The sequence below is a fragment of the Helianthus annuus genome, chromosome 14 (genome assembly GCF_002127325.2).
Source record: "Helianthus annuus cultivar XRQ/B chromosome 14, HanXRQr2.0-SUNRISE, whole genome shotgun sequence".
NCBI lineage: Eukaryota > Viridiplantae > Streptophyta > Magnoliopsida > Asterales > Asteraceae > Helianthus > Helianthus annuus.
The window spans coordinates 156733841-156805929 of record NC_035446.2 but is presented as its reverse complement, the minus strand read 5'-3'; the positions used below and the strand labels follow the sequence as shown (position 1 = coordinate 156805929).

The window sequence follows — 72089 nt, the reverse complement described above, 5'->3', positions numbered from 1 at the left end:
ATAAGTGGAGCGTCGAGTCTCAATGCAACGAGCCCAGTCAGCATCAGAGTAACCAAGAAGTGTAGTAGTGACAGGCTTGGAAAAATGTAGGCCAAAATGAATGGTGCCTTTAACATAACGTAAGATCCGTTTGACTGACTGAAAATGAGACTGCGTAGGAGATTGCAAATGTTGACTGGCCTGATTCACAGCATAGGAGAGATCAGGACGAGTGATAGTAAGATATTGCAGAGCCCCAACTAACGAGCGATAAAGCGTGGGATCATGAAAGGCAGCACCGGTGGTAAGAAAAACATCAGTAGACGCTAGTGGAGTGGCAACGGGTTTGGCATCCAAAAGACCAGCCTGAGCTAAAATATCATGGGCGTATTTGGCCTGACTGAGAAAAATACCTGCGTCAGAGTGTGAGACTTCAAGTCCCAAAAAATAACCAAGAGAGCCCAAATCTTTAACCGAAAATTCTTTATGCAAACGACTGACAAACGATTGTATGTAGGAGATATCATTGCCAGTGATGATTATGTCATCGACATAAACCAGAAGGTATAGAATAACGGTCCCTCGTTTGAAGACAAATAAGGATGTGTCAGCCTGACTGCAAAGAAACCCATTTGCAAGCAAGAAACTGCTGAGACGCTGAAACTAGGCACGGGGTGCCTGCTTGAGTCCATAGAGAGCCTTCTGTAACCGACATACATGATTTGGATACTGAGAATCAACAAAACCCATAGGTTGCTCCATGTAAACAGTCTCAGTGAGATTACCATTGAGAAAAGCATTTCGAACATCCAGCTGACGCAACGGCCATCCATAAATAGTGGCAAGAGCAAGAACAACCCGAACTGTAGAAGCTTTGACAACTGGACTGAATGTATGAGAAAAATCAAGTCCAGGAACTTGTGTAAAACCCTGCGCGACCAACCGAGCCTTATACCTATCAACGGAACCATCAGCTTTGAATTTGGTTCTGAAAATCCACTTGGAACCAACAATATTAGCATCTGAAGGACGTGGAACAAGTGTCCATGTATTGTTGGAACGTAACGCCTGAATTTCCTCTTCCATAGCCTTAACCCATTTAGAATGCTTGGCCGTAGATTTGTAACCACGCGGGTCGTGTGCTGCAAGTAAAGCATGGTGTAATGAACCTGAAAACAAAGACAAGTTAGAAAAATATTTTGGTTTAAAAATGCCACTTTTTGATCGAGTCCTCATTGGATAAGATGGCATCGGTTCCACAGGAGGTCCCGGGGAAGGCGGAGTGGGAGTGAGGGCTGGGCCGGTGGGATTAGGTTGGAGAGGGCTGGTGGAATCAGGTTGGAGAGGGCCGGTGGGATCAGGTTGGAGAGGACTGGTGTGGTCGGTAGGAGACAAAGGGGAGGAGTGGGCAGTAGAAGACTGGTGGGCTAAGGAGTGGGCGGAGGTTGGTTGGGCTAAGGATTGAGGAGAGTGGGCGGAGGTATTGTGGGCCGAGGTATTTTGGGCCGAGGGAGAAGAAGGAGACACGGGCGTTTGGGCCGAGAGAGATGGACTAGAGGGCGATTGAGGAGGGTTGTGCGAGGGGATGGGGTGGTGATGAGGGCATAGAGAACATGATGGAGATGTGTGAGTAGACGAAGCCGATAAGTCTGGAGCGGGAACAGGAGAAGTATCAAGAACAGGAGGCGGGTCGGGAAGGGAAGCTGGGGGTAAAGACTCATCAAAGTTGGAAAAAATTAAGGCGGCTTCGTTGACAGGTTTGGCAAGACCAGTGAAAGGGAAGGTGTCCTCATCGAACTGTGCATGTCGAGTGACGTACACACGTTGTGTTTTGGGTTCTAGGCAACGATAACCGTTATAGTTAACATCATAACCAATGAACACACACTCTGCACTACGAGGAGACAACTTGTGTTTCGCATAGTCCCGAAGATACGGAAATACACGACACCCAAAAACACGAAAATTGGAGTATGTAGGAGCCTGGCCATACAAAAGTTCAAACGGAGATTTGTAATTGAGTAAGGCAGTGGGAAGACGGTTGATAATAAAGGTGGCAGAAGAAAAGGCATCGACCCACAAGTTGGCGGGGGCGTGTGAGTGAAAAAGCATGGCGAGACCCGTTTCAGTGATATGTCGATGTTTGCGCTCAGCACGACCATTCTGTTGAGGCGTGTGAGGACAAGAGAGGCGATGATGAATACCACGCTCATGAAAGAAAGTTTGAACACGATGATTAGTAAATTCAGTTCCCCCATCACTTTGGAAAATTTTTATTTTACACGATAATTGATTTTGAACAAATGGGACAAATATCAATAATGCTTCATAGAAATCAGATTTATGTTTAAGTGGATAAAACCACGTGAAGCGCGAATAATCATCTATGAAAATAGCATAAAAACGACAACCACTAGACGATGTAATTGGCGAAGGCCCCCATAAATCACAATGAACTAAATCCAAAGCATGCATAGATCGTTTAACATTCAAATCAAAAGGCAAACGATGTGATTTAGACAACTGACAAGGAGAACAAAGACCAGGTTTTGGTAATAAAGACGTAACAAACAAAGAACCATGTTTATGTAATCTAGAAACAATATCAAAGGAGACATGTCCAAGGCGACTATGCCACCGTTCAAAAGAGGCCTTGAGATGAGGAGTGGAATAGGAGGCGACAAAAGCATGGTTTCCTTCACGAAGGATATAGAGACCATTCTCACAAGTTCCCTTTGCCAGGATTTCCTTGGTCTTTCGATCCTGTATGTGAAAAAAATTATTAGAAAATAGAACATCAACAGGAGAATCATGAGTGAGCCGACTAATTGAAAGAAGGCGTTTGGTAAGATGTGGAACAACCAAAACATTTTTTAAAGGAAGATTATTAGCAAGGGAGGCCGTTCCAACATTTGTGACCGGTAAGATTTGACCGTTTCCGAACCGAACAAAATCCTTTCCGGATGAGCCGTATGTAGTGACAAGGTCACTCTCAGACGGGGTCATATGGGCAGACGCACCTGTGTCACCTGTCCAGTCAGGATATTCTTCAGCAAGATGGCACTGGGCTTGAAAAGCCTGCGCCAAGTTGGCATCTAATGGGGCAGCCTGTTGGGCAAAGGACGCAAGATTTGGGCAGGTATTTGCATAGTGACCGTCTTTCCTGCAAAGCTGACAGTGTGGAGGTCGCCTACCACGTCCACGACCGGTACTACGGCCACGACCTGCACCACGACCCTTATTAGTATAAGATGAACCAGAAGAGGTGCGATTGGAGTTACCGGAACGAGATGACTGAGCCACGAAGGCAGCTTGAGGTGACGGTTGGCCATGAAGAGAGGTCATAAATGTTTCCTGGTTTTCGGCTTTGGCAAGAAGGTCTCGAAAAGACTCGGTGCCGAGAGCCCGATGAGTGGTGGAGAAGTGTTCGAAGGAGGTACCCAACCCACAAAGAAACCAATGACATTTGTCACGTTCATCGACCGGGTGACCGATGGCCGAAAGTTGATCACATAAGGACTTGAACTTACGACCAAATTCCGCAACAGTGGAGGAACCTTTTTGAAGGGAGCGAAGACTGTCGCGAAGAGTGTGCATACGATCAACCGAGCGATGGCTGTAAGCCGTTTCTAAGGCTGTCCAGATTTGACGAGCATTAGTGAGACCTATGATTTCGGACATGGCCTCATCAGATAAGGAGGATTGAATGAGAAGGCGCACAGACTGATCATGAAGGAGCCAAGTGACACGATCAGGATTAGGGACGGGTTTGTCATCGGTTTTGTCAGGATTGGGGATGGTTTCGGTGGGAATGGGGGTGGTGCCATCAATGTGACCAAGGAGATTTTGAAGGGAGAGAACAAGAGATACTTGCTGACTCCAGGCTAGGTAGTTTGTAGAATTAAGTTTTAGAGGTATGAAGTGAAGAAGCGAATGGAGAGGTATGGTGGTGATAGAGTCGGAACTGGAGGAAGCGGCGGTAGACATGGGAACGGATTAGGGTTAACGAAAAAGAAGAAGATGGGAAGAGGGGATCGCCTGTTTGGCTGATACCATATAAGGACTCAATCTCTTGACTATTATTCACAATAAAGATACAATATATAAGAATACAAAGGCACCTATACTAGGAAAGTAAATATACACAAACAATACAATAATACTAATTGATTTGTAGTATCCTTTAATTATGTTACGCTATTAAAAACAATAAATAATATGATTTTTAAGGCTAAACAACGCCAGCATACATCAGTTTCAACCTTCACCCAAACAAGCCATGATCACCCAATGAGACAAAAACGGCAGATTACTGTACTTTCGTACATACATACATATGACGTATTATGGTAACGTATGATACCGCATTTGCTATATATGTTTTAAATACAAACTAGGGTTAAAGACCCGCCCGCGTTGCGACGCAGATACATCGTAAACATTGAATGGATTATTCCAAACGTTATATGATGCATTAACCATATGAAAACACACATTTCGACGTATCCAGTTGAACTCGGTGTAACCTGTATAAGCATTGTCATTGGATCAAATGTAAAGTAAATGAAATTCATATCGAACAATAACTTGAATTTATACGAAAACATACATAAAAATATGCACCTAAAAATGGTTCTTTAAACGAAAACTTACATAAAAATATGCAAGTAAAAATGGTTTCTTTAAACGAAAACGTATTATATTTGACCTGACTCGTCTATAAAAAAAGTTTACGTCGGAATGTAGAAGAAATCATATTTATACAAACCCGTATATAAATATGCACGTAAAAAATAGTTTTTAAGTAAAGGAAGTATAGGGGTAAACAGAAACAAAATATTAGTAAAAAATTTAATAGGTTAAAAACGTTCGTAAAACCGTGCCAAGTAGCACCAATGCCACAACGACATCAACTCTCAACATCGCAAAAATAAAATAGATAAAATGGTAAAAATTACACTGAACGAAAAGGAGACTAAAATCGTTGAACCACGCACACCCGTTACAGTGTGTTAATGCAAAGAAATAACCAGAAACGTAAAACATAGAAAATAATAACTTAGTCGATCTAGGACCCGCCCATTGCAGCGAAGTTTTCAAAAGGGAAAAAATGGACGCGTTGCGACGAGTCCGTCAAATATGGGAAAATAGAGCAAAAACGTTGAACCTCATATGCACGCTACGACATGTTAACTCGCAAAATTTAGAACGAAACGTAAAACGAAAAATTTGCGAAAGATAAAAAGTATGGGGGACCAAAGTTGTAAATAATAAAGTGTTGTATCTATATGAGTTACAAAAGATGAAAAAAAAATTGAGTTAAAAGTAAAAATTTCAAATGAGTTAAAATGTAAAAGATAAAACTTTAAGGTTGAAAGTGGAAAATCAAGTAATGGGTTAAAATTTAAAAGATAAAACTTTAAGGTTGAAAATGGAAAATCATTTTTTTTTGAAAAAGCCCCTAAACATGAGGTACAAGTGATAATGCACAAGAAAGTTGTAAATTTATATATGGAATAATTTATTAATGATTTTTTATTAAAGTCCAAGGCAAAGCCGCCAAGAGACCACATATATTTCACAATTTGCATATAGATCAAACAACCTCAAAGTAGATATTGATCCCTCCTCTCAAACACAATGAGTGACACAACGGTCACCGATGATGATTCGTACACCACTGACAACACTGGAAAATCCGATGGCGGTGTAAGCTATGTCCTTGGGCTCACTTTTTTCTTCATCGTCATTATAATCATTATCTCCTACGTTTCTTACAAGTGCACCCGTAGCACAAACTCTCAATCGGTACCAGAGGGTGATGACCACCAACTTATGACAGTCTCTATAGGCGTTGACGAAGATGTACTCATGACTTTCCCAAAATTCACTTACGCTGAGAAAACAACGTCTAACAAAAGTGACTCTATTGACGATGTCAATGGCTCTAGTTGTTCTATTTGTTTGGCGGATTATAAACAGGACGACGTTGTCCGTTTGTTGCCAGATTGTGGCCACTTGTTTCATTGCAAGTGTATTGACACATGGTTGAAGGCTAATCCTACTTGTCCAGTGTGCCGAAACTCACCCTTGCCGCTCAAACTAAAGATTCTACGAAGTTGATCGGCAATCGGCTAATCGCAATCCACCCTTTGCTAGTGAAATTGAAATAACGTTGTATTTGAATGATTGTACATTGTGAACATATACGGTATTGTATTTTGGTTTAGTGTTTTTACTTTAAATTGTAAACAATGATGATTATTAAAAAAAAGGTTATAATTATTTTTTTAAAAGAAGGATTGCATAACTAGGAAAGCGTGGGTTGTGGTTGGTAACCATGTTAAAGAAGACTTGAGAGGGCCTTAAATATTGTATTCCTCTTTTAGCTTTATTTAAAGACCAAAAGAAAAATTATTTATGTTGATTGCATTTATGCCAAAACAAACTTAAAGTTGAGATTATTATCAGCCAATAGGTGAAACAAACTTTAAAAGAGTATCAAACGATTAATATAACTAAGAACTATTCTATGCAAGATTACTATTTATAAACTTTTGTTTTTATATTTTTCTTTAAAGTTTCAATCTCAGCTTTAAATAATATCAGGGTTGTAAATGAACCGAACGTTCAGTGAACCGTTCGTAAATCGTTCGCCGGAAAATTCGTTTATGTTTGTTCGTTTAAAATGAACGAACACGAATAAGAAAATTTGTTCGATTAATTAAATAAACGAACACGAACAAATGCCGCGTTCGTTCAATTGCGTTTGCGAACATTCGGTAATGTGTTCATTTACGTCCGTTTATAGTTGTTTGTTTTGTAAAGTTTATGACTTCATGTTAATTTATTAGAAACATAGATCTTTGAAACATTACTTTTGAAAAATTATGTTAATGCTTATTATGTCTAACGTGTGCCTTTATTTTGGGATAATTAGGTTTATGATTATTATATAAAGTGCTTAACAAGGTGATTATGTCTAATGTTTGTGATTAAGAATATAGTGTTTTTAGTTTTTCTTAAATGGAATATTTCCGTTTGTGTTCGTGAACCGTTCATGAACAAGTTTTCAAATATCTAATGAACAAGTATTTCCATGTGTTCGGTCGAAATCGACTCGCTTTGTAAGGGTACGGACACTAAAAACTCTCAACTTACGATATAAATACTTGGTATGGCAACCAAAAAAATAACAAAAAAAAAAATGTGATATACCCAAAAGGAGATCGACACACGTTTTATATTGATCAGAAATAGGCTTGTAAACAAACCAAACGAACGGGAACGATGCATGTTCTTGTTCGTTCCTCAAACTTTAACCGAACAAACGATTGAACACGAACAATTAAGCGAACATGGTTTTCTTGCTCGTGTTTGTTCATTCAGAAAATGTGTGTTTTCGTTTGTTAATAGTATAAATGAACGGTTCATAAACATAAACGAGCGAGCACATAACCAAGCAATATGTTGATCCTAAAAAGGTAATAAAATTAGAATATATTGTAAGAGGTGGTATTCTAGTTTGATAAAACTAAAGTAATTTGTTATAGGCCTAATTGGTTCGTTTCATAACAACACCGGTACACTAGCTCAAAAAAACTTTATTTATATGGTCAAATGTAATTATAATAAAATAATACTTTGTTTGTGTTTTGATCACTTGTACATTATTCTTTGAAAATCGGTTTTCGGTATTTTTTTTATAAACATAAATAGAAAAAGATTATTGGATTTTAATAACCTTAAATTTCACCTGTTGGCCGATAATAATCCCAATTTTAAAAATTCCATCCAACAATCTCAACTTGTAAGAATTTGACCCTCATTGATCTTTTTCAAACTGTAGCTGCACTTAATTCAATTAAAGAGACTAAATGTGCACTTGAATCTATTGAGAATGTCAAATTCTTATAGTTGTAAAAGGATCAATGGGGCCCAAAGTTTTACAAGTTGGGATCGTTGGAGAAAATTTTTAAAGTTGAGATTATTATCAGCCAACAGATGAAACTTTGAATTATTAAAATCCAACAACCCAGTAAAAAATAAACAAGTGTAATTTAATTGATGCGCTCATTAAGTTGTCTATACTTACTACAGTACTGTATTTTATTGTGTTGTAAATTGAAAAATATAACCTTGGGTTAAAATGATGCAATTAAGCTTAAAAAAGGACGATGACATGGTGAACAAAGAAAATTGTCAACAATGATTAAATTAATGAATTTAGATATGGAGGGTGTTTGGGGTTTCTTATTTTGAGGGTAAAAAGACTTTTGAAGGGCAAAAGGACTTTTGAAAAGTGTTTGGCTTTCCTTTTATAGGGCAAAAGTCATTTGGATTTGTCAAAAGTCAGGATTTCCTGACTTATTTTGGGCAAAATGCAAAAGTTGAAAATAAGCTAAGCCAAACATGCCCATGATGTTGTGTACGTTGATATAATTTAATCTAAATCATGATCATGTTTTTTTTTTTTTTTTCATGTATTCATTTGCTCAAAATATGTCATTTAATCGAGTTTACTTTTACATAATCCATCTATGTGGATAAGTGTACAGGTGCTCAAAAAAACCGTATTTTGAACCAGATAAAAAAATCCGGAACTGGTTATTTTTGTTTATGGGTATTTTAAACCCGTAACCGAACCTCACCTGTAGGGTATGGATAGGGTATATATTTTGAGCTCAATACTCGTAACCGAAACCGTACCTAATTTATAACCCAAAATATCCGGAACCGGTCATACCTTATAACCGAACCTGGTTATACCCAATACCTAATACCGATCTTTTTTAATACCTAGAATACCCGAATTTTTAAAATACTGTTTTATGTTTACTCTACTACTTTTATATTTAAGTTTTTTTTAATGCATAGCATAAAGCAAATAATTTGTACTTAAGTGAATTTATGTTATTGTAATTATTTTTACAAATTACACACCAAATTTAATTTTTAATTGAATTTTTTGTATAAAATAATTAAAACAAAACCTACTTTTTAAAACAGGGTATTAATACCTGAACCCATACCTAATTCAAATACCCGGCCGGATCATACTCTACCGGGTACATAAGGTATGGTTTTTTCTCTTTAATACTCATACCCTGACCCTACCCGGTTTCTCTCAATACCTGATCATATCCGAAACCAGTTTCATACCCAGATATTAACAAAAACCCTATTTGTGCACCTCTAGATTAGAGAAGTGGATTATACTCCTTTTAAGTTTTAACTTGCATGGGCTTTAATAACTTATTATATAATAAGTGGGCTCCAAGCTAATTCAAAGGTAATCATGGGCTGTAATGAAGATGGGCTTGGTGACAGCGAGACTGAAATTAAAAGAAATGAAGATGGGCTTGGACCGCATGGTGACTGGTAGCCGGTATTTCCCTCTTTTGAGGCTGTTAGTCACACAAATCGACAAGAAGCGACCGCTTAAATTGTCTGCTGATAGAAACAAAAACACCACATGAAATTCGAAACCAGGAATCAACAAATCAGTCAAAAAGTTAAAAGAACATTTCGTATTGCTTTCTATTTTTTATTGTATCTTAAACTAGTGAAAATTTGTCATGCGTTGCAACGAGAATTCGATTGGTGTTTGGTTCGATTCATTACATTACTGGTAGAGTAAAAACACACGGTATGACGATTAAAAGAGATAACAACAAAAAAAATAAAATAAAATCGCGATATTCCTAAAACGCTTTCGGCACGTGATTTACAACGACCGAAAACATAAAAATGAATATTGGTATCAGTTCCTATAATACCAATATCTATACCAATGTTCTGTCGGAATCGATTTAGTTCGTCACGGTGTGGATACATTACCAACGCTCGTTGTAGCCTTTGATAGAAAAAGAACATTCTATCATGAACACATCTTCATATTCAATATCATTTAGTCAGAATGGCGTCGCTACACGATGGAAATTTGTCAATTTCGGTTTCTATTTACTATAGCACTGACTCGTAACCCAAATAAGAAAAAAAAAACCCAAACAACGTATTCTAACATCGGTTCTAATAATAACGATGCCAGTATTCCCAATAAATAACTTTGTTGTTATGAATAATTCAGTGGATGACAAAATAGTTGCATAGTAAAAGCGCACAGTAAAGGAAATAATTCGAACGAATTATTATTTATAGGCCCCACCAGTTTTGTTTTTATTTCTTTTTCTTTTCTATATAACGAATGTAATAGATTCGATAGAAGATATAATTTTGAAAAAGAAGAGAGAAATCTAGTTTGTCTAAAGTCACCAGCTTTCACTTTTGGTTGTCACTGAGTCTTACAAAGAAAGGTTGATCTCAAATGAAAGCTTTTAGGCTAGTTTTATAACACGTTATCAGCACGAGCGCTGTCAAACAAGCAAATCAACAAAAGCAAAGGAGCTATTACCATACTCAATGTAAGAATTTCATATATTTAAATATATATACATATATATATAGGTTGAAAGCCTAAGGGTGCACCAGTGAGTTGTAAAACCATACACCTTTAGGATGATCTTTTAGATCCCGTTTCTCCTTTATATATATATATACTTATAATATAGTTCTGTGATAAATTAAAATTAGTACAGAGGACCTATTGCTCTGGAGATATAATAATCATGGGACTACTAACATTTATTTATGTACCTAACATTTTTGTTTATGCATCTAATATTTATTTATGCAATATAACATTTACTAGCTATAGTGAACTGTTTCAAAACGTATCATGGAAGCCTTAACCAAACGTATGGTGTAAGCTTAAATTTTCTTATCTATATAAGAAACTCACTACTCGAGCTAATCTACACATAAGCTACAACTTCTGATATAATTCAACTCATACCCAAACTTTTCTTAGTTCAATAAAACCAAATATTCAAATGGCAAATCTTCCAGTAGCATATGCTGAATCTTCAAATGCAGCAAACATTCATCGATTCCTTCGGTTTACTGATTTACCCAATCGTGAGAGGTATCAAAAACTCAGAATCTTGAAGTTTTTTCTATTAGCGGTATTGATTGGTATCAGATGGGAATGTTTGATCCAAGTGGTTTACTGGCGAGATTACTACCACCTAATACGCCCTGGCGTCGTTTCTTCGACATCCTAGAACCGTCATACGATGAACTTGTATATGAGTTCTTGTCCACTTTCTATTTCAAATATGATAAAAGTCTTACCGATGAATCTATTCATTTTCGACTTTGTGGACAATCTTATATTATGTCATTAACAGAATTCGCAATTCATCTAGGCATATATACAGATGAAGAAGTTAAACAACCTATTTTTACGGAGGCATCAACCTCTTATTCCCCTGAGGAAATGAAAGAATACTGGCTAAGCCATTCATCGAAAGAGTGGTGTAACAATAATAATTCTATGAAATTCATAGACCCTCGTTATCAATATATGCATCGTGTTTTAGCCAACACTATCACGGGGCGCAAGAATAATCAACATAGGGTTAGTGCTACCGACCTTTTCCATCTGCATAGTATTTTTGAGCAAGTTCCTTGTAATATTGCCCACGAGCTTGCTACATATTTTTTAAATCAACAAACAAATCCTCTGAGAAGTCTCATGGGAGGGTCTTACATTACAAAAATAGCAAAATCATTAGGTGTCTTAAGTAATCAGATTATCCAAGGATTATCTCCACCAAAGGCATCTGGGATTGTAAATTTTAACTCTGTTAGGCTAACCCCTGCTCATAATTATATACTAAATCAACCATTCCAGTCAGAGGAAGCTCAAGTTATCTTAGAAAGTACCTCAATACAAAATTTACAACAATCATTGTTGCAGCTTCCTCAACCGTCTTTTTATCGATTTGATCTACAACCACAGCTGCCACCCGTACAAGAACATATTACAACTAACCTATCTCAACCGAACATCTTACAAAACATCTCACCTTTAGTTTTCGAGGAAGATTCAACGATGCAACAAGCTTTGTTTGATGAAAACATGATATTCCAAGAGCAGTTAGCATCAGGATCATTTTTGCAATCACCATTACCCCAACAGTTTTTCCAATCACTATTAAACGAAGTAGAACAACAACTGCCACCAATTAATATAACAGAATCATGTACGGTACCTCAATTGAATCTACCTTCAGATTCAATAGGAGTCGAAGTGGCTAGGTTAAACGATCAGATTCGAAATTTGTCTAAACAAATAAAACGACTGACAGAAAGAAATAAATGGTTGGAAGACATGCTAAAACAAATAGCTAATAGTATGCAACTAACTCTACCACCTTATGATTCTGAGTCTGAATTTGATTCATTATATAATGTAAGTTTGTTCAAATCATAATAGACTATCAAATTATTATGATTAAATTGTTTAATACATACATTCTATTTTGTGTTTTTACTTACAAGTAATACATATATGATCATAAATAAGAAGTTTATGAATCATAATCAGTTGGCATGACCGGTTAGACCACACCGAGTCAATGTTGATGTAAATTGTATTGAAGAACTAGAAGATTCTTCAAGTTGGTAATTAGCATACAATATTTTCTCTTAAGGGAAATTCATTATTTACCAACCAAAGTAGGGTGAGAATCCCTAAATATTCTGGAAGTGATTAAAGGATATGCATATCCAACATGATACCGTTTAGTGTTTTTAAATCGATGCATCGTCTAAATGGTTGTCAAATCCACAACCTGAAGTTTGTGTGATTATGGCTTAGCTAATGTGATAGCAAGCATATTATTCCAGATTGATATAATGATTTTGATAATAAATCAATTTCACATAATGATCATTGCAATACACGTAAAACTTCATGTAGTTTGGACATGATTTATTAAGACAATCACTGGATGTGTTTGCAAAGTGTATGATCATGAGAGCAAAAGTTCATGTATCAATTCACATCAAGCCAATAAGTTATAATTCTCCCCATATAGTTGGTTTTTGGTCAGGAACCAAAGATGTCTCATCAAAGGTTATGGTTGTGCGACATATATTAAAACTCACCGCACAAAGATGGGACTTCTAAAAGGTTTGAGAATATGTTGGGTATAAACAATCGTCTGTGATTGAATACTTAAAGCCATTAGTGAGAAATTCGTTTATGGCTCATTGGTTTTCACTTTAGTAAATGAATGTTCCCAACATTAGGGGGAGATAACAAGCAGTTGGAAAGTGAAAAGTGAAATGAATTATCATGTCATCTTGATCCTCATACTATAAACTATGAACTAGAAGGTTAAAGTGTAATTCATTTACCAGTATTAAAGAACAAATTACCAGACAAGTTCACTGACCTAAATAGAGTGACTAAGTAAGTCACATAATCAACTGCTTATGATCCAGTTATATTTGTGTCCCAAAAGGACACCACATATTTTCTAATGAGTCTATTGCGCGCCTGAAGCGTGAAGCATGGTAGACTAGTCGATTATAGTAATACAATTCCTCGAAAGTTGGAGCAACTAAGTAAGATGGTCAAGTCGAGGTGATATTAAAAAGGTCTCTTGAAGAGACAATAGACATGATGGTTCAAGAAGAACCTCAGGTACCTGGAAATAAAGAGATCTCGATAAGTTGTATCATGTCTAACATATGTATGGAATCGAAATAAAAATCGACGTCGTTATACTTTTGTATATAATGAAGCGCTTAAAATGATCAAATGATAAGGATCAAGATTTAAGATCTGCCTATGAATGAATATTAAGAAATGATTGGTCAAAATAGAAAGACGCAAATAAGGCAGAGTTTAGTTCTCTGATGAATTCTGGACCAACAGTCCATATAACTGAAGTTGTAAAATATACTGGATACAAAAGTGTCTTTTACACGAATCATGTTAAAATCAAATTAAGTGATATAAGGCAAAGTTGGTGGCACAAGTATTTTCGCAAAGATCTATGACTGATTATGAGGAGACGTATTCTCCGGTGGTGAATGTATTGGTTATCCAGTATTTAAATAGTCTGGTAATATAAAGAGAATTGATACATGTCTTATGAAAGTTATGAATTACTGGATACTAAATGTTTACATGAAAGTCCTCAAGGATTTAATTTATTAAAATCATGTAAAATAAGTTCTCGAGAATGATATGATTGTTGTATACAGATTCATATTTGAATACGTTGAATATAATTGGAACTCCTGATGAGTATCCTAAAGCATTTAAGTGCTTATAAGGTTAAGTGAAAATATCTTATGGATATAATTCTTGTGCACCAATAAACATACATAGAATACCTGTACTTGGTGATTATGGTATCTCAATGTACAATGTATAAGCATGGTACAATATGTATTATACAAATGATGCAAGTGTTCAAGACATCTTTGCATATGATGTAGAAATCAATGAGGAGGTTTATGTAATAGAACTCCTAAGAGTGCATGCACATACATTTCAAAGTGAAAAGAAGTAAGTGAATGATTGTAAATGTCTGAAGCTTTAGTTTCAAAACCTCATGAATGTATCTTTATAAACTTAAAAAGATAGTATGGATAAAATAGTTGGATTGAGTGTTGTACAACTCATTAGATATTATGATAAAGAGCAATATGAGTTTGATAATATCATCCATCTTTATCAAAAGTCCTCTCCTAAAAGTTCACTATAATCCCAGTTTACAGTGATGATATCTGGGCACCATCGAGAGAATCTGTCGAGCTTTTAGAGGGATAATTTTTGAAAGACCTTGATATAATGTAATTATTGTTCGACCTGTAGTTCAGGCATGAGGGTAAGTCCATCTAGAATATATCGGGTCGGTTTTGGTATGAACAAAGCTTATCTTTTATGTACGTTAAAGGTTATTCAGTCACTTGTTATAACAGATGACTACTTTGATCTCCTACCAAAGTTGAGATTCCGAGTCAAGAAATATTATAGATAATCACAATTGTGCACTAATATTTCTTGCTAGCTATTCACGCTTATATATATATAGGATCAAGATCATTTCAGAACCAAAAAAAATTACAGAACCTGCAGAACTATTTACAGCCACTCATTTTATTTCATGTTATTTTTTTATTATTTTATTTATAAGGGGCATTAAAGTAACTTTACACCTAGAAAATTATCACATTTTTAATTTAATCTTCCACTTTTTTCTCACATTCAATTCTAATCAAAATCAAATACGTATAATAATCACATTCAAGTATCTTTTGTTATCAAGTTTGAATTAGTTCCCTTTTTTTCTCTCATGACTCCTTATGGATTAAATTTGAATCACTCCTAACTGAATACAATATGCATCAACACTCTTTAAACTTCATATATAATCTTTGAGGTTACGATTACAAATGAATTAGACCTTTATTTTTTAAACTTCCACTATTTTGTCATATATGAAGTTACACCATTATCACAAGAAAATTCAAGTTCTGTGAGATTGGTGTGTATAAATTCAATCAAGTTATTCATTAGTTCTATTGTTTATTTGCTATATGTATAATTTTTCTTGTTTCTATATTGTCAGCAATGGATTCGAAGAAGCCAGTTTCCGAATATGAAGAAGATATCCAAGTTTACCATAATCAATTTGGATACCGTCAAACATCAGTGGAGATTCTGTCTAATTCTGATGATGGTGCCGATGAAACTAAAAATCTTACCGATGATGTTGAAGAAGGTATTACCATACGGAGTCATATGAGGATGATGAGACGTTTTTGTAGGATATGTGGTCGTTGGGTTTATCATGATGCAAGGAATTGCCCATTTAAAAAATAAATATGTTGTTTAGTATTTTAATCGTTTCCTTTTTTCGGCTATGTAATAAAATCATGCATATAAGAATGTTCTAATAAAAACATATCATTGGTATTGTCAGGTTGGATTATTTGTATGAATTCAGCACCTATTTATCAAAAGTAGTGTTCTACATTATGATGTACATATATGTTAATTTATACAATTTTTTATTTCATGTATGTAATTTCTTAGTTTCAATGTTATCTTTATTTACATATTAATAGATTAATGGTTTTATAATCCATTACATATGCGGCTTGTAGAACACACGTAACTTGTAGATATTTCTTTCATTTAAATTACACCTTTGTATTTCTAGTATCAATATGTCATACATTTAAATATATTATCTACAAATATTTTACCATATTTGCAAAACTTCGTGTGTTTTTAACCTAGGAACTAAAACACACACTTTTTATTTATACAATATATTTTTACGCTTAACTTTGTTATTTTTTATATGTAGAGTTGCAGGATTGTGAACAGGAAGAATCAAGAGGCAGTAACATACGCATATCACCCAAGGGAACAGCATACTGGACGCCCAATGTTGCAAGTGAACATAAACCAATACTGGGAATGATATATCCCACATGGGAGGACGTAGTTACGATGTACCGTTTGTACGCTGATAAGGCCGGATTTGATATACGTTTATCTACTACAAAGACATCTAAGGGTGCTATTACTCATAAGTATATCCTCTGTAACAGAGCAGGTAAGTATCGTGGGAAAAAAATGGGTATAATGGATAGTACCTCAACCTCAAAGTCGCCACGTAGCATTAACATCAAGGTTACCAACTGCCGAGCATGTATAAGACTAAAAGGTGTAACAGGTACTCCTAGTTTCGAGTTGTACGACTTTGTTGAAAGTCATAATCATGCTTTAGTTGGAGATGAATATCGGGATTTAACAAGGAGTCGCCGACAATTGGATTTTTCTCAACGAGAATATATACACAAGGCGCATTCGGTAAATGTTGGTGCGACGATTGCACATAATATCCAAACGGCAGTAAAGGGCGGTCATCACATGGTACGCGGTACGACAACTGACTATAAAAATTGTAGCAGGGATATTCGAGCTTTCATAGGTGAAAAAGATGCCCAAATGTTGGTAGATTATATGAATGGACGAGTGAAAAATTGGAATAACTACTCTTTTGACTACACTCAAGTTGACGGTGAGCTTCTATCTTTGTTTTGGGCTGATGATGTGTCCAAATGCAACTATAAAATCTTTGGCGACGTTTTAGCTTTTGATGCCACATATCATACCAACCAGTAAGTTGCTTTTCCTTTTTTTCTTTAAATACTCCCTATAAACAGTTCTTACATTATATAAACATGATTTTAGGTACGATATGATTTTTGTTCCATTTACTGGTGTCGATCATCACAAGAAATGTGTAAATTTTGGTGCTGCTTTGTTATACAACGAAACATTTGATTCATACAAGTGGCTACTGGAGAAATTTCTTCATGCACATGATGGCAAGCAACCAAGATTAGTTTTGACAGATCAAGATCCAGCTATGAAGCAAGCTGTATCTATCGTGTTGAATGAATCTGTTCATCGTCTTTGCATGTGGCATATTATAACCAAGCTTCCGTTTAAGGTACTAAGCTTTTGTTCATCGTCTTTACATGTGGCATATTATTTGTTCGTTTACATTTTTTAACAACTAAACGTTACTGTTACATATATGTAAATTTTAACTCATACATAATCAACTAATGTCATATATGCAATTATGTAGTTAACCAACATATCTGTTATTTACCCATACGTAAATCTTTTTGATTACACATATGTAGTAAAAAAATTACAAATATTCTAATAGTAATATGTAATAATAAGACTGTCTTATGCAGATTTCCAATAAGTTGTTAAAAAAATACAATTTGCGGCAACGAATACACAAGTTAGTATGGAATGTGTTTATTGAGCCCTCTGTTTTTGAGGAGCGATGGAAATCGATGATGCGGCGTTTTAAATTGCACCGTCACGCTTGGCTAAATGATATGTATGCTATTCGTGATCAGTGGGTTCCTGCTTATTTTCGAGATATTCCAATGTGTTGTTTGATGAAAACAACATCTAGATGTGAGAGTTCTAATGCAAGTTTTAAAGTAAACTCTAGTGCAGCCAACACGTTGGTACAATTCATGATGTGCTTCGATACTAGACTTGATGAACAACGGAACAAACAACGAGAAGCTGAATACAAAACTAACACAACAAAACCTATGACACATTCTAATTCGCCTATTGAGCAGCATGCGGCTGATATTTACACACGCACCATTTTTCTTGAAGTTCAAAAAGAGATGATTAAAAGTGTAACAAATTGTATGATTGGGATTCCTGAAGTTGCTGATGGATTCAAAGTTTACTTGATTCATCACAAGGATAAAAGGTCTGATGTGGTTGGAAGGTTTAAGGTAATCGTATATGTATATTAGTATTTTACAATCAATAAACTTGTGTATCTTTAGTCTTTTTTTTTTAACTTACCTCTTATCATGTGTAGGTTTCTATCAATTTGTCTGATCTGACAGTTACATGTTCTTGCATGAGTTTTACACGAATTGGATATCTATGCCGCCATGTTTTCATTGTTTTCAGCATGGAGAACATTCATAAAATTCCTAATCATTACCTAATTGACCGTTGGAAAAGGGATGCACTACCAAAACAGGTGTTTAGCATTGAGAATAGGTATGTTGTGAACAACAATGCAAATGCAAAAATTAGGAATGAGATTTTTGATGATGTTCAGCAGTCTACAGATCGGATCAGGTGTGAAACGGAAAAACTTCTTGTATTTGCCCAAAAAATCAAGGAATTGAAGAACGAAATCTTTGCAGAATTTCCATACGACCCGAACCATGGAAATAAAGGAGCTGCAATACAAGAATTAATACCGTATTCTCAACCCGATGAAGTTTCTATTACAGCACCAAAAGGGATTAGGAATAAAGGTCGTCGTAAAAAACGTCGATTGATTGGCCCAGGTGAAAAGGCTGTGGTCAAGAACAAGAAAAAGAAAAGGCTTTGCAAAACTTGTGGTAAATATGTTAATCACGACACTAGAAATTGTCCAGAAAAAAAGAAAAAAAAGAAAACCAGAAAAAAAACAATCAAAGAAAATAGCACTAGTGAGGAAAATAGCAATAGGGAAGAAAATGGCACTAGTGAAGAAAGCAACACCAGTGAAGAAAGCAACACAAGTGAAGAAACCAACACAAGTGAAGAAAACATCAGTTCCGAATGATTCAGTGTTTTTTTTGTTTATGGTTTGTTCGAATGATTTAGTTTTTTCTTTTGGTCTATGGTTTGTTCAATGGCACTATATACATTTTGAATTTTATTGCTACTTATGTATTTAATTAATCTTTCGTTGATGCTATTCACATTTTTTTTACTTAAATGATGTGTTTTTACTTTTGACAAAGAGTGTTTACACATGTGTTAATATCTAAACAATTATATGTATGTAAATCCAGTATGTATGTGTGTAAAAATTAGGGGTAAGTTGTTATGGTGAAGAATGTGAATGTCAAACCCTTACAAAATCGGTACCTGGTCATAAGTTGTTATTGTGAAGAATGGGCTCGAGCTCGGCTCGTCATGTTTTTATGAAGCTCGAGCTCAAGCTCGTCTTGGTTCGAACCTCCTTATTTGAGCTCGAGCTCGGCTCGCGAGTTTAAACCAAAGATCGAGCTCGGCTCGAGCGATTTTGAGAACAAAGCTAAAAGCTCGGCTCGAGCTCCCTTCATGTTACACATGTGTACATTCATAGATGTACATGTTTAACATAAAAAAAAAAGACTTACACCGTCGTATTGTTACATATGTGTAACGTATTTACCAACACTACAATAGTTTGTTTTTCTTAATTACACATTAAGAATGCAACATAAAAAATATTCATATTCCTTTCCGAATAGCAAAAAACAAAAACAAAAGTAAATTCCCATAATTAAAAGAAATCCAAGTTCCATTCCAAATACCAAAAACCAAGAAATAAATACCAAAACGAAGTTCATCTAAGTTTCATAGTTGACTTAAAAACCAACCAATAGGAAAGACTAAAGAAGTTGTTTACTCCAATGAATCAAACGACCTCTTTTGCTTTCTGCTTTTTCCCAACACCTTTGCTGTTTGAATTGCTTGTTGTTTTTTCTCCAACTTTATGGCACCCTCAATCACCTTAGGGTATAAGGAGTGGTTAAACAGTTTAGAGTGGCAAAACATTGAACCGACCAATCAGAGCGTGCCATGTCAATTTGGCAAAAGTGTTTAAACTTTGCTGAAAAGTGTTGGCATTGGTTTAAACACTTGCTGAAGTGGTAAACTTTTATGATTATTTTTTTTTTGCAATAATTAATTTAATATAAATAAATAAAAAACAATAAACTTTCATAATAAATTAAATTAAAAACATCAAAGTTACACTAAATTAAAAAACAATAAAATTACATTAGCATGAAACAATTTAAACTAGTCTTCGTCGGAATCGGCCAAAAGATGGGGCAAATCTTGACTTGCGAGATGATCTATGAGATCGTGTTTGAGTCTCCAATGGGTGTCTTCATTCAACAATTCGCCCAACACCGTATCGTCTAGAGCCGGCTCGACCGGAGGATCCCGAATGTGCACCGGTGCTATCGCCTTTCCATCGTCTTTCAAAATCATGTTGTGTAAAATAATACACGTGTACACGACATTCCTAATTTTTTTAACCGATCTTGCTCGCATCGGTCGACTCATCCGCCATTTTGTAAGATAAACTTTTTGATGGAATTGGTTTGTATGAGTATTTGGAAAGTATATGGTTAAATGGTGTGTGTTATATATATATATAGAGTTTAATTTTAAAAAAAAAATTATTTTTTTTTAATTGTAAACGGTCATATGACCGTTGGGGTGGGCCCCCCTTTTGCTTTCTCCTTTCTCGCTCGGTATTCCCTCACCGCCTTCAAACTTTTGCCGCGATGGATGTTAGTTGGCGGCGGTGTTTGCCGCGCGGCAAACACCTTTGCCGCACCCAACTCTCAACCACACCGTATCCCCTTAGGGCATACGGTGTGGTTGAGAGTTGGGGGCGGCAAAGCCGTTTGCCGCGCGGCAAACACCGCCGCCAACCAACATCCATCGCGGCAAAACTTCAAAGGCGGTGCGGGAATACCGAGCGAGAAAGGAGAAAGCAAAAGGGGGGGGCCCACCCCAACGGTCATATGACCGTTTACAATAAAAAAAAATAATTTTTTTTTTAAAATTAAACTCTATATATATATAACACACACCATTTAACCATATACTTTTCAAATACTCATACAAACCAATTCCTTCAAAAAGTTTATCTTACAAAATGGCGGATGACCTCCCCCCGTTATGGTTCCCACCCATGAGTAGCGACGATTCATCCGATAGTAGCATTCTTTTTTTTCAAAATCTTATCGAAGAAGCCGAACTTCAAGATACCGGCACATCTAACCGAAGGAGATATATTGAACGTCAACGTGAGGAGGGGCATGAGAAACTCATGGCGGATTATTTTGTCGAAGACCCGAAGTACAACGAAGATATCTTTCGGCATAGGTTCCGTATGTCAAAACGTTTGTTTCTACAAATTGTGTCCGATGTGGAAGAGAACGACCCGTGGTTTGTAGAGGCCCCCGATGCGCGAGGTAGGAAGGGCTTTACGCCCTTGCAAAAGGTGACATCGGCTATTAAACAGCTCGCAACTGGAAACACTCCAGACGAGAACGACGAGTACTTGCATATGGCCGAAAGAACTTCCCGCGAGTGCCTAGAATATTTTTGTGACACGGTTTGCAAAATATATGGTCCAGAGTTCTTACGTAGACCGACAAGCCACGACATGGCACTTTTATACCAAGCTCATGAGGAAAAACATCACCTTCCAGGTATGTTCGGTAGCCTTGATTGCACCCATTTTGTTTGGCGTTTTTGTCCGACAGAGTATCGAGGCCAATACATGCGAGGAGATCATAGATACCCGACTATTATGCTCGAAGCGGTTGCTTCTCAAGACTTATGGTTTTGGCATGCTTTTGCCGGTCCACCGGGTTCTCAAAACGATATCAATGTTCTACAACAATCTCCGTTATTTTTAACGGAACGAAATGGAACCGCGCCAAAATGTCCATTTTACGTTAACAACCATTTATACAAACGTGGTTATTTGCTCGTGGATGGAATCTACCCTTCGTGGTCCGTGTTTGTGAAGTCTATCCCTTACCCTCACGAAGTAAACGAAAAGAAATTCAAGAGGCAACATGAGGCGGCAAGGAAAGACGTCGAACGGGCTTTTGGTGTTTTGAAGGGGAAATGGGGTGTATTGAGTCGACCGATGCGAGCAAGATCGGTTAAAAAAATTAGGAATGTCGTGTACACGTGTATTATTTTACACAACATGATTTTGAAAGACGATGGAAAGGCGATAGCACCGGTGCACATTCGGGATCCTCCGGTCGAGCCGGCTCTAGACGATACGGTGTTGGGCGAATTGTTGAATGAAGACACCCATTGGAGACTCAAACACGATCTCATAGATCATCTCGCAAGTCAAGATTTGCCCCATCTTTTGGCCGATTCCGACGAAGACTAGTTTAAATTGTTTCATGCTAATGTAATTTTATTGTTTTTTAATTTAGTGTAACTTTGATGTTTTTAATTTAATTTATTATGAAAGTTTATTGTTTTTTATTTATTTATATTAAATTAATTATTGCAAAAAAAAAAAATAATCATAAAAGTTTACCACTTCAGCAAGTGTTTAAACCAATGCCAACACTTTTCAGCAAAGTTTAAACACTTTTGCCAAATTGACATGGCACGCTCTGATTGGTCAGTTCAATGTTTTGCCACTCTAAACTGTTTAACCACTCCTTATACCCTTATCTTTATGAATGTTCACATCCGAAAGTAAAATGCTTGCGGCATATTTTTTCCTCAATTGTGTTAATTGAAATTTTTGACCATCATTTTCCTCTCTGAAGCCACAGTCCCAATTCTTTACTTCACTACCCATGTATTTTTCCATGTGTCTCATGACAAAGACGCCACAATCAACTTGGTTTTTTTGGGTTGCCCACCCGATCTGGAGTTTTTTTGGATTTACTCTTTTCATAGCCTTCCATTTCCAATTTCCAACAGACTTTAAATATTCCAAAAAAATATGTTTCTACAGCAAGTATAGGATGTTACGTATGTTATGTATAAAAAAACAAATCTATCAAAAACAATATATCATATATCTTACCACTTTTAAAGGCGTATCCTTATCATGAAATTCAGATGCGTCTTTAACACCAACAGGGCTCAATGATTCGTGTATGTTGTCTACGACTACAATTGACGGATTCTTCAAGTCAAAGCAAATCAGATAGTAGTGGTTCCCTTCTATAATCGGAAAAAGAACTAGCTCATATATCTTCAAATTCATAAGCGCCTTATTCTTATCAACAACCACAAACATGTTTGTTCCAAACATGTTTAATCGATCAGCATCAGTAAGGTTTTTATCCGTTAGCATACCATGAGTCTGCTCGATCAAATTTAATTATAACATCAACTTAAATATGCATATGTTAAATAACCAATTATGTAATTTACTTTTCAATTTTTATATCAATAAAAACTTACTATCACACATGTATGACAAAAAAGACGGTGTAACGATTCTTGGCTTTTCTTTTTTTCCTCCTCATAGTTCAGTACTGAAGCCCAACAATCCAAAACACTGCTCTCCAGTCTTTTTCCAGGGGTTAGAGAAATTAATAGAAACCTTTTAGTACCAACCCCTGACGATGTTTCAAAAATGTCATCTCTGAATTCATTTGCCACTTCTTTTTGTTCTTGAGCTATTGTATTTTCATCACCTCTACACGTAAAACGTAAAATTATGATTAAATGACATTTACCTTATTGCAATACTATCATACACTTAAAATAAATGAATAATTTTGAACATTAGCATACATGTCAATAATGATTATTGTAGAACATTTACACATATGTAAGTTAACAGACTACTTGTGACAATTTGCATTTATGTAAATTAACGGATTACTATTGAACAAGTTTTTTATGATATAAGTCATACACTTACACCATAGACGTTACACCTTCCTTTACTTCCATCTCGGATTTTTTCCCTTCAGACCTGCAATTAGTGTTTTCAAGCGAACCAATCAAACCAAATACAAGTTAATGTTCTTATATGCATTACATAATAATAAAAAAGTTACAATAAACTTACATTCCGGATCTATAGCCATCTAAAAGGTACTTCCAGATTCGTCCTTCACCAACTGAAATTGTTCTGTGCATATCAATGGGACGGATAAGATATGGTGAGCGACATGCATAAGCCGCCTTTCTCAATCTCTTTGGATTCCTCCTATCAAAAACAACGTCATTCTTAATGGGACTAAAAGTTGTATTTGGAATTACTCTCAATGGCGTAAAACCAAATACATCAGTTTCTCTACAGTTTTTTATTTCCCCTTCTTGTGATGCAAATTCTTGGGTAAGCCCAAGACTGAAACTCGGAATTGTTGTATCCGTCATCTCCAGTTTAGTTACCACACTTCTTTCATGTTTTTTTGGGACACTATCTAGTATTTCATCCGCATGTTGAGCAAAAAACTGTGTCCAATCATTGTATTGACTTTGTTTATTACTATCACATTCCTTTCCCTCATTATCAGTCTTTGTTCCTTCTTTTGACTTAAGATGTTCGCAATCTTTAAAAATTCCCTTGTATTTTATCATCATAGCTGCTAGTTCGACACTTCCAGAATATCTATTGTTAGCCTCGAAAAGTGATATTTCAAACTTCAGTTTATCCTTCATAAGACAATCATATTGATCTTCGAGTTTTCTAATATGCTCCTGTGTAAATATAATAACCGCAAATTACATACATGTTATCAAGGTTATTAGTTAGGGGTACAAATGAGCCAAGCTGAGCCCAAGCTCGAGTTCAGTTAAATTACGAGAACTAAATATCAAGCTCGGCTTATTTATTAAGGGGTAAATATTATTATATATAATAAAAAGATGATTTATCGACTATTTTCCACCTGATATTACACATTTAACTAATAAACACAATTTACACATACGTAAATCGGTTGATTACACATACGTAATAGGGGTGTAAAATTATGTTTGTGCTCGTTTACGCTCGCGACCCTACACAAGCTTCGTATTTCAGGCTCGAGCTCGGACTAGATAACTAAACTGTTAGAAATATTAAACTATGTTATGTTTTATGTAATTAATTCGTATGTTCAGACATATATTTAGGTTAGCTTATTAAGTTAGTTAATGATAGGATTATCAACAATCGGAAGATAAGCGGGAATTCATTTCAAAATAACTGCAAATTGGTTACCCGCCTTATCTTAACCGCCAAACTGTTATGTATAAATTAGTTTTGCCGGGAACCATAACCGGTATCAAGACTTTCTTAATTTCCACTAAGAATTGTCCAAATCCTTTCTGTCATTCAATCATTGTTCTCAATCGACAATGCACATTCAGTTTGGTTCTCTTGTTTACGACAACATGGATTCTTCTTATAATCCAAACTTGTCGTCAACTTCCGCTGCAACTCGGTCATCAGACTTCCAACAAAGTGGTATCAGAGCGACGAAAGGGAAGATGCCGATGACTGATCTGAAACCAACGTCCAGTATGTTGCCTTGTCAACATTGCGCGGATGAAATGAAGAACAATAATAAGCGATTTCAGCGAGTAAAGACATGCTTTTACTGTCACCAACCAGGGCATCAAATTTACAAGTGTAATAAGAAAGAAACAGACGAAGCGATACAGTTAATCCGGCAAGCGGTGAATGTGGGCATACAGAATCAAAGGGAAGATTTCAGTAATCATCAAGAGATGATTGTAGTGGGTACCGAAGGCGGGCTATGGAGCGATATTTGGTACGTTAGTTCTGTATTTAAACATCATATGGCTGGAAATTTGAACGTGTTTAAACGAATTAAACACATAATCGGGGTTGATACTCAATCCGGGGAAAATAATTTCTTATTTACACGTGGGGTTGGTTCGGTTGAAATCAAAACCGGGAATGAGACTATGAGAATTCAAAGCGTTTTCTATTCTCCGGAATTAGATAGGAATGTTTTGAGTATAGATCAATTAACCATGCAAGGTTTTACCGTTAACAAAAACGGTGATACTTGTAAGATCTATCCAATGTTCTCTACTCCGGTTGATAACTCTATGAACGAAATAAGTGGGTTAACAAGAGAGGAAGAAATTGGGTTACACGAGAAACAGAATATTATCGAAGAAAACGTGCATGACAATGAATTTAAAGAAAGGTATCTAAATTCATATTTCGAAGATCTGGATCTGTCCTCACAGGAACCAGATTGGAATATGATGATTGTCAAGAACATGGAATTTAATGAATTTGATGACTGCGTTGCATTCATAAATTTATTAGATGATCGTGAATTTGTGATCAAGTATAAACATATGCTTGATTCAAAGTTTGAGGAATTAGTTAAATGGTTTTTATTTAACTATATGGAAATCACGAGTCGACCGGTTCCACCAGTTGCATTGCATAAGAGAAAGATTAATCTACTAAGCTTATACTTGTTGGTAGCCGCGGATGGGGGATACAAAACAGTAACAACAGAAAACATGTGGCCTGCAATAGCGAAGGATCTGGGATTTAACTACGAAGACGGAGATTACATGAGAACTACATATGCCATGTATCTCGATATCTTGGAGTATTACTATAATTTCAATCAATTTCAGAGGAAAATGCAGGATAAAGAGGTTGTTGTTGAAGAAGGCAGACTTACCGAAAGTCATCAGAGGGTATCAACCAAGGCAGAAGATGCTCAACAAGAGACTGCACAAGAAACTGCAGGAATGGGACAAGCAGCGTTGTTCACACGCATTGATGATGAAGATTGGAGCAAAGGGAAGAGGAGAAAGCGCTTCAACTTTGACTATGCAAGGTGGGCTGTGGAAGAAGCAAATCAGAGTGTGCTGGATCGGTCTCGCAAACATAACCTAGTTTAAGGGGGGTTATGTTAGAAATATTAAACTATGTTATGTTTTATGTAATTAATTCGTATGTTCAGACATATATTTAGGTTAGCTTATTAAGTTAGTTAATGATAGGATTATCAACAATCGGAAGATAAGCGGGAATTCATTTCAAAATAACTGCAAATTGGTTACCCGCCTTATCTTAACCGCCAAACTGTTATGTATAAATTAGTTTTGCCGGGAACCATAACCGGTATCAAGACTTTCTTAATTTCCACTAAGAATTGTCCAAATCCTTTCTGTCATTCAATCATTGTTCTCAATCGACAATGCACATTCAGTTTGGTTCTCTTGTTTACGACAACATGGATTCTTCTTATAATCCAAACTTGTCGTCAACTTCCGCTGCAACTCGGTCATCAGACTTCCAACATAAACGAGCTCTATCTCAGTCTCGAGCTCGGGTTTGTTAAAGCTCGGCTTGTTCGAGCTTGGTTGCACCCCTACACGTATGTAATAACAACACAAAAACAACTTTATATGTTAAAATACAGAATTAGATATATGAAATTCTATACGAGTTAAAATACAATATGCTATATTACATATGTGCATGCCTAGTAATATATGTTTACCTCCAAGGATCCAGCTTCACTTTCATCTGCATCAAAATACATCTCTTCGCTTGATGCATCTAAATTTACCTTATAATCTTCAATAGTATCACTCATGACTATTCGCTTATCTGAAAACAGTTCCCGAATTTCCCCTAATCCAAACCCACCACATCTTAACTCAGCCTCTTGTCTTATATGTAGTTGCTCAAATGTCCAAAACTCAAGTGGATGAATTGAACGTGCCTCTTCCGTTCCTTTGCATGTAGTTCCATCTACATATGTTAGCTGCATATATGTAAAACAATTCTTACATCATATTTTAGTGATGAGCAATATACCAACACAGTTACAATACACAAAAATATTATTTGCTACAAGAAAGGTTCATACCAATAAGATTGTTAGTGCACCAGCAAAAAAAGATGATTTATCCGCTCTTATCCACTTGTTCTTACACCTTTTAATACGTGAAACTGCGAACTTGCACCAGTCAATGCCTCCAAAGTCAGTGTTTTCATCGATATAGCGCAATATATCCAATGTACACTTTCCATTATTAAAACATTCTATCATTGTGTTACAGAACAAGACTATGAAATCGGCTTTAAACATAACACCATCATCATCATCGTAATCAGGCCCGCTTATTTTGTCAACAATGTCCTTAGGCCCAATATTTTCTTTTGTGTATCTTTTTTTCCAAATTTTCCCAAAACGAGACAATTTCTTTCCAGCCTTTAATGATAGCAAGTCTAATCCACAATTTGGCAAGCCACACAATTGATGAATTGATTCGCTATTCACCTTGAGTGCCACATTACCAAATCTGATTTCCAACTTTTCTGTGTCTAACATATCAACTACAAAATGCGCGAGTTTTGCTGGGATACCATCTACTTTGAAAGATAAAAACTTCTCAAACCCCATATTGGCTAGAGCCAATCTTTGCCTCTGATTAATTATTCGTATAAACCTAGCCAACTGGTGAGGAGATGAACGTGTTCTTATCCCATGCCATTTTGTCACCCTTACTACATTCTTTTTAGTTGCCTTGCCTATTATAGAACATAGATGCATATAAAATATCAGATATTGATCCATATATATGTTACTTACAAAATTCACATTAGGCTAGCATATAGGTAATTTAATATGATAAGAACATACCTCCAACAATAGTCTTCTTCCCGTCCTTCACAACAGACCCTTTACTAATTTTTACAACTTTTGAACGTTTACGGATCTTTAACGTTGACTGATACTTCCCTATTTCATACAATTTTGTACATGTAATGTATAACGTATATGTATTAAGCCAAATTTATATTGTTATATATAGCAAACGTCACTTAATTTCATATGTGTAAATAGAATACCTTTTTGGATATTATTATTGTTGCGGATCCTTGCATTACTACCACCGTTTAATATCTTCATTGACATATCCGACTCTGCCAAAGAAAACAATTCGTAACGTGAAATATTAAAAAATATATTTAATTAACACATGTGTCCAGCCCACCTGTTTCTTCAGATGATTCATTTTTGAAATCTTCAATTTTAATTATTTTTGCCTTATCAATGCTGTTACCCCTCTTCATTGTTGATCTACCACTTTTACATCCTTCAAAAGAAATATGTTAATAAAAAATATGCAGATAGAAATCAACTAACAAATCTTATTAAAAACCTTAGTTCAATAACACTATTTACTTACTAGATGACATTATGAATATTTTTCCCTCAAAAAAACCCACCAATCTGAAGAAAAAAAAATCAAAGCAACTTTACACAAAGGAGAACCAAAAGCGAACATAAAAAACAAATGTAATTGTATTTAAAATTACACAAATGTAATTTTAACAATCATTAATTAAAAAAATGTAAAGCTACACATATGTAATTTTAACCTACAATAAGCGACTCAAAGAAAAAATCAAGAACCGCAAATGATCTAACCAATCGAACATTAAAAACCAATGTAAATGTATTTAAAACTACACATATGTAATTTTAAGCTTCAGTAGCCAAACAAATGTAAGATACACATATGTAATTTTAACCTAATTTAATCTACTCAAAGAAAAAAATCACGTACCACCAATTATCTTGCTTCTATTAGATTTGATATCAAAGATTAGAAAATATATAGCTCGAATTGAAAAGCAGTCGTTGTAATCCATGGAGCCAATTTGAAAACCAAAGAACGAGGATTTAGGGATGGGAAGTTAGAGAAGTTTAAGGGATATTTATTTTTCTTTTAAGTTTTGATAAACCAGTGTTACAATTATACCCTCATAACCATTTTAAACTTTCCTTATTTTTCCTTTTAATTACAATCATGCCATTATATAATCCTTACCATTGATTAATAGATCAATGGTTATAATTGGTTCTTAATAGTTCTGCACAAAACATGAGTACTGCAAAGAACCTAACCCTATATATATATATATATATATATATATATATATCTTGGATGAATTTATTGGTGTGATATCACATGTGTCAAGCAAGGAGACATTAGAATATGTAAAACAAATATTTCAATACATCTAAGGGAATGTAACAAATCACAGTTATGGATCTTATGATATTTATTTATAAGAAGAGGCACTAGAAGGCTCATATGAAGATATACAACTTTGCGAACATAAAGAATTACGCATCAAGGAATGAAGTGGTAAAATATTAACTAAAAGATCTACGCAGAAGGCTTAAACGATACATAATGAAATCAGGGGGAGTATTACAAGTTACACTCTTATATACCACCAAGATTTTTTTTGATATACTCGAGACTCTATTAAAGACAATCAAGTCGAGATGATATATGTCCAATCCAGCAATAATTCAACCGATGTTTTCACAAAAGCACTACCTACAACAACTTTCAGGAAACACGTTCATGACATTGGCATGCGTCACGTACAAAGAATGTGATGCCTTACAAATTGCAACTTGAGGGGGAGCTATAGACTGCACTCTTTTTCCCTTAGCTAAAGTTTTTTTTCCCACTGGGTTTTTCTTTAGCAAGGTTTTTAATGAGGCAGTACTTAATTACCCCAAAGTTTGCAAAGTGTCATCCAAGGGGGAGTGTTATGAATAATTCAGTGGATGACAAAATAGTTGCATAGTAAAAGCGCACAGTAAAGGAAATAATTCGAACGAATTATTATTTATAGGCCCCACCAGTTTTGTTTTTATTTCTTTTTCTTTTCTATATAACGAATGTAATAGATTCGATAGAAGATATAATTTTGAAAAAGAAGAGAGAAATCTAGTTTGTCTAAAGTCACCAGCTTTCAGTTTTGGTTGTCACTGAGTCTTACAAAAAAAGGTTGATCTCAAATGAAAGCTTTTAGGCTAGTTTTATAACATTTGTGAGTGTTTTACAAATAGATGCCACCAAAAATGACAAGTTGACTTTTCTATATATAAAATACCCACCAACCACATCAAACGAAAAACCTCTCAATGGCACCATTAGAAACCATAATACAGCCGAGTCTGGTTTATATAAAATATTTATACCTATATCTAACTACAGAATAATGTGACAACAAAACAAAAAAATAGTTAAATCTTTATGCGTTTTTTGATCAAGTTCAAAGGTCAGATACCTTATCCCTCCATTATCCACCAGTTTTTTTTTTTTTTTTTGGTGAACTTCTAAAGTTCTAATATAAACAACCAAAACATTGACACCCTTTCTCAAACTCAACATGAACACAACAACAACAATAGACGGTGTAGAACAACCACCATACACCACCAACTCCAGCAACCCCCACGGCGGAGACGCTTACATATTCGTCATCGGATTCTTTTGCATCGTCTTCCTCCTAATGTCCCTCACCTACACTTCTTACATATGCAAGCGCCCTCGATCATCACCACCACCACCATCCATGTCTTTCACTAACACCCCATACGAGGAAGCAGACAACCACCATCTTATAAGATTTTCCTACGGCCTTGACGAAGATATCCTTATCACTTTCCCAACGTTTCTTTACTCGGACGCCATGCCTCACAAAGGTGACACTGCAACTGATTCTAGTTGCTCTATATGTTTGGCAGACTATAAACCGGAAGATGTTGTCCGGTTATTGCCTGCTTGTGGTCATTTGTATCATGTGAGTTGTATAGATACATGGTTGAACGCTCATCCTACTTGTCCAGTGTGTCGGAACATGCCGTGTTCTGATTCAGCTGAGTTGAGTGATTGACGTATAGATTCAAATTTTAAGGTTTCACCCTGTAAAGTTTATAACCAATGTAACCGAAAACGAAGAATAATCAATAATTCACAACTGATGACATTATCCGTTTTTTTTATTTGTAGTAGTAGTTAGAATGTTTTTTAGTTTTCAATAGGCTAATACAAAAGTGGCTTGTTATGATTTCTTTATTTTATCCAATACTAAGGGGGTGTATAACTTGCTTCTATTTACTTGGATGAAATGAGATGTATAACTTTTATTGTTCATATTTACCTTTTAATTTAAAAGTAAGAGTAAACTGCCATTTTGGTCCCTCAGGTTTAGTCACTTTTGCCACTTTAGTCCAAAACTCAAACCTTTTGCATCTGGGTCCCTGTGGTTTCAGTTTTATTGCCATTTTGGTCCAAAAATGAAATCAGATCATATTTATCTTATAAAATCCAGCAATTTTGTCATTTTTCTCATGGGCAAATCAGGTCATATTTGTCTTATAAAATATGGTATTATTTATAAAAAAAGAAATGATCATTTTGCCTCTGCGGAAAAAGACAAAATAGCAGGATTTTATAAGATAAATATGACCTGATTTCATTTTTGGACCAAAATGGCAATAAAACTGAAACCACAGGGACCCAGATGCAAAAAGTTTGAGTTTTAGACTAAAGTGGCAAAAGTAACCAAACCACAGGGACCAAAATGGCAGTTTACTCTAAAAGTAACTATTAATCTATCGGATGGGCAAATCAGTAATTAAACATCAATTTTAAGATGGCAGATGAGATGAACATTCTCAAGTTCAATCCAAATTTTTTTACACTTTTCTTACCATCTTACCTCTACAATGAACAAAAGTTCATAACCTCTCTTAAAAATGGTATTATCATCGTGAAATTATATTATATTATAAAACTCTTGCTGGAGTTAAAGAAGTCAAAGGTTATTGGATTGGTGATTGTGGATGGAGGTTGTCTACAAGTATAATTTATCTTTTATTGTTTTTTTATAGCATAAGATGAGGCTTCCATGTCACAGTTAAAGTGTTTTCCTTTATGGAGTTCCATGCCCTTAAAGGTAAAATCATTCTACAAGGGCCCCAAGGGCGGGTGTTGTGTGCATCAGTGGCGCAGGTTAGAAGGGGTGGGGGGGGGGGGAGGTTACCCCCGAACTTTTCGCTCAGTAGTATTATGTATGTAGCTTTCGTATAGAAAATTTTGGATATATACGTTTTTGACCCTCGGTTCTATAGAAATTTTTGGTATATACGTTTTCGACTCCTCGTCGGAAATCTCACCCTTCGCCACTGGTGTGCATGGAGGAGAGGAGTGACACGTGAAAAGAAGCGAGAGAGGAAATTTATGGCACACAAATGCTAAAGCATGCATTTAGCAAATCTCTACCAACTACCAAGAGACGAAAAGGAATACATATACACAATGTTATTATCCCAGAAATAGTAGAAAACAAAGGAGAAAAACAATATTCAACAACTCAAATTCAGACAACATTTTTCATAACATGATAAGTACCGAAAAGTCTAACAACTTCATAAGGGAACTGAATTAAAGATGGTACCCACAGGCCGATGACGAAGTATTTAAGTCCCGGATTAGGAAGACGAGGCTTCCAAACCATACTAGCAATGATTTGGACATACAGTAAGTAATCTTGAAGATCATAAACCGTATACCTGAACAATTGCATGATTAATCTCATATATTCATCTTTGGTTAAGGTAGCTTTCTTTATATAAAGCTGGACTCCAACCTCAACGCACTTAAGGGTAATATACCACATGTAGGCACGCAAGCAAACCAAAAGGAGCTTCTTTTCACTTGGAGTTGGCTCGCCTTGTTCTTGAAGAATTTTTCGAGCCTTTAACACCATTTGAGCAATTCTAGCCATGAGGAACATAGAAACAAGCACAAGAAATCTTGCAAAATAATCAAGATTGTTCAGATATCGTTTGTAGTTTTGAAGATCAGATGGTTGAGTCGCATCATATTGAGATACTAATGATCTTATCAGAATTTCTTTGTTATAAATCAAGGTGATTCCATACCCGACGATCCACATGCCTAACGCAACAAGAGATATGTAAGCAACTAGCTCATTAGATTTCTTCATTTTCCTCATTTGGTTTAATATATGCACAATGTACACCAAAAGAAGAAAAACCCTGAAATACCCTTCAAAGATTTTACGCAAAACTACATCTTTGTCATGACGTCTGTCATGAATCATCAAGGTATGCAAACGTATTGTCTTGAATTGGTAGACATCATCTATGTTTCTTAGGCTTCTAATGGTGATCTTTTCAGTTGGATTAATCAACCATCTTGCGTTTAAAGACGAATACTCAATTGTGACTTGAACCAAACAATCTAAACCTCTTTCGAGATCTGCATGATCAAAGTCTACCTTCCTGCAGCCAATCAGATACAACTTCCCTGTATGCTGATCATACACACCCTCAAGATATAACTTTGAAACATGATGGTAGGATTCTTCATAGACTTTATTCGGCTTTTCGATCAAGAATAGATTTACAGACATATTAACGACATCACGGTCATAACCATCATAGAAATGGCTATCATTTGTTCTAAATAAAGGCCCTACTGACAGAACCTCTACTCTAACAAAAGTCTCCGAGCTTGTAAACGTCTCAATCTGTAAATCTTGAGGGTTGGGATACTGAATATACTGAATAAATGATTTCCAAATATAAGTCATATACTTAGGTTCTTGAATTATTTCTATAAATTCATTGGCTAAATCGCTTTTCGAATAGTTGTATGAAAGATACACGTTACTGTACCAACCGCCATCATGTAACCCAGGCGAAAGCATCTCGAGCCCAAAGAAAACAGGCCAAAATGCCGTTGTTGCATTTTTCAAACTAAATATACTTCCGGAAACAACACTTCTTTGCTTGCTTGAGAAATACTTGGGAAAGTACAATAATACCCCCGAGTCGCACTCCGCCAGTGATGGACCAAGACATCCAGTCATCGAAAGCAGCCCGGTTGAGGAGTTCCATGTTCCTTTGACAGATAAAGTCAACGTAGATAAACCTGTAGATTTAAAAGCATGTTTAAAAGGTGTGCGAGTTGCACAGCAAAAAAAAAAAAAGAAAAATAATATAAAATTTTTCTACATGCCGCGATATGTATGTGGTTCGAAGTAGTAGGTACAGAGGGTGTGTTGGTTAGTCGTTTTAAAGGGAAAAAAGAAGACAAACCTGTTCTACGTGTCGCCACATGTGGTTCGAAAGTAGCAGGATACAGTCTCAACACTCCAGAAACCTTATCCTCTTCACAACTGATTTTGTGCATGATAATCCTTAGATTCTCATTGTTCCTATCAACAAGGAGTATCTCGTTACCGAGACGAAACGGGCCAACTGTGTCCTGGAACGCGTTTTGGCCACCAAGTTTCAAATTAGGCATAACTCTATATTCCTCATGCTCAAAATACTTGAGAATCCTGCAAAACTCAGAGTTGTTAAACTTGTTGACCCCATCTTCTAACATTGCATCTTCTAGTGGATTTTGATCGAAAGAATCCAAGACCGGCCCCTCCGAAGTACTAGCATCGCACTCATGGATGATACTCGAGTGAGAAGTTATTTGAACTTTATCAAAGTACTCAAAATCTTCCATTTCTTTCAAACTTGTCATTTCACCATGGATATGATTATTGACTAAAGATACAACCTTTGGGTACCTAACTATAAGCAAAATCTGGTCATGTGGCAAGATCACAGGCTCTTCATTGTATAACGTGTCCCTAGCAGAGAAATATAAGTCCATATATTCATCTGTGAATCTTGTTGGAACTTTTTTAAATGGGAAAGTTGAATCACCCAACAAACAAAGTAAACGTTCGCCCCCGTTTTCGTTTGTTTCAAGATAAACACCTTCAAAGTCGACTCTAAGAGCCGACATACCGGGAGTTTTATGAAAGTTTAGGCCCGGTTCAGAAATGAGTGTGTTATTTCTTGTTATGCCAATAGACAGAACCCCGCTGATGCTAATAGTGTTTTTGGGCTGGTTGGGTTCACAAGAACTAACATTTTGTACCTCAAAGCTAACCACTTTCCATGGATGGATCATGTATGGAGCATAAGGCATATCACTATCATCAAAGGGCATTAAAGTTGCTCCATGAGAGTCCTTCTGCTCCCAATCTCCATTGAAGAAAGAAAGCTCGGTCTTAAGCTTTGCAGCATTACTATCACCAGATTCTAACTTAGAAGCTGAAGATATAAAAGAGCTGCAATGCTTTTCGATTTCGGTTGATCGACTGTAGTTATGAACAGACTGGTCAACTGGGAATGCAAAGTTATCATTCGAAGCCGCATAACTGAAAGCGAGCAACTTTAGTAGGGCCCACAGACTTAGAGCTCGGTTTCTCATAGTAACAATATACAATAAGATCAAAAGTTCAAGTTCAAAGTGAAATAACTTCTAGACTAGACTTTAAACAAATATATATCTTCAAGTATTAAAAATGCATGAACATCTTGAAGATCAAACCTGGATATTATGGGTTTTTTGAGAAGTTTTTAGCAAATGAGAGTTTAGTCAGACTTCTTCTTGAAAGTCTTGTTGAACAAGAACTGGGTACATTGAAACATCCAAAGGCAACAATATTTTATTAGCAAACATGAAATCTTGCATAATAATTAACATGACAAGGCACATGCTGAGAACATGAATAGATGTCACAGAGTTGACTTATTCTTTAATATTCTTGATTAACTACCAATTATTTACCAATGGACATTCAACTTCTGTTGATTCTTATCATTATTATACTAATACATGTATCTTGACACGAAATAATCTTAATTATTGCTTTCAAATTTTATATAAGTCACGAATTAATCACCATTTGATTCTTCCACATAGTAATATTTAGCACCACTTGATTATTATCGTTATTATACTGATACATGTATTTCGGCACGAAATAATCTTAATTATTGCTTTCAAAATGTGTGGAATATTTCATCAAAATGGTAAATATTTACATAGACATTATAACATAACAATAGATACCAATGGCGTTGATATTGTTAAAACATGAACTCTCATCTCAATTCCTAAAGGTACTTCTGTCCTAGCTTGAGATGATTGCTTGAATGATCCATTTATCTCCTTTGATAACTCTATGTCTTACAAGCTAGTCCGACTTAGAGGATCTTCCCTAACTAACTAAGGACCCACAACTCTAACTACCTAACAACGATTGGTTCAGCCATAACTACCTCCGCCACATCATCATACCCCAAAGTATAAATACCATACTTAAGTCTCCAAAACTGGTAATCAATACGTTCTCTCTCTAAAATCTCCTACTCTCTCACTGACTTTTCCATTTACTCTGAATACTTATTCTCACGCCCGGGCGTGGTCACAGAGAGGTCCCCTCCCTGTGACAAGCTAGGCTAACGGTGTGTTAGGGGCGGCTCTTATGGTGTGCGATGAGGACTTCCGCACAAGGCCCGTGATTTCGAGGGGCACGAGATTTTAAAAAAAAATTGATATATATATATAGGGGAGGGTTTAAATGAGAACGCTAAATATTGTGAGAACCGTGAGAACAAATGAAAAAACCATGAGAACTTGGTCAAAAACAATTCAAATTCAAAATTTTTTTCTACACTTATCATTATTATTTGAATACAATGTTAGAAATTCAATTTACACGTTTAAAGTTACGTGAATTAATAAATAAAGAAAATTTACACATGTGTAAGTTTGCCATTTACACATGTGTAAATCTGCTATATTTACACATGTGTAAAAAATCTAAAAAGAATGATTTTGAAATGAGAAATGAATTATTTGATGTTATAAATTCTTGTTTTGATGTTGTATCTTAATTACAATGAGGTTTGTATAAAAAAAAAATTGGTTTTGATTGGTTTTTTCATTCGTTCTCACGGTTCTCGCAATATTTAGCGTTCTCAAGATAACCCTCCCCTATATATATATATATATATATAGGGGAGGGTTTAAATGAGAACACCTATTTTTTGTGAGAACCATGAGAACAATTCTCAACCACTCATTTATCTTCCTTGGTGTTTTAATTAAAAGGTTAAATTAGTAATTAAATAATTCCATGTATTCTCTCCTGCTTCTATTATCACCCATCCTTTTCATAAATCGATCTCGACTCTTCTTCAATCCATAAATACATGAAGTTCAATTGATACTCTTCTTCAATTGATTATTGCTTGGATTAAGCGATCTTCACTGATTTAGTTCCAATTCCAAAGGTAGTGTTCTTCAATTGTTCATTGCTTCAGATGATTTTGGATTCACTGATTTTGGATTCACTGGTTATTGTTCAATTGAACTGGGTATCAATTTTCTATTTCAATTACTTTTGATTCACAGATTATTATCTAATCATTTTTGTTCCATGATTTCAATTCTTGTTTCTATTGAGTTCATTATTTTCCCTAATTAGTGTTTGTTTTAATTACTTTGTTTAATCAATTTTGTTTGGATTCATATGTTATTATTCAATCGATTTGGTTCCGTGATTTCAGGTAACGTTTTTATTGAGTTCACAATTTTCACTAATTAGTTTCTATTTTGTTGGATTGCAGCCATGGTTTATCTTAAACTATTGATGTAGAATGGTAAGTCTCATTGTACAAGTGTTGTAAATTATGATGAACAATTTAAAGATTCGGATTAGGCATTGCTGATATGAGTATTTTAGTTGAATCTGGTACATCAACTATTCAGGAGCAAAACAATTTGATGTTCAATATGGAGAATGCTTCCAGTTCTGATGATCCACTCTAATAGAATTAAAATTAGGCTTAGAGTTCAAAATGAAGTACTTAACGGAGTTGTTCTCGAGTAAGCTTATATGGTCGAGTATGTGGTTCAGGATCAAATGTGTGAGTTCTGTTCTAGGCTTTAAGCCAACCCAAATCAATGGATGGCTGTTGTCCAGCTTAGACAACGCGTTTCTTACAGGCGGGCCTTATTTTATTTGGATAAACTTATCTTTAAACATGATGTTGTTAAAGCCATTAGAATTAAACAAATGGACAGTGGTATTGATTATTTTTTTTTTGCCAATTGTGCTCATGTGGTTAAGTTTGCAGAGTTCATTCAGAAGGTTATCCCAATTTATAGCAGCTACGACAAGCAACTTGTGTCCCGTGATAGGAAAAGAAATAAATGCAATTACAAGTACACATTTTCTCTTGAAATTTGAGGATTCGGTTTGTCTCCCCCTCCCCCCCCCCCCCCAAAAAAAAAAAAAAAAAAAAAAACTTGCTGTTAGTTTGGGCAACCTTGGCTCATTTTGTCATTTGCATGAAAATCAACAACATTATCGCTTTACTTGACCCGTTAAATATCAGGCCCTGTTTACTTGATGTTGAGTAGCACTAGAGGGGCATCATTTGCTTCACTAATTTCCCTCTAAACAGCCTTGTGGAATATGTGGTGGCTGATGTACAAGTGCCTTGTGGTCTGATTTCGGGAAGAATAATACCATGTTTATTATAAGGACCCATCTAGGACATTTGTTAAATGCGGGTGATTATACTCTTGGTTACGATTTGCATTCCGCTAACAATAATAACACAGAGATAGACAAGTATAAAGGTCCGTTCTTTGTAGAAAAGCTACGAGGAAAGGAGGCAAAAAGAAACATGGAAAGCCTCGTTCTTTGAAGCTTAAATCACTTAAGATGTAAAATAGAACTAAACTTACCAACCATGATTCTCGGAACTATTTTGAAAAACAGAATTGAACTGATAAACGTAGTCACTGTAATGAAGAAAGTCACAGTGATGAAGATAGTGATGCTGAATGGAGATTCTTTTTTATTTTCTAGTTTTAGTTTGAATGGGGATTCATGTCCTATGGATTGTAAACATTTAAAATTTGGTTGATATTGAACTTTTGTTTTGACCTTGGATTGTATACTTTTATATATTATTAGTCCAAAGTCCTGATATATTATGTATCTGGGTGTGTTTCCTTATTTGTTATCAAATTCTATTTGTGTAAGTGTCTGTTTTACATATGTGTAAATGTCTATTTTACACAAGTGTAAATCTTATATATTCTTATGTAATATGTCTTACACATGTGTACTTTGTCCACTAAACAACTTATATGTTCTTGTTTTACACTTTTACATATTTGCATCTGACTTAAACATGCGTAAATTGTTCGTCAACAAGTTTTTGGTTCTATTTTACATAATTTGTTGTATTAGACGTGTGTAAATTGTTCCCTTTCACGTATTTAATTTGTTTCTATTTTACACATGTGTAACCGTTCACTTTCAGTTGTTTGTTTTTATTTTGCATATGTTTAGTTGTATTGCACATTTGTAAATCGTCTAGTGTCACTTATTTGTTTATGTTTTACATATTTGCATATGAATTACACATGTGTAAAGTGTTAATTGTCATTTATTTGTTTCTATTTTACATATACGTATTTTATTACACATGTGTAAACTGGTCATTGTCACTTATTATTATTTTTTTTTACCTATGTGCATAGTATTACACTTTGTAAATTTGTTAAATGTCACTTAATTGTTTATGTTTTACACATTTGAAACTCATTTACACATGTGTAAACTATGAACTAAACCAAGATAGTATCTTATGTAAAAGAGGACGGCACCTCGGTAACTTTTATTGATAACAAAAAAATGTTTACAACGTACGAGCATTGGCCTTACCGGGATATACCCCAAGGAAGACATCAACCCCAAACCATTAGCTATGGTGTAACAATTGGCACCTAACAAGTCCCTGACGATGAGCTAAACTAGAAATAAATCTATATGATCAAATTTCAAACAACCTAAAACATAAAAAAAAACTATCAAACACGACCAAAACATTAAAACAACATCTAAAGCATAACATCCGAAAGTCCATCTTGAGCTTCCTAAAAACCTTGAAATCGATCAAGAAACCACATCATCCTCATTCCTCAACCTGCTCAAACTCCAAACAGTCATACACAAAAGAATATAACCGACAAACACCAAACCCAACCTGATTTTCACATCCCCAAACCAGCCATAACAATAAAAACTAGTAACCTCTTTATTGCCATGCCCCAAAACATCAACAGAAAAAACCAGAATCATACGGATATTGGTCATTACCAACAATCATTATCAAAAGTCATCCGCAATCTAGTAAACAACCCATTAAACTAACTACCCTCACTAAGCCCACACCAAACATCCCACCAACATAAATATTATTGTCATCATCATAATACAAACTAGATGAGCCCATATAGTCCAAACCAGAAATTTTAGCCAACCTACAATTCACCAGCTGGACATACAGTAAACAACCAGCAAAACCATCAATTCTTTGGGCAATACACATGTGTAAACCTTTATATTTATGCTTATTTTTTTAAAGTATTATGAATTATACATATGCAAGTCTTCATATATATGATTCTTATATGTGTAAACCTTCATATATATAATTTACACATGTGTAAACGTTCTTATTTATGCTTATTTTTTTAAGTATTATGATTTACACATGTGTAAACTTTCATATTTATGCTTATTTTTTTAAGTATATGATTTACACATGTGTAAACCTTCGTATTCGTGCTTAGTTTCTGAAATTTTAATGGTTTACACATGTGTAAACCTTCATGTTATGATTTACACATGTGTAAAAATATATGGAAATCCCGAGACTGAAACGTGATACCAACACAATTCTTGAGTTAATCGTATCGTCAATTTGCATTAAACTCACACACATTTTAATCAATAAACAAAAATAACAATAATATATAGTTAAAACAGTACATCAACTTGTAATCCCAAAACCTCAGTTGACCCATCAACATAAGACACTATCTTTAAACACAAATCAACCCCACTCTTTTGTTGTGAAGCTCTGTTCAAATTTCTTACCAGCTAAACTACTTTACCATCAATCACAATTCTTGTCGGTTTATGCCTACATGACATAAATCATTCTAGCCCTTTCTCAACTTTGCTTCTTCTGGTCCTACTACCCTTTCCCAACTACACAAGATTAGAAAAACGCTCTACACTAACAATTTTACCACATCAGAGTTACAAAAATAGAATAAACCTAGCTAACTAATGCATTATATGATATTGATAGATAATGATATGATAGCGTGATTGAAAATCCATTAATTCTCCCAACATACATAACTTAAAATCGCATCAATATCCAAACAAACCTAACACTTTCAGACTCAAATTCAGCCATAGAAACACTAATTCTACCAATTCTCCATATACATAACTAAAATTCACATCAAACTGAGACACAAATTCAGTCATAGAAACCCTAATTCCACCTGTTCTTCATATACATAACTAAAAATCACATCAAGGTCCAAACAAACCTAACAATTTCATACTTAACTAACAAAAACCAAATAACCATACTTTAAACCAACAATCAGATCTAAATCACAACAAAATTCAGTACCTGAAGAAGACGAGCAGGAAGTGAATAATTTCAGAGCTTGACTCTAGATTCTTCAAGTGAGTGGAATCGCAATGTTCTAAATGTGAGATTATCTCAATCGAATCCTAATTGGAAGATGATGATTCTTCGTATTCCTCTGCTCTAATCAGAAGTTTGATTTTCCATGATTTTGAAATTGAAGGGTTTATTTTTTGTTACAGGGATCAATTGAATAATTTTGATGGGTTTTTGTGTTTTGACAATAATGCCCCTTTAGTCTTTTAATTTAAGTTTCCACCTCATTTAAACCCCTCTAATCTTAGCCCTTAATTTAGGATGATCTATGGATGAAAATTGTTCCTAGTGTTCTCACAAAAATGGGTGTTCTCAAGATAACCCTCCCCTATATATATATATATATATATATATATATATATAGGGTTATCTTGAGAACGCTAAATATTGTGAGAAGCGTGAGAACGAATGAGAAAACCAATCAAAACCGATTTTTTAATAGAAACCTCATTCTAATTAAAATATAACATAAAAAAAGAATTCACAACGTCAAATAATTTATTTCTCATCTCAAAATCACTCTTACTACATTTTTTATGCTTTATAGTTACCCAACTTAATATTAGGTTTATTGGTCCCAACCCAATACTAATATGATTTAAAAAAAAACACTGAAACACGCTGGAAACTGAAAGGACAATTGAAGACTGAAGTATTGAACGAACATCAGTGGGCGATTTTGGATTGCTGGAACCAGAACACTGAAACACGTTGAAGAGTGAAGACGTTGGATTGATGGAAACAGAACATAACATCAGGTGAGGTCCGATTCTGATTCTGATTGTTGGATTGTGATTGTGTTGTAGAGTCGCAGAGGGCGATTCTAATTCATTGATTATGATAATCGTTTGAATTTCCGATTTCATCATATTCATATTTATAATTCAACCGAACGTTGTTGTGTTGCAGGAGGGCGATTCTGATTCTTATTGAATTTTCGTTTAGTGATATTGACTCGTTAGTCTGTTCGTTTAGTGTTATTGATTCGATTATTATTTTGTTGAACGTCGATTTCAGAACATAACATCAGAACTCGTATATTGTCGTACTGATTAAGTGTTGTCGTAATTTTGTTAGTCTATTAATTGTTGAACATCGATTATTATTTTTAGGCGTTAATGGCTCCTGAACAAGCATCCGGATGGCAAAAAACGTCAAAAAAAGGAAATGAGCGGAAGAATTGGTTAAGTCTCAAGCCGGTGTAACTCATTAGAATACTATGATTTTGTCATTATCATAAGGGAAAATTACCAAAATGTTGGTTGACCAAGAGTGTTTTCAAATTTATCACCCTCCTGCGTCCTTGGAAGGACTACTCAGTCCGCCTTTCACGTTGAAGCGTCCGCCTGTCACGTTGAAGCATCTGTATCCTTTCAAGCGACACGTGTTCGATGTTGAAGCGTCCGCCTCAGTTGCTAACGCGTCCGTGAAGCTTCTGAAGCGTCGGCCAAAGACGCAGTTTTGTATCTTTGTCCAAATTTTTTTTATAACTTATAGACATTTCTAACATGGAATCCGGTTAAGATGTATGTTAACGAAGCAAATTTTAAACGATATAAAACATGTTATTTTTTAGTCAAAAATTTTTATATTAAACACTAATTAAACATCAAAACATAACATAATAAAAAAAAACAAACAACACATAATATTATATCTAAAACCATATCCTAATAGCCTCCCACTCCGAGACATGTTTGAAATCATGTCTCTCTTCATGACGGTAGTTGATGAGGGCCACCTCCTTCTGATCGTCCTCACCAAGGTCCGGCATTTCTGTCTCCACTTTCTTGAAATATCGATCAAATCTCTCACATTCCAACTGCAGGACACGGAACCTGGAGGATAGTGCGTCAACGGTCCGGTTGTGGTCCGGACCACGTAGTTGGGCGAAATTCTGTTGAACACGGGCCCAGAGCCCACCGTGTCCTCGACGTGGAGGATCGATCATGGCCTGCTCCCATGCTTCGCACAGAGCAATGTCTTCAACGTCAGTCCAGGAGGTGGCCATTGTCAGGTCGTCGGCGTCGGAGTTATAGTGAAATGGCTGATTTTGTTTGCAAAATTTTTGAAAACGGCGGGTGTTTGATAAGTGATAAGTGAACGGGTTATATAGTGGGGTAAATGTGTGCAACGGTAAAAGTTAAACGGCTTTTGAGTTTCCAATTTTTTTTTTCGTAAGCGTCGGGAAGCGTCGGTCAGGGCTTGGGGGAGCGTCGGTCAAGCCTTGGGAAACGTCAGCCAATCCTCTGGGAGCGTCGGTCAAGCCTAGGGAAGCGTCGGGTCAAGCCTCGGAAGCGTCGGCAAGCCTCGAAAGCGTCGGCAAACCTCGGAAGCGTCGGCCAGACCTCGATAACATACACAGGGACGCATTAAAAAATTATGGTTATGATGCGTCGGTGACTGCCGCAATTTCGTAACGGAACGGACGCTTCAACGTGGCGGACACGTGTCGCTTGAAAGGAAACGGACACTTCAACGTGACAGGCGGACGCTTCAACGTGGCGGACGCTTCCGAGGCTGAGTAGTCCTTCCAAGGACGCAGGAGGGTGACAAATTTGAAAACATTCTTGGTCAACCAACATTTTGGTAATTTTGCCTTATCATAATTTCATTGTTTATCAAATACTACAATTTTTGTCATTTTCATAATTATATTGTTTATCGTTAAAGCATATAACGTGAATTCTAAGAGACGCCACTGCGGTGTGTTTCTTTCTCTGTTGCGATCTTACAGGTTACAACAGGTTACAACGCAAGTTCTGAGACTCTATTCTTTATCTAGCTCGAAGCTACTGATCCTTGAGTTTTAGTGACTAAAAAGGATTTTGTATCATGTGTTAAGTGATTAGTACACTTATTTATTATAATAAAAATATATAATCTTTTAATTTAAAATACATCATGTTATATATTTTGTAGTGGTTTAATTTATATAAATTAGTTTAGTAATAAAACTGCTGTGTATTCTTAAAGAATGTTTGCATTCATATACCTATTGACTTTTTATATATATGTAACCCACCAACCACACACGCTCATGGGTCATACACATTATCTTTTCATCATCCATTTGTTTGATAGTAGTTAATACATATAAAATACAAACCAAACTTGACAACTTGCCAACCTTCATATACCCAAAATGAACGTCACAACAGACTCCGAAACACCATCGTACACCACCACAACCATCAAGAGTCCACCAGGACGCCACGACTACTTATTCGTCGTCGGGTTCTTTTTAACAACCATCTTCCTATTTACCATCACCTACGTTTATTACATCTGCAAGCGGTCTCGATCACCACCACCATCTGAAACCAACGAGGATGCACACAACCGCCACCTCATACGATTGTCTAGGGGTCTTGACGAAGATGTTCTTGTAACGTTCCCGACGTCTGTTTACTCTGAGACAAAGGTGCCTCATACTGGCACCGTTGCTAACGGATCCGGATGCTCTATATGCTTGGGGGATTATATGCCAGCTGACGTAGTTCGGATGTTGCCAGAATGTGGTCACTTGTTTCATGTCGGGTGTATAGATACGTGGTTGAAGGCTCATCCTACTTGTCCCATGTGTCGAACCTCGCCACTTGGCGTATCAACTTAACAAGTTGAATCGACAAAAAACAAAGTCGATGTGTAAGTAATAATATCAACAAGCAAAAGTATTTATTTAGATAGTTAATGTAGTAGTTTGTAATGTCTAAGAGTTATGTATATAAATATATGCATTCTTGTAATGTTTTGGTTGGGAAAGGAAAACACCTTTCATATATTACAATCCTTCTCCTAGCATAGATTATTTATTTTAGACTAGTTCATATATCTTTGTAAAAAAAAAATCAATAAAAAGAGAGCACTATGTTAATCCCTACACAAATATTAATTCCACCGTATAGACATTGAGTGTGTGTTTTATATATAACTAATTTTCTTCTTTGTGACTTGTTAGGTTTTCATTATTAATATTTTATTATACACCCCCCCTAATTCCTGATTACAACCCCCCCTATAAAAATATCACATCCATCAATCATTTGGTTTTTGTTTTTAGTCTTTCTTTGTCTTTTTGTTGTCTTTTTTATTTTATTTTATTGTCTTTTTTATATGTTGTTATTATTATTATTATTATTATTATTATTATTATTATTATTATTATTATTATTATTATTATTATTATTTACTATTAGTAATGAATTATTATTATTATTATTATTATTATTATTATTATTATTATTATTATTATTTACTATTAGTAATGAATTATTATTATTATTATTATTATTATTAAAATTGATAAAAAGAAACGTGGTTTCAAATTATTACTTCTTTTTACCTTTTTTTATATTAAATTCAAACATGGTCATTTTTTTTACCTTTCAACATGGTCACATTGATAAAAAGAGGTCCTCATGAAGATTTGGAGAGTTATTTAGAAGCAGTGAATCAACTGAAAAAAATTGTTCGGTTTTTCAGCACTAATAAAAACCTTAAGAGCAGCATTGGAGTGATTACTCATTCTACAACTTTGCTTCAAAAGGCTTCGTTAATGCTCGAGGAAGAGTTCAGGCAGCTATTACATGCTTGCAGGTCTGATTCCGATATCTTTCGGTTAAACTTTCGTACTGTTTTGGTTAATAAGTTGTGTGTTTGCTTATGTTTTAGTAAACCAGTGGAACCCGATCGCCTTTTGGACTGCCTGCCTGCTTCCCTTAGACCGTCAACACTTATAGTTGATATTTGGTGATATTAACTGAAGTTGAGAACTTAGTTGAGAACTTACTTCAGAAAGCTCTGCTATGTGGTGGTGATATTAAATAGTTAATATTTCCTCCAAAATATCACCAGTTTCCTCCAAAATTGAGAACTTCAGTGCATTCGCTTCATATACTTCAGAAAGCTATTCAAAGAGCTGCATAAATTTACTTGTTCAAAGAGTGATCTATTTATGTTTCATCATAGCATTCAGAAAAGTTAAAGAGATGTCTGGATTTTCAACAGATCAGGTATAGTTTTTAATTCCCATGTTTCAAGTTTCAACTTAGTTATATAATCAAGCTAGGTTAAGAGTCTTGTTTTAGTTTAAATGAGTTTGTTTGGATAATAAAGTATTAACTTTGACTTTTGGGTATATTAATCCTTGTAATGGGTATATTTATCACACCACTTATTTTATTGATATTTTTCGTCCATAATGTAACGAACTTGTGTGATGGATGGGTTATTTTTTAATGGCAAAGTAAGTATATTTAAATAATATAAGTTTAATAGTACGGAAGGAATCATGTAAGTGGTGCACATGGAAACCTCCGAAAATATTTGTAAATTGAGAATGAGCACTAGAAACATGTTGTATTTAAAAAAAATGCAGTTCCAATTTTATAAGTTATGGATGATCCTACCCAAACCATTTGCAAAAATAAAGATTTTTTTAAGTGTAACTCAAAATACCTACCAGTTGTATCTTATTCTTTTTGTCCCAGCATCAATGACCGCAACAAAAACATTTTTTTTTTCAAAATGAACATTATAACTAATATTAGTTCACTTTTAGGTGTTCAAGTCTCGTGAAGAGTTGATGGAATGGGTTAGAAACACCGGATGTAGTCTTGGTTACGCTATTGTGACTAAAAGATCGAAAGCTAAAAATGGCTACGTGTCTAAAGTTGTACTTATGTATGATCGTGGTGGTGTGTATAAATCAGATAAAGATTCAAGTAGAGAGACCGGCACTAGAAAGATAAATTGCCCGTTTGAAATGGTTTGAAATGTGTGATCGTGGTGGTGTGTATTAAAAACATCACATCCATCAATCATTTGGTTTTTGTTTTTAGCCTGTTTTGTCTTTTTGTTGTCTTTTTTTTATTCATTTATTTAATTATTAGTTATTTAGTATTTGTTTGTATTTGTTTATTAATTAGTTATTATTATTATTATTATTATTATTATTATTGTTGTTGTTTTTATGATATAGTATTTATTATTAGTTTTTATTGTTATAGTTTATCAAATTATATTTATAGCTGTAACAAAAGCTATATAAAAATAAGTACTTTTTTACAAAATTATTATCATTTAATAATTTACATACCGAGGTTTAATCTATACTCCCCCCAAATGTAGCAGGTTGTGCTATCCAAGACTTATACATATTTTGACGTGATTCAAATATATTCTCCCAGCCAGCTGCATCATTTTCTCTCATTAATTTCCATAGGTTGTTTGTGCTGGCAATTGGATACTCTCCTTGCAATTCTACCATTATAAAATGGTTACCATGAAGTCATAGCCTGGCGCACCTGTAGAGTTGGCGAAAGAACTTTGTCCGACAATATCTTGGTTCAACCCCATGAAATCATATCCCGGTGTGTTTAAAAGGTTGGTAAAAAAACCTTGTCCGTCTGTATCTTGTGTCATGAACGGACTTGGTTCACCAGGATCGTCCTTGAATGGTTTTTTTCCGTAAATATCTTGATTTATGAACGGACTTGTTTCACCAGGCACTTGATAGTTCACGTCTGGACTGATGTAACCAACAAAATCATCAGTCTCTAGATACCCGAATGAACTATGTCTCCAAGGCTCTTGAGTGTAATCCTGCTCTTGATAGTTCGTAAATGACACAGTTTAATGCCCAAAGATATTTCTCCTCTGTTTCTTTACGCATAACTGCAAAAGCTATGGAGATTGTCTTGTTGGTAGAAGTTACACCAACAATTTCAAGAAAAGGCAATTTATACTTGTTCGTATTGCATGTGACATCCATAAGCAACACATGTGGAAAATCAAGGAAGTACTTGTATGAGATTTTAGGAACAAAGAATAAGTCTTCCAACATGTTTGAAACTCTATTGGTAGAAATTTCAAAAGTATACCCTTTATCATTTAAATGAGACATTAGCACCTCCATCAAAGATTTCCCTTTATGATCCGTTGCTCGAATTTTATCACGTGCGTTATATATGTTTTTAATTGTAGAGACATTATTTTCATCACGCTCCTTGATAACACCTAAAATATCTTTTGGGAACACACCCTTCCCCGTCAACTCTGCCACCAATTGGTGTTCATTAGGTGTCAATCGTTTGACGATTGGGTGTCCCTCCATATATTCTCCGGGTGGATGATTATGCTCACCAGGTTTTACTTTTAACGTCCAAGAACCATTCTTTTTTGAAAATTTCGCTACCATTTCAAACGGGCAATTTATCTTTCTAGTGCCGGTCTCTCTACTTGAATCTTTATCTGATTTATACACACCACCACGATCACACATAAGTACAACTTTAGACACGTAGCCATTTTTAGCTTTCGATCTTTTAGTCACAATAGCGTAACCAAGACTACGTCCGGTGTTTCTAACCCATTCCATCAACTCTTCACGAGACTTGAACACCTAAAAGTGAACTAATATTAGTTACAAAATTTAGGTGAACAAGCTTGAGTAGTTACAAAATATATATTATCCAAACAAACCCATTTAAACTAAAACAAGACCCTTAACCTAGCTAGATTATATAACTAAGTTGAAACTTGAAACATGGGAATTAAAAACTATACCTGATCTGTTGAAAATCCAGACATCTCATTAACTTTTCTGAATGCTATGATGAAACATAAATAGATCACTCTTTGAACAAGTAAATTTATGCAGCTCTTTGAATAGCTTTCTCAAGTATATGAAGCGAATGCACTGAAGTTCCCAATTTTGGAGGAAACTGGTGATATTTTGGAGGAATAATAGAACGGCTCATATGAGCTTTTTGTGTTAAAAATATGGATTCTCAAGTATAGCTTTCTCAAACATAAATAGATCACTATTTAATATCTTGCAGCAATAATAGCACGGCTCATATGAGCTTTTTGTGTTCATTATTATATCACCATGAGATAGTAAATAAAATAAAAAATATGGAAATTATTTGGATGTATGACCAGTTTGTGTTTTTTATTTGTCTTTTTGTGTCTTTTTGTGTTCACTAAAAAATATTTTTGTTATTATTATTATTATTATTATTTACTATTTGCACGGCTCATTATTATTGTCTTTTTTATATTTTTGTGTCCATATGGGCTCAGATCTATTGTGATAAAGTTTGAAACTTTTTTTCTATTTTTATTTGTTCAAAGACTAATAGTAAATAATAATAATAATAATAATAACAAAAATATAAAAAAGACAATAAAATAAGGCTCTAAAATAAAATAAAAAAGACAACAAAAAGACAAAAAAAGACTAAAAACAAAAACCAATGATTGATGGATATGATGTTTTTATAGGGGGGGGGGTGTAATCAGGAATTAGGGGGGGTGTATAGTATCACCCTAAATTTATCTTCAAAAGCATGGGATCAACTACTGAAAATAAATAAGTGAAAAATGTCTTATATGATAAAAACCAAAGAGAAATAGAGATAAACTTCATTCAATTTTTCACAATATTCAACATTACAATATATAGAGATAAACATAACCATAAACCCTAAAGCTCATAAGTAAAGGGTTGGACCTAAAATGTCTGGTTTATAACACCTCCCCCTCAGACATTTAGAATTATACACAGTTTAACAACATACTTCAGGATGATGTTAAATAGGTACTTCAGGACCTGAATAAATAAACTGATACTACTGGATCAGCTATGTTGCCTCATTAAAAACCTTACTAAGAAAACCCAGTGGGACAAAACTTAGTTAAGGGAAAAAGAGTACAGCGTGTATAATTCTTCCCCTGAATTCAACAAACATCTTTCAATCTACGAAGACCGATCTTGTGTGATAGCTGCTCGAAACTGCTTCTAGGTAAAGATTTCGTGAACAGGTCAGCTAGATTTTCACTTGACTTAATCTGGCAAACATCAATTTCCCCTTCTTTTTGCAAGTCATATGTTGAGAAAAATTTTGGTAAGATGTGCTTTGTTCGATCACCCTTGATATAACCTTCTCTGATTTGAGCTATGCAAGCAGCATTGTCTTCATAAATAATTGTCGGCTCATTCTTGATCTGTTCTAATCCGCATGCTTCTTGTATGTGATTAATCATTGATCTTAACCACACACATTCTCGACCAGCATCATATAGGGCTATCAATTCAGCATGATTTGATGATGTTGCTGTAAATGTTTGCTTAGTTGACTTCCAAGAAATTGTTGTGCCACCGTATGTGAATACATAACCTGTCTGAGATTTTGCTTTATGTGGATCTGATAGATATCCGGCATCAGCATACCCAACAAGCTGGGACTTTTGATCTTTCTGATAGAAAAGACCTAAGTCTTGTGTTATTTGCGAGATACATAAGAGCACCGATCGCACTTAAGTACGGTACTTCTGGACCAAGTACTTCTTCGCCTTCTTCTTGAGGGCGATAAGGATCCTTGTGTGGATCTAACGGTCGGATAACCATAGGTATGCTAAACGGATGTGTTTTGTCCATATTGAAACGTACTAACATCTTCTGGGTGTAGTTTGATTAATGGACAAATGTGCCATTGCACAGATACTCAAATTGTAGTCCAATACATAATTTCGTCATACCAAGATCTTTCATTTCAAATTCCTTCTTTAACAACTGAGCAGCTTTCTCTATCTCTTCAGGGGATCCGATGATGTTAACATCATCAACATAGACTGCTATTATAGTGAAATTTGAGAGTGATCTTTTTATAAAAACACATGGACTGATTACATCAGACTTGTATCCTTCTTTTTCGAGATACTCACTAAGTCGATTGTACCACATACGACCAGATTGTTTGAGACCATATAAAGATCTCTGGAGCTTTATAGAACACATATCTCGAGGTGTTGATTTTAATGCTTCAGGCAATTTTAATCCTTTAGGGATTTTCATGTAGATGTCGTTTTCAAGTGCCCCGTATAAGTATGCGGTGACGACATCCATTAGTCTCATATGAAGTCCTTCAGAGATTGTGAGGCCGATTAGGAACCTAAGGGTTATCGCATCCACTATAGGGGAATACGTTTCCTCATAATCAACTCCTGGGATTCGGGAAAACCCTTGTGCTACAAGTCGAGCCTTATATCGTACAATCTCATTCTTTTCATTTCTCTTTATTGCAAACACCCATTTATAACCTACCGGTTTGACGTCTATGGGCGTTCGGACTACAAGTCCGAAAACATGTCGCTTTTCGAGCGAATTCAATTCGGCGTTTATGGCTTCTTGCCATCTTGGCCAATCATTTCTGTGCATGCACTCTTCTAGAGTTTTAGGTACGTAATCATTTTCATTGATTACATCCGTTGCTATAGCATATGCGAATATATCATCAACACGTGTTTTATTCCGGTTCCACATTGTACTATCTTGTACATAATTAATAGAGATCTCATTTTCGTTTGGTACTGGTGTGTCTTCTGAAACTTCATTTTCCTCTGGATTCATAGTTGTCTCTTCTGGGACATTTACCTCTACCGGGGTTTCACTTATAATCTTTTGTGAGTTTTCACCAACTGCATTACTTTGCTCTTTTCGTTTCCGTGGGTTTTTGTCTTTGAAACCGATTAGTCTCCCATGCTTTCGTTGTATAGTAATCGCTTCTGGGATTACTTCAATTTGAGTAGGTGCATTTGATGCTGGTACATGTGACTTTGTCACTCTATTCGTGTCTGTGAATGCATCTGGTAATTCATTCGCTATTCTTTGCAAATGTATGATCTTTTGGACTTCATATTCACATTGACCACTTCGGGGGTCGAGATTTGATAGCGATGATGCATTCAACGTTATTTCTTGTGTTACCAGTCTTTCTTTGTCCTTATCTCCCCTAAGACTGGGAACATTGTTTCATCAAAATGACAGTTAGCATACCGTGCTGTAAACATGTCTCCCGTCATTGGTTCTAAATATTTAATTATGGATGGGGAGTTAAAACCAATATAGATACCCAGTCTTCTTTGGGTCCCATTGTAGTACGTTGTAGTGGTGGTATTGATACATAGACCGCACAACCAAAAATTCTAAGATGGGATAAACTTGATTCTCGTCCGGAGACCAGTTGCAATGGGGAGTATTCATGATCAGCAGTTGGTCTCAATCTAATCAGTGTAGCGGCATGCAAAATAGCATGACCCCATGCAGAAGATGGTAATTTACATCTCATTAAGAGTGATCTAGCGATTATTTGTAATCGTTTAATCAGAGATTCAGCTAAACCGTTTTGTGAACATGAGGTACTGAATGTTCAACATTGATCCCAATTGACATACAATAATCATTAAAAGCTTTAGATGTGAACTCTCCCGTATAATCCATCCGGATGTTTCTAATTTGATTGTCGGGGAAATTGACTCTCAATTGTATGATTTGAGCTAAAAGTCGGGAAAATGCTACATTTCGAGTAGCTAAAAGGCTCACATGTGACCACCTTGAGGATGCGTCTATTAAGACCAAGAAATAGCGGAATGGTCCACACGGAGGATGAATAGGCCCACAAATATCCCCTTGGATTCTTTCTAAAAATGATGGGGTTTCATGTGTCAATTTAATTTGTGAGGGCCGAGTTATAAGTTTGCCCAGAGAGCATGCTGCACATGATAAGTCTTGTGGTAGTAAAACTTTTAAGTTTTTGAGAGGGTGCCAGGTTGCACTTTTGATTATTCGTCTCATCATTATGCTACCAGGGTGACCTAGACGGTCATGTCATATATTGAATGTGTCTTTATCTAACAGCTTTTGGTTACTCACCATGTATGATTCGATAGGATTGATATTAGTACAATATAATCCAGAGGATAAGGCTTCTAATTGTTCAACAATTGTTTCTTTGCCATTTTTGTTTGAAGTAATTTGAAGATATTCAATATTATTTTCAGATATTGTTTTTAGGTGGTAACCATTTTTTTCGAATATCTTTAAAGCTAAGTAAATTTCTTCTGGATTTACTAGAAAATAATGCATCATCAATAGTTAATTTGGTACCCGAAGATAATGTTACGTGTGCTCTGCCTGAGCCTTCGATAAGGTTATTGACACCGGATATAGTACTAATCTGTGTCTCTGCCGGAGACAACTTAGAGAAAAATTTCATATCTTTGAGAATAGTGTTAGTACTACGCTATCTACCAGACATTCATCACCAATAATAGCTCTACTGGAGCTAGTATACATATTTATTTTCAATGAAATCACATGCATCCAAATGAACGTCTGGTATCATGGCTGGAGGTGCATTCTCAATTAGATTAATTTTATTTAGTAAATTTACGTTCCCGGTATTGCTGCGACAGGAGCGTATTTGAGGTATGGAACGTTGAGAAGGTTTTTTTTTTTTCACCACATAATTTTAATTCAGAGATAATGCAGAACAAGGCAGAATTATACTCATTGAAAGTCTTAAAATCCTGTAGTCATAAATGAAGCGATTCTTAACGTGTTTTGGGAAAAAAAAAACAAAGAGAAATAGAGATAAACTTCATTCAATTCTTCACAATATTCAACATTACAATATATAGAGATAAACATAATCATAAACCCTAAAGCCCATAAGTAATGGGTTGGGCCTAAAATGTCTGGTTTATAACATTATATAAATTAAGAATGTTAACGTGAAAATCACGTCTTGTAAGTTTTGGGTACTTATGTTTACAAGTTTATTGTAAGAGGGTCATAAGTCAGGATGAGATCGATACAATATTTGTAGCTATACCAGTATCGAAAATATTAAAATCGAATTTTATTTGTACCTGTACCGGTACAGAAAATGTCGATACTGAATTCGAACAAAACTGGTTTCCGTATACCATATCGAATGGTAAGGTATTGGTACATGTACGGATATGGGTACTAGTATTTCGGTACGGTATCCACTTTAGCACCACTTCGTTTTTTTTTTTTCGAACACTCCATTTATATTGGTATGAGTATCTGTACGGGTACCAAATAGGCTAAATTGGTACATGTACCATATAGGCTAAATAGGCATGTGTACTAGTATTTAAAGAAACCACAATACAGCAATACGAAAATAAAGCATAATATCAAATTCGGTACCAATACCATTTTTACCAAAAATTTACCGTACCGATGTCGAAAGTACCAAATACCGAAATCCTTTTAACTTGGTACCGATACATGTACTGAATAGGCAAAATCAGGACGGGTGTGGGTACCGATACCGGTTTGGTATAGGTACGGGTACGAATATTCGGAAAAACAATATCATCCCTAGTCATAAGTGTAAAGTGGTGGTAGTTTGGGCTATTTGTGTAAACATGTTAATAATTTCTTAACAACTTTAGGGCGTATAAATAAGTTAGTTACTTGTTCATTCAGTGGCTTCTTGATTTTTTTCTTTTACAATTCAATGTAAGCGGTGAGAGTTTGATGAATTAAAGAGAGTAATCATTGATGATTCTTGTTTTGTTTTGAATTTGAGTTATCTGGAGTTGTAATTCTTCAACAAGTGGTATCAGAGCGAAGGTTACCGTCTCGATTCAGAGAAAGAAGTTTATGAAAGGTGCAATCAATGATTAACAATGGTTTCTACAAAGTTAGAACTGGAAAAGTTCGATGGGAAGAAATGGATTGTGGCGATTGGAGATGAAGACTCTGTTAGTTCATCATTGTATGGTTGATACACTTAGCCAGAGAAGCGAGACTAGCGGCATATCTAACTGAAAAAGAAAATAAGGGTATTCTTGAGAAGGCACACAACCACACAATGCGATCATAATGGAGTCTCGGGGATCAAGTGTTGTGAGAAGTGTCCAAGGAAACGTTGGAAGAAATTGGAAAGTCTTCACATGACTAAATCACTCGACAATCATCTTTACTTGAAGAAGAGGTTATACTTTTCACATGGCATCAGGTAAATCCTTGGAATACCATATATACGAAGTTAATAAATTGATATTAGGTTTAGAATATATAGAGGATACTTTTGAATATGAAGAACAAAAAATCACTTTTTGACATCTCTCTCACATTCATTGAAACATTTTATTGATACGTTAATGTATGGAAGAGATACCGTTTTTATGGAAGAAGTTTTAGTTTCCTTAAAATCTGAAGAACTAAAGAAATGAAATGATGCAAGAGAAGAAACATGGAGTGGTCTTTTTTTAAGAGGGAGGCCAAAACAAAGAACCTGTAGAGGACCGACACGAAAATTTGATGATGGACGAATGTTTCCAAAGCTTAGTTCATTGGTTGGTTAAGAATTCTGAAATCCTCAATACTACATATTGGCAAAGTTAGTATATCTATTGTGGACTCCTCGATTTGTGTCTAACGGGGACAACATTCTATGAATGCAGTTCTAATCGTATCAAAAAACAGGGAGAATGACAGGATATACTTTACTCTTACAGTATTTCGTCGTTTCATACATAAGAATCACAACTTGTCAAGACTTATTCTAGTGAAAAATGTAGATAGTAGAACTAAACCCTACGTTTGAATGGATTTCCACCCCAACCATCTAAGTCTTGCGGAGGAAAGATGGACAATCAAAGTAAAGTCCCTTTTACCTGGGCATACTCTGGTATTTGTTACTAATGAAAGCAACCTAAAGTTTGTTTTTAGGTATATGAAAGGTACATGTGTCAACAATGACCACGACTCTTGTGGAAAATGTAGAAACGGATAAGAAAAAAAGGGGGACTTAGATGCAGTTGAAAAAAGGATAAGGACGCAGTTCTTTCCCACTTCGGTTATTCTCCAAACAGAATGCAGATTAATGGTTTTTGAAAATGGGGTGTCTATTAATGCCTTTTTGCAAACCCTTCACATGAGGCCTAAATAGTCTACACTGCACACGAAGATTCTCGTTCAACCACACCGACAGGCCATGATTTATAGACTAATTGTAACCAGTCGATTTTTTAACTATCAGATGGAAAATTGTATCAGTGTTAACATGTTATCTTTAGAATTTGGTGCAGGTCTATTAGAGAGATTTATGCAAAATCAGCTTGATGTTAAGGTTTATGTGGCAAAAAACTAACAGAGTTAATAATGGTAGATAAGTAGTCCATGTCATAAAAAACTAACACAGTTAACTTTCAGTTAGAATGGAATCGTTAGGGGAAAATAAGTTCAAAGTTTGAATTGTCTGTAAACATTTTTTTAGTTGTAATTAATCCTCGCCAATAAATAAAAGTTGGGAGTATTAGAGCATTCACATCCATTCCATTAAATTGTGTGTGTGGAGTTTTTATATTATAAAGAGTATAAAAAGTGGTTGTGAGTGGAGGAGAGATAAAATGTTACTGTTCATCTGTATATTTGGGAGGACACTGTTCACCCCCTATAATGTTTTAATATATTTTGAAAGTGGTGAGGGGAGAGAAAAAGTAATAATAAAGGTATAAAAATATTATTTAATTGAAAATGAGAGAGAAAATATAGTGTATTTTAGTGTAATTTAAAGTAAAAATATGATGGAATAGATGTGAATGATCTTAAAATTCAATAACTCTAAATAAAAAAAAGGTTGCCATAATAACTCACTTAGTTCATGTGTTTTAGGTTACCAAGTGTCCCAAAAATATTAAACTAAAAATTAAAAGATAAAATCAAAATATAATTATAAAAGTTTGGAATTAGTAAAATTGGTTTTGATTATTTCAATTAGAACATTGCGGATATGAAGAATTGCAAAACCCTTTAAGTGAACAGTAGTGAGGGAAAACTATCCTTGCCCGTTTGTTTTTTTTAGTTTCTAAATTTGCCCATCCTAACCCCTTGGAAATTATAGTAAACCAAAAGACACACAAGTTCATATTCTAAGCCCAAAACAACCAAACTTAACTAAATGGGTTAAGATTGCTAAGTCTAATCATGAGTGTGGTTAGATGTATGTAGCACCCCGAAAACGGGTTTGGTAATCAAACCACATTAATATTTATGAACGGGTAAAAAATATCGTTAGTGGTGAAATTAACCCGGTGAATATTAGGAATTAAATAAATAAACCTAACATTAATTAAAAGGAGGATAAATACTTTGAGAAAAACAAAGCATAGAAAAAGGGGCACGAGTTAACGGGACTTAAAATAAACGAGTTATAACTCCCGGAACTCACTGAGTTAACTAGGAGTAATTAACCTAGTTAGTTATTTATTTTAAAACAATAAAGAATCATGAACTAGTAAGCCTTTTATAAACTATGGATATTTGAGGGACCAAAGTTGGACAATTGCAAAGTGATATTATTAAAACAAAATTCAACACCAAAACACACACTTTGTGTGTGTTTGGTCGCGTACAACACAGAGCCAGGAGAGCTTCCAAAAAACTCAAATCCTAATCTACAAAATTGATCAAATCAAGTTCAAATAAAAAACGAAGCTTAAACTAGTGATCACTCAACTAAGGGGATCAAAAAGTATGTCAAATTTCACTATTTGGTTCTATCTTGAATTCTTGATAAACATGTAAAATCGAAGTTTGAACTTGATTGCTTGATGTTTGAACGAAATTATGATAAATTCATGTTTAGAAACGAACCCTAATTGAAACTTTGATGAATTGGGGTTCATAATAATGAAAATTATTACCACCCACTTAAGTGTTAAATGGGTTTTGTATGATGATGGAGAATACTTGGATTTTTATCATAAGTGGGTATTATTTTATTTCCATGAAGTGAATCTAGGTGTAGTTATGCATGCTAGATACAATGAACTTGAAAATAATGTTAATCTAGGTAAAAATAACTAGTTATGAACTAGTTTGTAGATGTGTAAAAATTATGCCCATTAGGTGTTTGTTAAAATGCCTAAATGAAAGCTAAAATGTTGAAATTTCGAGTGAAACACATATTTGGATAATATGGCAAATTAGGCGAAATAAGAAGCGATGGGTTCTAAACATAATGTTGATTTAGACTTAAAGGTGTATATTATGTGATCAAAGGTAGTTAATTTTCGGAAAATTAAACTAGCCAATGACGAAGTCGAATGGTAGTTCGACATAGAAAATGCGTAAGGTGGAATAGTCGTGGTTGTTAATTACTAATCTAACCACCTTGTGAATGATGACGATAATTTGACGCTTAACGAGCAAGGTAGAGGCTTGGAAAGAAGCGGGTCAAACGAATAAAGAAGGAAAACAAAAGCGTAGCTTGGATACGAGGTAAGTTAAGCTTACACCCTTTTTTTTAATTACAATACACTTACTTGTGAATATTGATTTTGAATTATGTTAAGTATTTGAAATATGATGTTCCGGCATGATATAATGCAACTCGGAATAAATAAAAATGGTAAGAAACCATAAATTATGGTAAAAAGGGGTGAAATGGTAAATTAGTCGGGTGAAGACTAATAAATAAGGAATTTTGAACAATACATTATGGGGTGAATCGTAACGGGAAAAAGTGGTTAAATAATAATCCGGACACGAGTCGACGGATATAATAAAAGATGTGAAAAGACACCATTTGGTATAAGTCATAACGGGTCAAACAATTCAAGAAATGTCTTTTAAGTAATAAGAACTAATGGTGCTAACCGGAATAGGTTCAAGGGGCGAGATGGTATCAAAATACCATCATATGATGATAAATGATCATTTTGACTAAACGGGTCAAACGGTGTGTTAACACCATTTGACGATAATTACTGACGATCGCTTGTGGAGTTTTGATGATTGCAGGAAAGTAATATAAGGTTCGTGACGCTATTAATTAGTAAGTTAATAGTGAAAGGTATTTTAGACGGGTCAAAACTTTGACCCGAGCCAGGTATGTGCAAATAAGATTTTAGCTATAAATGCGATTTTGGTCAAACATGTTATTAAAAGTCCTTCGTCGTAAAAGAATGGACTAAAGTCGACCAAAAATGCCTTTGAACGACAAACCGGGCAAATGACCCTTAATGGGTTGTTAAAAGGTAAGTTTTAAGATCGAGTAGGTCTTTTAATAGTATAAAAGTTTAAGGTACAAGTCTTTTGGTTAAAAGCCTCGAAACAAGCCTTTTGTAAAGTTTCTAAACCGAAGATTAGAATACGGAACAAGTAGTTTATCACATTAAATCCACCACAAATATTGTTGTGGTGGAAAACAAGTAAAAACCATAGTGTGGAAATAAGGTGCAACCAAAGAATGAGCAAAGTTAAATGTAAAACGCTTAAATCCCTTAACGGGTCAATTAAGTTGAAAATGTAGAATTGCCGAGTGCTTAAAGATAAGAATTTTGTTATTCCGGATGTCGGATTTTAACTCCATGTGATGGATAATCAATTTACGAGCGCATAGGAAAAAGAATCACGCAAATCGGACTTGTAGAATAAAAGTTATGGCAATTTGAAGTTGATATTTTGGAAAAATAGGAGTTGGGTAAATAAATGCAGGTTTAAACCTGCACCCGCTGGAAAACGGTCTCCCCCTCGGCACGCGGGGAAGACGCTTACATTGTCGCGACACGCGGGGGTAGCTCGCGGCCCGCGAAAGCTTGTGCGGTATCTGTCGCGGGGCTAGACAAACCAAAACTCTGAAATCTTATTTTTGTTTTCATTACTTGGCATTAGAACTTGATTATATACGCTTTAATGTTGTCAAAACTAACAATTGATGTGGTTTTGACTTTAGGTGATGTTCGTCTCACTCTGGATGGCGGTCAAGCAAGAATCCAAGAACCGAACACAACATTTTGAAGCTTCCGCGTCAATCAAATTTTGCTTTAGACAATGTGCATTTTGTAAATACTTAACTAAATGTTTTGAATACTTAAACTAGTTAGAAGGTTAACTAGAATATCATCACTATGTATGCTATCATCATAACCAAGCTTTTGAAATGATGCATTTGGTTTAAAGATGCGTACTTTTATATAAAATTCTAAATTAAATGAGACAAGTGTTACAATGTATCAAAGTTCAAAAAAAAAAAAAAAAAAACCAACAAATCATCTAGAAAAACCTCTAAGTCAAATATCACCAATTAGAATTTTGATTTGGGTTTAATGGCCAGATCACAACATTGAGGGAGGCCAGTAGGCTCTAATATAAGGTTAGAATTATACCTTAGATTAAAGTGGTGGTGTGATTGCAGTGAAACAGCCAACGGACTTATCTGTCATGGTTTAAGTCCGCATGTGAGTTCATCAACAACGGTATTGAAGTGTAGATGAACAACCAAAGCTAAAATTTGATGAGTAGTGTTTGTAGCCAGTGATCGGAATTCATCGAGTGGCTGCCAAAGAGGAGATGCGTGATGCGAAGCAAGGCTTGGCAGGGATGTTTACCCACCATCCATGAACAATAAAAAAAAACAATCGCTAATCATTAAAGTGGTGGTGTGATTGCTATTGAAGTGTAGATGAACAACCAAAGCTAAAATTTGGGACATTCCGGATCAGTCCTGATTCTCTTGGGATCTCTGATCTTTCTTCTTGTCTCTCGAGCACTTGTTCCATACAAGTCTCTTTTCTTCACATTCAACACACACAATCGGATTGCTCTTGTATCCGAGGCTGAGCACCTTTCAGCCGAAAATCTTGAACAAACAACAAACATAACTACTGAACCTCTCTCCACGTCTTGCAAACGTTGGGGGACCCCACGACCTGCGTTAGGCAAACCGGAACCCTCCAAGCCTTTTTCCTAACCAGCCTAGTCACTATCATTGGTCTTGTATTTGTTGCATCAACAAGACTATTCTTCAAATTGTTCTCCATTTAAGGAATGAAAGTAAATCAAATTGTCTTTCTCCACCGCCATCTTGGTATTGTTTCAGGGAATGTTTGACTAAGCTTTTTGAAATAATTTATTGACTTTTTGAAAAGTCATAAGTTTCAAAATAATGTTTGTATGTGAGGAGAAAAGTGACTTTTACTAAAAGTCACTCCATACTGACTTTTCCAAAAAGTCAATAACGAGTTTTATAACACCCCCTTAGGGGTGATGACGAAATATAATTAATTCCACCTTTACAATTTAAATAATATACGTCGTCAATTTATTTAATTTTTATTTGATTTGATTTTTTTGCACTCGTTAACTTAAAAAAATAATATGCATGTGTGTTTAACTTTTTTTGCGACATCCCGGTTTAAATTTTGTTGAAAACGGAGTTATATCCAAAGTAAACTATTTTTTGGTATCGTAAACCGAGCCAATACCAACATCGGTACCGACATCGAGTATTATTGGAACCAGCATCAGTATTTATTCTTATAGTTTTCCATCGATCTTAAATACATGTTAATATCGTTTTAGGCATATCACGCCTTTATTATTTTGATTTTCTTTTTCGGTTACTATATCGAGTATTAGTATTGTATCATGTCGAATCAAACTAACGCCTACCAAAATTGAATTTTCGCAGCCGCAACCCACAATTGAATCATGCTATTGTTTAGACTTTTAGAGAGAGTTAAAAACTTTTTATTTATTCGACGAAAAGATAGAGCCAAAATAACGATAAGAAAAAGTCGGAGTAGGCCCTTGCCCGGCTCGACCGTTGCCTGCAAACAATAAAGTATTTACACTACTACCCTACATCCATCCCCATCATCATCAGACTGTGCTATTTATTAACCACATCTAACGGTCCTAAATCATCCCCACACCAACTAACGGTGGACCTCACCTTACACAATCATCACAAAATTTAAAACTAGCCCTTGTAATCTTTCAGCTTCAGCTAGCCGTTAAACAGATAAAACCAGCCAACAAGTCTTCCTTTCTAACCCATACAAATCCCCATTTTTATCCCCATTAGATTCTTCAAAAATTTGAATGTTCGTAAAGAATATATACATATAGCTTTTTGTATATATAGGTCTTTCAAAGAGGAAAAGGAAGATGAAGAGTGTGAAGGGGAAGTTGTTGAAGAAACTCAAGACAATTAAAACAATTGGGTACCTGAAACCCGAAAGAATTCTCCATGTTAACGCAGCCGACGGGCTTATCGAAAACATATTTGCTAAACCAAGTAGTAAAGTTGAAGAAAATCATTTACTTTCTGATAAAGAAGTAATGCAGGTTGAAAAACAGAGCAGTTTTTCAGTCGAAGAGTCAGTTGAAGGACCGGAAATCATCGATGTATCCGAGCTCATGAAGGACCTTGAAGAAGATGATGATGATGATGGGTCTGATATGGATTCTGATGATGTTGATGACAAAGAAAACTATCGACCCAAGACTGATAAGAATCCGGTAAACCGGAATTCAAATAGTTTTGGTGCTACCCCTTTGAAGGAGATTGACATCTCGTCTTTTCGGGCACCGAATTTGGATTCGGGTACTCTTTTCGACCCGAATCTGTTAGCTGTTTTTCAGCAAGCGGTTTTGGATGTTAGAGCTCAAGAAGGAGAGAAAACATATAGAGGTTTGAATCACATTGGAGACAATTTAGATAATGATCAGGAGTCGGATGCAGAACCGCGGTTGAAATCGATGAAATTGGAAGAAATCAATGATCCTCTTTCGGAATTCGAGAGAATATGTCCGCCTGGAGGAAGTGATTCGGTGATTTTGTACACAACAGGATTTAGAAGTGTCCGAAAGACATTTGAAGATTGCTCGAGTATTCGGTTTTTACTAGAGAGTTTTAAGGTTTTGTATCATGAAAGAGATTTATCAATGCATTTAGACTTCAGAGATGAATTATGGCGGATATTGGGCCGAAAAGTGGTACCACCGAGGCTGTTTATAAAGGGGAGGTACATTGGAGGAGCTGAGGAAGTGTTGCGGTTGCACGAGCAAGGGAAATTCCGGCCACTTTTAGCTGGAATTCCGGTAAACATGTTTGATGGGCCGTGCGAAGGGTGTGCTGGGGTTCGGTTTGTGGTGTGTTTTAGTTGCAGTGGTAGCCGGAAGGTGGGTTCGGGTGACGGATGGTTGCCGGAAAAGTGTAGGGAATGTAATGAGAATGGCTTGATCATGTGTCCCTTTTGCAGCTGAACTTTTTGTTCCCTGTATTGAGTGTATTGTCATTGTCAATTGATTATATTTGTATGTTTTTTTTTTGTCATTTTTGATCATTAGCATTATTTGTTGATCCAAATTCAATTGCACCATTAAATCATTGTAGAGTTTTGTTGGTTTAAATGATAGTTATAATGTTATATGGTTGTTTGCGTTTGTATTTCCTCAAACTTAACTGTTTGAACCAGGGCCGGCCCGTAGGGGGTGCGGGGCGGGACGCGGTAGGTTTGACCGACCCATTGGGCCTGATCCAGCCCACAACACTTTCGACCCGAATTTTGTTGTAGCAGCTGCCAGCAAACCAATGGTACATTGGAACACACGAAGAAAAACAGTTAATCAACACCGAACATTCAACAGATTTATACATATTACTTTAGACATTTACATTTAAAGTGTTCGAGTAGAAACACGATGTTTGAAAAACAGGGCCGGCGTTAGGCTACAAAAACGACAAACAAAAACAGTTGACCTGTGTTATCTCATAAGTTAATAGCTGTTGTATTAGTGCGTGCTTAAGCCAAAGAGTGTTCCGTGTGATGAAACTCGATTTGCAGCCGATGATGAACTACAGTAGTTGATGCTGCCATCAACCCTTTTTTCAGATCGGCCTGCAATTCCCTTATCGGGATTGCAGCCAAAAAGCTCTTGATATACTCTTTGCACGACTCTTTCCCTTTGCACACGATCTCATTATCTTTACTTGCAACCACCGCTGATGAGATCTCGTTACTTTGACTTTCATTGACTTTTTCGCCTTCGGGTGTCTCATTTGACTTTTGAGTATCAATTGGTAGACTTTCGATTACCGTGTCTTTGTCAAACTTCAACAAGTAAGCCTGATTGCACCCCTCGTATAACCTCTCTCCCAACGTGTCGATAATATAATACGCATCGCGTTCAACTTTCAACATGAAAAAATGGTCATTCCAGCTTACAATGTAGACCAATGGGTTCATGTTGTCGGTATAACTTGACCCAATTTTACTGATTTCATCCCAAATGCCATCAAACGACATAGCACCATCAAGAAAATGAAGATCGCCCTCTTTAATCCCTTCAGGTTGAAAGAATCCAATGAACGATTTTTCAGGGACTACTGCAAGATTTCTGATTTTGGCTTGTAGAACGGTTTCAAGATCAAAATGCTTATCTGGAAACCGTTCCCTATAAACTTCATTTTCACAAAGATTTCTCCATTCTAATGAACCGTCTCGAATTAAGCTATCGAACTGTGACTTTATCGGCATTTCATTCCAGTTGTTTTGGAACCAATCGGCTATAACTGCAACCAAAGCGGTGCATGCACTTTCACCGGCAGCTCGTTCACTTCTTTGGTCAATTGAAGCAAAGAAAACTTGTGTCTCAAGTTTCATATGCCCGTCTCTGCTTACTATTTCTTTCTTCTCCCAACTACCTACGGCAAAATTATCGTCTCCAAATTCGGAGATCGAACATCTGTTTGCGTTCATGTCCTCGTCACTTTTACACTGCAGTCACGTTTATAACCAAAAGTCCAATAAGGTAAATATTTATTAAATATAAAGGAATTCTATATAAAGATTTTTGAAAAATTTACCTCATCTGAAGAACTCAACATCCGGCGATCAAAATCTATATCATCTCCACCTTCTTCTCCAGAATCTTTTTTCAAAAGCGGTTCTCCTTTGTTCTTCGGGGATCGAAAGCTCAGCTTTCTTTTCCTCCACGGGAAGATGCTTCGTTTCAGGATTTGTGTTTCCGCAGGATCAATAATCGATTCGCTTGAATAATCGGTTTTTTCTTTATAGTTCCGATAATATATCAAATCTTCATCTTCACTAGAACCCGAATTAAAGTGAGATAACCCTCCAGCATGATTCGCGTAAGCCAAAGTTCCATAACTGAAAGATTTTCTAACAGCAGATTCTTCATCTTTGACTTCCTCGGAGTCAACTTCATCTGGTTCAGTGGAGTCAGTGTCGAACGGGTAGTCAGCATCGTAACTTCTAACCGAGCTTTTTCCATCACTACCCTCTTCTTCACGACACGGTTTTTTAGCCTGATTGTTCGATATGGTCTTGAAGAGTTTGACTTTCTTAAGACCCGCTTTAAAACCTGATGACTCGTCTTGTACATTACGAGGTGATGATGGAAGAGGTATAACAGTTCTTTGTCCTTGTTCCGTACTCTCGTGTAAGGTCCTCAGTTCTTGAAGGTGTAGAGATACCTGCATATTAAATGAAAAAAGTAATTAGCATATTAAATTGAGTTAATTACACAGATAGTCCTTGTGGTTTACTAAAAGTAACACCTTTGAGTACTAACTTTTTTTTGTAACAGGTTCAAGTTCTATGGTTTCGATTTTGTAACACCTTTGAGTATTTAGGCTAACTGCCGTTAATTTTTCTGGTAAATCAGTGTAAAATGACCAAAACACCCTTATGTAATGAAGATAAATGATCAAAATATAAATATAAAGGGACTTACATTAAGTGTAGCTCCAGATTCAGTGATGCCATTAGGAGTAGAAAGAGGAACGCTTATATCGGTCTCAGTTTGCTCAGCAGATGAAGCGAATTCCGCAAGGTTCAATGATCCACTTGCAATAGAACAATACTTATTTTTCGGTCCTTGGTTTAATCCCTGAACGAGAAACACATTATTTTATTAGGAAAATAACCAAAGAAATAGAATTCTAAATTCCCTCTTGATATATCTAATTGTCTAAAGATGACACGATACGAGATGTAAATAAATAATCAAAGGGCAACTTTAACTTTAGATTGGCAATATACTAAAAAAGGTCACCCGCTTTTATTGACAAAAACTCGTGTCGAATATTGGAAAACACAAGGTGAAGCTTTTTCTTGTTTAATCCAAACAAACCACTAAAAACGCAATACGTGTGTCACCCTCGGTCCTAAAGTATAGATATTACCGATCATCAAGCGATCACATCATACCACTAATTATATCAAGATCAAAGGTGTGGTGTGACAACTTTAAATAAAATATGATCATGATCATGAGGACTAGCAGCAACAAACAATACATGAAGTTCTGTTCACCCTAACACTGGAGCTGTTTTTTTATTATTATTGTTTATTTTTTACATCTGTGGGGATAAGATATGGAATATGCTGGTAAGCTGGTATGCAGTCAATGTTTATCCAGCATATGGCTTTCAATTAAAGGAAGTGATCCTTCTATGGCTATAGTCAAACATAATTATTAGTTGATTATAAATGTAACCTTAAACTCCATAAATGGTGAAAAATGAAAACAATATTTATGATTAAAGTTGACATATATGACAATCTTCCCCAGATCACCCTTCTCCAAATATTATCCAAAAACAGATCTTCAGTTAATCAATTTCACTACTAAATGAATAGATTCTTAAAAAATAAGTAATAAAGTTCAAAAATTTCTTACTATCTAACATAAACACAATCAAATTACCATTAAAAGCAACAAAATAACTGAATCCAAGAAGTCAAGAACAGATAATCAAGTTATTTGGTTGAGGACTTACATCAAACACCTTGAATGCAACATCCCACTGATGAAAACCCCCATCTTTCAACCCCAAAAAGTTACAAACAGCAACAAATTCTTCGTTAAATTCAACAATCCCATCATCTTTCAACGATCCCTCCTTCGTAACATTCCTCCTCACACTTCTCCGCTTAAAACTCAGCGGATTGATCGACTTATTCGACCCTTTCCACTTAACTTCAACATATGGTTTCCAATAATCTTGAGAATTCTCAATTGAACCTTGAAGACGTTGAATAATAATCTTGGCTTCGAATTTTCTGGATGAGATCGGTGGCCATGGCCTCCATTTCATCATCCCCACAACCATATTTTGTTGGAATTTGGATTGTAGATTAGAAGTTTAGAAGAGATACAGTTGGAATTGAATAGGAGAGAGAAGGGTGTATGTATGGTGTTTATAGAGAGAGGGTGGAGAGATTCTTATAGTATATGCTGCTGTGAAGTGTGAACTGTGCGCGTGTGTGGGGGGAAGGTGGCCGGCAGCAGCGTATAGTTGGACACTCACGTACAACACGGATTACTGCTTTGTGTGATTGTACGTAACGCTTTATGTGCTTGTAACTTGGAGACTTTTTCCATACCCAAAATTGGATGTATAACAAAACATATATGTTATTTTCTGATATTTTAATATATAATTAAAAATAAAATATATTTCAGTTAAAACTTAAAATCACTCTTGTTTCTCCATTATGGATTTATGGTCCCTAGTTTTTTCATAAGCACCTTTTGCACATGTATAGTATTACTAATAATAATGACAAGAATATCAAAATTCAAAACCAATCCATATCATAGGAAATATTGGCTTCCTTCCTTCCTTCCTTACATATTTGTATTAATGTGTAATATAGAACTAGTAATATGGCATGTGTGCAATACGCTGCGGACCGGTTGCAAACATCGAATTGATTAGTCCTAGGGTTATGTAATGCGTAAACCATTGTGTTTCATCGTATCCGATCTAACTCAATGTAACCTATATAAGCATTGTGGTTGTAACAAAAAGTAAAGCAAATCGATTTCATATCGTGTATATGAAATGAAATCGAACCCTGGTTGGTTCGTTTAGTGGGGTCTCACGTATGACGTAACCACTACACCACCATTACTTTTGCATCAAGACTTAGCCGCGTCAAAACGTTCGGTAACTCATCCGTCAAAACATAGACCAGCTAAAAACTTACATAAAAATAAGCATGAAAATGTATTATATTCGACATGACTCGTTTTCGAAAAAAAAACTATGTTAAAATGTGAATTTATGTTATTTATGTTGAAACGTGGATTTATACCTGCATGTACATAAAATAAACACGAGAGAAATAAGCGGTGCGGTGGGACATCGATGTGGTTAAATACTTAAAAAGAATGAAATATGAAGTCGAGTAGATTAGGTTATAAAAATAGAAATGTACGAAGTTGTTGTATATCGGTGTAAGAATATTAAAAAAGTAATTGAATGGAAGAAAACATAAGAAAAAGTAGTCAAAACTTGGAAACTTGCGACGTTGAGGGATAAGTTTCGACATTCTACAAAGTTGAGGGGCTAGAAATGTGCAGTAGCAAAAGGAAATTGTACAAAGTTGTGGGTTAAAGTCGAAACTTTAGAATCTTGATAAGTTGAGGGTTGAGTTATCACGTTTGACAAATTTAAGGGTCTATAGTGGTATTTTGAAAAGTTTGGGGTGAGTTTTGACATTAGATTAAACTTTGGGGAGAAGAACCAATATTAGTGTTTCATATTATATATATGAAAACTAAAATTAAAGAAAAAACCCGGGAAACCTATGTCAAACTATTTTTTTTTTTTTTGAAAAGAGTAAACTTTCGTTTTTGCTTCCTGTAGTTTGGTCGTTTTAACGGTTTTGTCTCAATTATTTAAAAACGGACATTTTACACCCTGATGTTTCGGTTTTGTCGTCAGTTTGCTACACGACCTTAACTCCATCCACATTGTATGTTTACTAAAACAGTATTTTGGTAATTTCAAATATAAAATAAGTGTACTTTGGTAATTTATATTTAAATGTAAATATAAATGATACATATATAACAAATCACAAACATACACTCTCTCATCTCTCTATTTTTCTCTCTATATGCTCTATCTCTCTCTTCTCCATAACCACCACCAGCCTCACCACCAACAGCCACCATCCCGCACCACCCCCACCTTCACCTACCGACCACCGTTAACCATCACCTGCCGACACTACACACTACCTTACTAACCACCACCTGCCGACACCACCCACCACCTCCATCACCTGTCGACCACCTGCAACCACCATATCACCATGCACCACCATAATCAATCGCCATCAGCAACCGCCACCATATAAACGATATATAAACCCCTTATCTCTCATCTTTTTCTCTCTCTCTGAAAAATTCTCTAGCGACCACCATACATCATCAACAACTGCCACAAGCATCACTCCACCACTAGAAACCACCACCACAACCCTATCTAAATCGAAATCAACCCACCACCATCAACAATTGGGCAAAATCAGCCTACGATCACCGCCCACACATCAGAAACCCTTTAAGCAGATCTGATTTATCTTGCCACCACCACTCAAACCTAAACCCTAGTCGTTGTCCTCAGACCCCTTAAATCTGAGCTCAAAACATAAACCCTAGTCGCCACCCTTTTTTCTTCAAGTTCTAAACCCCCATCGTCAAGCACATGATTTACAAGTGGTGGTTTGAATTGCATATAGTTCGATTTGTAGGTTGTTTGATTTCAGGTGGTGGTTTGATTTGTAGGTGTGGCGGTGATAGTGGTGGTGGTATCCATTTGCTTCGCTAAGATCTGTGGTGGCGTTCGGTGGCAGGGGGTGGTAACTGCGGAGGTGGCGGTGGCAAGTGGTGATGGAAGCCATAGATGGTGGAGTATGTGACTAGTTTTGAAAGGGAGATGGATGTGTGTATTATGCATCTATATGTGTGTATAACCAAAATAATGAAAAGGATAAAAAAAATTTGGATTGGAAAAGACTAAAATACCTCTTTATATGAGGGGCACGTGATCAAGTTTTAATAGTGGAAATGGATGTCGTTTGAGACGGGGAGTGAAATGGTGATAAGTTAGAAAGCTCGGGAGGAAAATGACTATTTTTAAAGGATTAAGCCAAAACCGTTAAAATGATCAAACTACAAGGAGCAAAACAGAAGTTAACTCTTTTGAAAAATTAACACGTGTAACATGCATGTTTTTAAGGGTTTTAAGCAAAAAGAAATCAAAAACGTGCCGAGAGGATTTAAAAAAATAAACAAGTTTCTGCGTAACGGTGTATAACGCGACTTTTACATATGTTACACAGAAAATTGTTTTTATTTTAATTTGGTCAGCGCTTTTTTGAAATTTTTTATTTTTGTATTTTTGATCAAAACCCTTAAAATTTTGAGGTTAGCGTTTCTAGTGTTTCTACTTTAATGTTAGGTTTTCTATTTATCTTTCCCCTATCTTACTATATGTTATCTTTTATGTTTGATCAATTTTTTGGAGTCAAAGGTCCTAGCGAAAGCAACATTTTTCTATTTCTTAGGATAGAGGTAAAGTTTGTGATCTCAACATATCCTCCTCGTACCTTACTAATAGCTTTGTTATGAGTGAAGGGGAAGAGGATGATACTATTTTCATGTTAATGTTTGTTGCCTTTTTATCGATATAAATTAAATTAATATGGATTTACTTTTATTATTTATCTAAAATATGATTAGGGAAGGGATGTTAGGATAAGGTGGCGTTTTCCATCAAGATAAAAATATGTGTCGACGTCCTCTTAGACGTACCTCTTTTGGTTGTGATATCGAGTGCTGATATCGTACTAGTACTATAAAGAATTAAAATGATATCAACCGAATATCCATTGCAACACTCAAGGAATTTTACTATTTCATTAAATTCATTGAAACTCAAATTGGATTTTTGATTGACTGATTGATGTTGAAAATAGAATGAATAACATTTCATCAAATTTCATCAACAAAGGAGTTCAATATGCCCTTTTATATGTGATGGAATTTAAATTTCCCAGACTATCTGATGATCTTCAAAATATCCTTTGCTTCCATACTTTTTCCTTACTTCTTTTAATTCACGCTATTTCAGTAATTGAGAACAAAATATAGAAAACGAGAACCATAAGAGTAAGGCTTGGGCGGTGTGGTTCAACGCCCTCTGTCATCTTATCATCTTTGGCGCTCATGACGCCCCTCCCCCATTCATGGGCGCTATGGGGGCACCATTCTTGGCCACCGTTAAAGAGATTGCGGGCGTGAAGGGTTGCATCTAGTGGGACCCATGCCTTTTGACTAATCAGATTTTGCTTATCGTTTTCTTAATATTTAATTAGGGGTACTATGAACTTGGTGGGGGCTTTTCTCC

The 72089-nt window shown here is 35.5% G+C and overlaps 7 protein-coding genes, 1 long non-coding RNA gene and 1 pseudogene across 8 annotated transcripts; 6 read left to right on the top strand and 3 right to left on the bottom strand.

Annotated features, from left to right (window-relative positions):
- The first annotated feature begins 21131 nt into the window (after window positions 1–21131).
- Window positions 21132–22394, top strand: LOC110907675. The gene is made up of 3 exons (XM_022152623.1): window positions 21132–21690; window positions 21745–21872; window positions 22014–22394. Exons 1-3 carry the CDS (start codon window positions 21132–21134, stop codon window positions 22392–22394), a joined length of 1068 nt encoding a protein of 355 aa, XP_022008315.1.
- Window positions 22395–31135: 8741 nt separating this feature from the next.
- On the top strand, window positions 31136–31856 carry LOC110907673 (RING-H2 finger protein ATL70). The gene has a single exon (XM_022152621.2). The coding sequence runs from the start codon at window positions 31176–31178 to the stop codon at window positions 31680–31682; it is 507 nt and encodes a 168-aa protein (XP_022008313.1). The 5' UTR covers window positions 31136–31175; the 3' UTR covers window positions 31683–31856.
- Window positions 31857–33128: 1272 nt separating this feature from the next.
- LOC110907672 lies at window positions 33129–36244 on the bottom strand. Its single transcript, XM_022152619.2, has 2 exons — window positions 34918–36244; window positions 33129–34750 (listed from the first exon to the last, which is right to left on the bottom strand). The coding sequence occupies exons 1-2, from the start codon at window positions 36092–36094 to the stop codon at window positions 33171–33173; spliced, it is 2757 nt and encodes a 918-aa protein (XP_022008311.1). The 5' UTR covers window positions 36095–36244; the 3' UTR covers window positions 33129–33170.
- A 1594-nt stretch (window positions 36245–37838) lies between these two features.
- Window positions 37839–39642, top strand: LOC110904550 (annotated as a pseudogene).
- Window positions 39643–45309: 5667 nt separating this feature from the next.
- Window positions 45310–46024, top strand: LOC110906153 (RING-H2 finger protein ATL70). Its single transcript, XM_022151411.2, has one exon. It carries the CDS (start codon window positions 45386–45388, stop codon window positions 45854–45856), a length of 471 nt encoding a protein of 156 aa, XP_022007103.1. The 5' UTR covers window positions 45310–45385; the 3' UTR covers window positions 45857–46024.
- Window positions 46025–46668: 644 nt separating this feature from the next.
- Window positions 46669–48082, top strand: LOC110906152. Its single transcript, XR_002573702.2, has 3 exons — window positions 46669–46839; window positions 46915–47255; window positions 47804–48082. It is a non-coding gene; the product is annotated as an uncharacterized LOC110906152 (long non-coding RNA).
- Window positions 48083–48554: 472 nt separating this feature from the next.
- LOC110906151 (protein FAR1-RELATED SEQUENCE 5-like) lies at window positions 48555–49833 on the bottom strand. The gene is made up of 2 exons (XM_022151410.2): window positions 49810–49833; window positions 48555–49645 (listed from the first exon to the last, which is right to left on the bottom strand). The coding sequence occupies exons 1-2, from the start codon at window positions 49831–49833 to the stop codon at window positions 48818–48820; spliced, it is 852 nt and encodes a 283-aa protein (XP_022007102.1). The 3' UTR covers window positions 48555–48817.
- A 12991-nt stretch (window positions 49834–62824) lies between these two features.
- LOC110904548 (uncharacterized protein At3g28850) lies at window positions 62825–64188 on the top strand. Its single transcript, XM_022150394.2, has one exon. It carries the CDS (start codon window positions 63023–63025, stop codon window positions 64121–64123), a length of 1101 nt encoding a protein of 366 aa, XP_022006086.1. The 5' UTR covers window positions 62825–63022; the 3' UTR covers window positions 64124–64188.
- A 294-nt stretch (window positions 64189–64482) lies between these two features.
- On the bottom strand, window positions 64483–68097 carry LOC110904547. Its single transcript, XM_022150393.2, has 4 exons — window positions 67665–68097; window positions 66617–66772; window positions 65727–66356; window positions 64483–65637 (listed from the first exon to the last, which is right to left on the bottom strand). The coding sequence occupies exons 1-4, from the start codon at window positions 67995–67997 to the stop codon at window positions 64663–64665; spliced, it is 2094 nt and encodes a 697-aa protein (XP_022006085.1). The 5' UTR covers window positions 67998–68097; the 3' UTR covers window positions 64483–64662.
- Between the last annotated feature and the right edge of the window lie 3992 nt (window positions 68098–72089).

Excerpts from the sequence above, each read along its gene's own strand:
- LOC110906153 (XM_022151411.2), top strand. The coding sequence starts at position 45,386 with ATGAACGTCACAACAGACTCCGAAACACCATCGTACACCACCACAACC.
- LOC110906151 (XM_022151410.2), bottom strand. The coding sequence starts at position 49,833 with ATGTCTGGATTTTCAACAGATCAG. Across the intron at positions 49,646-49,809 it reads CTGGATTTTCAACAGATCAG|GTGTTCAAGTCTCGTGAAGA; the intron begins GTATAGTTTTTA and ends GTTCACTTTTAG.
- LOC110904548 (XM_022150394.2), top strand. The coding sequence starts at position 63,023 with ATGAAGAGTGTGAAGGGGAAGTTGTTGAAGAAACTCAAGACAATTAAA.
- LOC110907672 (XM_022152619.2), bottom strand. The coding sequence starts at position 36,094 with ATGAGAAACCGAGCTCTAAGTCTGTGGGCCCTACTAAAGTTGCTCGCT. Across the intron at positions 34,751-34,917 it reads TGTGGCGACACGTAGAACAG|GTTTATCTACGTTGACTTTA; the intron begins GTTTGTCTTCTT and ends TTAAATCTACAG.
- LOC110907675 (XM_022152623.1), top strand. The coding sequence starts at position 21,132 with ATGGCGGATGACCTCCCCCCGTTATGGTTCCCACCCATGAGTAGCGAC. Across the intron at positions 21,691-21,744 it reads GGAAAAACATCACCTTCCAG|AGTATCGAGGCCAATACATG; the intron begins GTATGTTCGGTA and ends TTTGTCCGACAG. Across the intron at positions 21,873-22,013 it reads GTTCTCAAAACGATATCAAT|TCTATCCCTTACCCTCACGA; the intron begins GTTCTACAACAA and ends GTGTTTGTGAAG.
- LOC110907673 (XM_022152621.2), top strand. The coding sequence starts at position 31,176 with ATGAACACAACAACAACAATAGACGGTGTAGAACAACCACCATACACC.
- LOC110904547 (XM_022150393.2), bottom strand. The coding sequence starts at position 67,997 with ATGGTTGTGGGGATGATGAAATGGAGGCCATGGCCACCGATCTCATCC. Across the intron at positions 66,773-67,664 it reads TTGCATTCAAGGTGTTTGAT|GGATTAAACCAAGGACCGAA; the intron begins GTAAGTCCTCAA and ends TTTCTCGTTCAG. Across the intron at positions 66,357-66,616 it reads AATCTGGAGCTACACTTAAT|GTATCTCTACACCTTCAAGA; the intron begins GTAAGTCCCTTT and ends TTTAATATGCAG.